The sequence below is a fragment of the Diadema antillarum genome, unplaced genomic scaffold (assembly GCF_040938485.1).
Source record: "Diadema antillarum isolate AM-2024a unplaced genomic scaffold, OU_Dant_1.0 seq00002175_RagTag, whole genome shotgun sequence".
NCBI classification, from domain to species: domain Eukaryota; kingdom Metazoa; phylum Echinodermata; class Echinoidea; order Diadematoida; family Diadematidae; genus Diadema; species Diadema antillarum.
This window is the reverse complement of record NW_027272813.1, coordinates 1-63,877: the sequence shown is the minus strand read 5'-3', so window position 1 is coordinate 63,877 and position 63,877 is coordinate 1. Positions and strand designations below refer to the sequence as shown.

General features: G+C 37.4%; 3 protein-coding genes across 3 annotated transcripts; 1 reads left to right on the top strand and 2 right to left on the bottom strand.

Moving 5' to 3' along the window:
- Positions 1–17,266: 17,266 nt before the first annotated feature.
- LOC139714140 (gamma-aminobutyric acid receptor-associated protein-like 2) lies at positions 17,267–26,800 on the bottom strand. The gene is made up of 3 exons (XM_071625862.1): positions 26,720–26,800; positions 25,605–25,833; positions 17,267–18,209 (listed from the first exon to the last, which is right to left on the bottom strand). The coding sequence occupies exons 1-3, from the start codon at positions 26,757–26,759 to the stop codon at positions 18,116–18,118; spliced, it is 363 nt and encodes a 120-aa protein (XP_071481963.1). The 5' UTR covers positions 26,760–26,800; the 3' UTR covers positions 17,267–18,115.
- Positions 26,801–27,339: 539 nt separating this feature from the next.
- Positions 27,340–39,026, top strand: LOC139714141 (transmembrane protein 231-like). Its single transcript, XM_071625863.1, has 7 exons — positions 27,340–27,478; positions 30,106–30,272; positions 31,188–31,316; positions 32,610–32,753; positions 34,473–34,554; positions 35,260–35,365; positions 38,852–39,026. The coding sequence occupies exons 1-7, from the start codon at positions 27,340–27,342 to the stop codon at positions 39,024–39,026; spliced, it is 942 nt and encodes a 313-aa protein (XP_071481964.1).
- A 4,763-nt stretch (positions 39,027–43,789) lies between these two features.
- LOC139714139 (uncharacterized) lies at positions 43,790–46,476 on the bottom strand. Its single transcript, XM_071625860.1, has 3 exons — positions 45,247–46,476; positions 44,682–45,192; positions 43,790–43,980 (listed from the first exon to the last, which is right to left on the bottom strand). The coding sequence occupies exons 1-3, from the start codon at positions 46,474–46,476 to the stop codon at positions 43,790–43,792; spliced, it is 1,932 nt and encodes a 643-aa protein (XP_071481961.1).
- Between the last annotated feature and the right edge of the window lie 17,401 nt (positions 46,477–63,877).

The window sequence follows — 63,877 nt, the reverse complement described above, 5'->3', positions numbered from 1 at the left end:
ACTCTTGAAGGAGTGAATAACAAAAAAGAGTGAGTTTAAAGTGGAATTCGAGTGAACTTTGAGAGAAAATGTTCATTTTCACTCATTACTCCAAAACTAGTGAATATAAACATTTTCACTCTAAACTCACTCTTTTCTGTTATTTACTCCTTCAAGAGCGACAAATTTCACTCTTTTTTTTTCTTAGAGAGTATGCATAACATATACAGGCCAAATTCAAAGCCTTGGACTGTTGGAAATGTTTCTTATTTTTTACATAACATACTGTGGGAGCGATGTGGCATAGTGCATTATTATGACTCCCGACTTCCAATCGGAGGACCCGAGTTCGATTCCCGCCCAGTGCTTACGTCCTTGGACAAGATGTTTTTGCCAACAATGTCCCTCTCGACCCAGGTGTATACATCGGTACCTGTCAACGCTAGGGTAAGTTTATAAATATGGTAGGGCCCTCTGGTGAAACAGTGTCAACACTGAAGAGACTATACAGTGGGTAAAGATGCTATGTGATGATTATTATATTATATTATGTTGTATTATGTAATGAAATTACAATGCAAGGGACATCTGAAAACAAAAATAAATGATATTTGCAGAATCATCATAAATCATAATTGTGATATCCATAATATATCTTGCCTGTAACTTCACTTGATAATTGAAATACATTCCATAATCATAATAATTTATCATGAAAGATTCAACACTCAGAAAATAAGAAAACAATCCTCTTATCAACATCTTCTTCAAATTCTGCATTAACTCCTCTTTCATCTTCAACGTCTTTATACAAGGTTAGATTGAAAGCCTTGGAAACGTTACGTAATTTTTACAACAGTGTAAATCAGATTCAAAATGATGAAATATACTGTTGTTCAGTTTATGTCATTCACATCAGCTGAGGTTTTTAATTTGTTGCATTCCATTTATCAGTATTTCATTTCCAACAAGAATGCATCAGAATATAACATTTTGAATATACGCAGTTATAAGAAATCAATGCAGATCGTTTCATACAATTAAGGAAAATATTGTGCAAAGAGCATAGTTTATTATCTCTCTATTATATATTGTTAGTAAAATAAATCTGAAGAGAAAAGAACAACTTTTTTTAAGGGGCACATGGTTAAGAATGTGTGTAGAGAAAATTAATTTAAAAGATATTGGTAAAGAGACAATGCATGGATTGTCTTCCAAATTAAATCCGTACAATGCACAGTGCACGTATTCATTTTTAATCTGTTTTATTCTCTTTAATTCCTTTGTTAATAACTATTGTACACTCATAGGGGTCGGCAAAAATGATTCGTAGTTAAAAAAAAAAAGAGGAAAATCATGCTCTGTAAAGATGGCTTACCTTGTAGCTGGAAGTACTCTGTTAACAAACAGAAAGAGCTCTTTTTCAGGAGGAAGTTCTATCCTTTTTCTGATGATATACATGAATTGTGCAACGGTGAGATCAGCTGGAACCAAGAATTGCGTCTTGTCGATATCTGGAATAGTAGTCCTGGGTGCTTTCTTGACCATCACAGGTATTCTATCCGGATACTTCGATCGTAGCTCCGGAGACTCCATGGCTCGAGCGATCCACTGAATCTGAATAATTATGTGACCCTGCATCACAAAACCAACAAAAAGTCGCCAAAAATAAATTTTTTAGTTAGGAGCATATTCTGAAATCTAAGCTTTAGTATGATGTATAACTCAATTCAAATTGACTCCCCTATTACTAACCTATCTAAATACTGGAAAGACACTCTAGAAAAGCGTGAACTGAGAAAAGGGGCTCTGAAGTATACGGGGTCTATCCAAACGCTTAATCTTTACCAAGCCGTGCTAGCTGTACGATGATGTAAACCATTTGAGCAACAACAATGAAGAGATTATTAGATTAAACTGAAATTAAACATACTTCATTTAGACATTCTGTCCATGATTAATGCCAACTTTCAAAGCAGTAGCATTATCCTTTCAAAAGTTATTAGACTTGAAAGTAAAGAGATGCAAAGAATTTCAAGAAATGAAAAAGGGGCCTCTGAGACAAACCTGATCATTTTACTCTCCCCCACAAAGGTTGTACAAAAACTGCTGAAAACACACCTTCCCATTCATGTTATGATCCCAAACTATAGAATAATGTAGAGAAAGGATAGCTTTTTCTGAAAATATGAAAAACTCAAGATTGACTTGGTTCACCCATTTCACCTCTTTTAGAGTCCTCATATAAAATCATAGGGGGCGACTTTTTGTTTGTTTTGTGATGCACGGTCACATACAGTATAATACGCAGAACACACCAAATTAAATTTGTTGCATAAAATTTATACAAATCCATGCAGACATATTGCCATCGTGCATTCACCGCTCAGGATCAGCTTCAGAGGCAATTACTTTTCTATTTCTAACTTTTTTTTTCACATTTTAGACTATGACTTTGTAGTAGGCCCTATACCCGAAACCTACTACCACGGAGCATATTTTATGCGTGTTGGACATAGGCTATACTGAAGGCCTATATGAACCAACCATATGTCTGAATAAAACGGAATGCTATAGTATTTAGAAGGAAAAGAGAAAGCGTAGTATAGACACAAACGTGTGCGACACTACGAGGTCACAATAACCTGAACTGCCGACCTGTTTCGACAGCCCTTTATGACTTACGTATTTTTCAGTTGGGCCTATTCATCGAAGCAAGAATTAACCCGATTCCATGTTTTGCTTTTCTGCCATACCCCCCCCCCCTCTCTCTCTCTCTCTCTCTCTCTCTCTCTATCTGTCTCTTTCTGTACTTCATAATCCAAACCAACCCGTGACGAGAAGCTATTATTTTATGTAAGCCAGTGTGATCGATCTGACCAGCAGTCTGACCAGCTGTATAAAGTGTGGGACCCACACTTTATTACGATCGCTTTGTTTTACTTTGTTTTAGGATGTTTCTGTCATTCCAAACCCAATTTTCATCAAATAAACTTTGAATTCCTCTTAAAATGGTATGCTCTGTACTATATCATAAGTGTTTTCTTGGTATCTCGCAAAAAGTTAAAAGCCCAATTCTCATCTCAACCAATACTGTACCATCCCTTTAATGTAAACTCTTGAACGAGCAACATTGGATCATGGACTTCAAATTCAGACGCTGAGGTCTAGGATATTTATTGGTTAAAGGTATTCATGTTGGAAAGGTTGGCTTATAGAACATTTGAACTTCCAACGACGTACCTCTTTCCAACACACTTATGCTTACAGAATGACATAGGCATATACAGGAATCATTTACATCATTATAATTGTCTGCTATCTCTCTCTATCTTTGTCACAACATTTCTGTCTCGCTTCTTATAGGTCCTTCCTGCAAAGTCTTACCTTCGGGATTTTCTTTCTTGAAGTTCCACCTTATTGCTATAGTTGTCGACCTGGGTTGTCGAATGCCGTTTCTCGCGCAATTTAGTCGTGAGTAGTTGGTGATTAGTCGACTTGTCGAACCATCATCGAAGCTGCATTCAGGTAATAATCGTAATTTGCAATGCACTTTGACAGTAACTGGACCAAATGGCCTCCCTTTCTGAACCCCAAATATTCTAGCCTTCGTCAGACTGTTTCGTCAATGTTTCCTTCTAATATTATGACACGTTTCTTTCCCCACCGAGGTTATTGAGAACATACCCGGGTATGAATCCCAACATTCTTGTGCTTGTGCTGGAACAGACGCAAGTCCCAAGGAGGCTCCCCTGCTCCACACTCACCGTTGAAAACAAGGTGTATTGACAATGATTGCTGGCAATAGAGGGCGGACTTTCTTAAACTTGTCTGCGGAATATTAAATCATGGGACATACGGCGGGGCCTGCGTGATCTCGATCTCTCTCTCTCTATCTTTAATAGACCCATTTCTTCATCAAAATCAACGACAAAAAGCAATGTTTACTGATCGGATTCACTGCTCTTTGAGACGTCTTTGAAATACACAGACAAAAAGTGCGAAAATGTTCTGTTTGACAAAAATCATGAAGGGCAATGTTGCATATGAAGGGTGGTGTTCCTTGTATTTCTAGCCAAAATATCTTGCAGCATTATAAAGATATTATCTAAAACTTTATAAATGTAATGGTATTCCTGATATTATGCCCTATGAATTTCTGCATTCTTGCAAACAACTTTGGATACAGGTATTATGACATTTTTTTTTTAACAATGATTTACCTACACACAGACATAATTAAATAACGATCTAACGTTGATTCATGACTGGCATGACTGGAGAATGAGGTAGTATATAGTAAAGTTATTGACGGAAATAAAGTTGAGGGGAAAATAAAACTAACGGGATAGTATTGTGCGACAATGTCAACCATCACTGAGCTTTTTAGCGTATCATAATTATAAAAATTATGTGTTTGTACGTGTACATGCGAACAGAAATCACTTTCGTAAAAACATAACTTCTAATTTCCACCAGCTTCGTTTTTAGTTTGGATTGGTCTGTATTTGTAACCCTGACTTTGAAGAACAAAACAGCATAACACTACAGTGTGAATGCTCTAAATCGAAAACGTGACCCTTGCCTTCCTGTAATCAAAGGAATGGGACGATTCTTACATGAAATAATATGGAATGAAGTTTCCCTTATGTCCTTTTACCTTTGGGAATAGTAATTTAAAAATCAATGCCCAAGATATTACTTTTGATGGATATGTGTAGGTCAGTTGTATCACAAAACATCCTTCCATAATTATAAAGTTTGGCAATACAGCCTAAAATATAAGGAGATATCACTATTTTTCTCATTAAACCATAACTGTAGCTGTTTTAGTGTGGAAACATTTTATCATAACTATTGTTCACATTTTGTAACAATACTTAACATCGATTATATTCTTTCAAACTTTTACATTGGTTTTTTTCCATCTCTAACTCTCATTTTAGAACTACATCAATTTTGAAGCACTAATGCTGTTTTTTTTTTGTTTCATCTGCAAATAGTCAATTATGCCTTTAACTGGTCGATACAGAATAGCTTTGTGTCGGCATCGATCTAACACGAATGGTCTCGATGTTTTATATTGCTCGACAGAGAAAGAAAATACAAAACAGCAATATTATTACTTCTACATTTCAAGGATATTGCAAGTGTATCACGCTACTTCAGGTACTTCGTAATACAAAATATTATACTGTCCAAGCTCTTCAGTCTCTATTATTATCATAAATAATAAATTTTATGTTTGCTGTTGTTGTTGTTGTTGTTGTTTTTTTTTTTTTTTGCTGCTGCTTTATTTGCCTATTCATGCTTTGCTAAAAGTAATCAAAGACGAATAAGTCAACAACAACAACACACACATATATATTAACTGCAGGAATTATGGCTGCACTTACCATCCATACTTTTTATCACCATCTGAATCTTCACAAAAAAAAAACCCCAACTAATTGACAAATAATCGTCAATACAGAAGACTGACTTAAAAGAACGATTCAAACACTCTTTTAGAATGCATAGCTTGTTACATAAATAAATCAGCACAAAGTAACCACGACCACATTGTGTTACTGAATTCTTATCAACAAATTTCGCTCTAACAGCAGTTTTATCAAATGAAATGTACGCTATATCTACACAAAATAAATATCATTTTGTTACAATATATATTATGTATATATATACTCTAAAATTTGTGTGCAGAAATAAAATGTTGGATAAAGCATGAACTTTATTCCAGTTTTGTTTTGTATTTTTTATATGTATATATATATATATAATATATATATATATATATATATATATATATATATATATATATATATATAATTAGTTTCATGCCACCTCCATGAGGGGCAATCATATATATATATATATATATATATATATATATATATATATATATAATTAGTTTCATGCCACCTCCATGAGGGGCAATCATCAGGCAATGATCATTGCCTGATGATTGCCCCTCATGGAGGTGGCATGAAACTCCGAGTAGCAATAAAATACGGATGAACCTGCTGTCAACCGAGTGAACTTGTTCCAATACTTCTGTCTAAAGCTCTTCCTTTGAGGATATCGAGCACTCTTCATAGAAGGATAGAATCGCCAAGTGTATACATTTAATATATATATATATATGTATGTATATATATATATATATATATATATATATATATATATATATATATATAGTACGCTCGTGTTCCTATATAGGGAGCACTCGCCCTTCTGTCGCCTCGCATCTCTAAGATACTGTGATATTCTTCAGTGTTTGTAACATCATGAGCCGTTACTGTGTGTAAAGCTATGGTCGTATGGATTGTTGTTAGGTGCTACAATATGATGTGCTTTATCCACTGTGTTAAATAAAGTTCGATTTCATATTTCTTCCTGATATTGAATAGTGCATTCTTTGTTGGGCATGAATGCATGTATTTTGTATAGTCTAATTGACGGAGCATAATATGATTGCTATACTAAATGTGGGCACAGTGGAAGGGGGAATGGTACCTGCAATCTAATATTAGTGAATAGGTGCAGTAGGCCATAGTCTGCCAGGTATACATCTAATCGGCCTTGCAATTCATCTATGCGTTACGGAAATCTAGTCATAATTAAGGTACTTCAACCATATGAATCCACAGACAAATTGGGCAGAGAGTTCTATCAGTTTGAAGCCGTTTGCACTGTGTCTGACTCTTTCTGTGTGTGTGTGTGTGTGTGTGTGTGTGTGTGTGTGTGTGTGTGTGTGTTTAATGGTTAGAATAAGTAGGCCCTACACCAATATTATACTGGGGCACTTCTTCAGTAGTTGAATGGACGCAATGAACCGAAGGTCTTATCAGAGTGCGTTTAAAATGGCAATTTTCAGTGATTCATTCCACATTAATTGAGTTCACAAAAATGTCAGGTATACAGTTCAATGCCATACAACTGTATTGAAAGGCCATTGCAAGTGTGTGTGTATGCGTGTGTGCTTGTGTGAATTATCGCAGAAGCCGTCAAACAGAAAAAAAAAACACACACAAAAAAAAAACACTGTGACTACTCATTATGGCTCTATTTTAGTCGTGCGTTTATACTCTCAGGCTTGACTGACGAAGCCCAGTGCAGACAGAGAAAGAATAATACACATGTTTCTTAAATCTGGAATCTAAATTACCTGAACTACCTGAATTACCTATAATGACGCCCAGTAGATCAGAGACTTGTAGAACGGCATTCAACATATCCAATCGTGAGCCTGAAGAATTCATTGTGATATATCCACGGGATGGTCAATATATGAAATCTGGATTAGATTTATTACGCTTTCTGTTTTCAGCGATCATTGAGCTTAGATATGAAGGAGTTCAGCACAAAAGCTATTCCATGTATTTACTACTCTCTGGCTGAAAGAGTTGAACATCTTAGTAGTTCGACACCTTCCTTTATACAAATTGCACTTATGACAGTGTGTAACTTGATCATTGATAAGAAAGAGAACAGGTGGATCAAAATCTTCGATTTAATGCAAAATCTTGAAATCATGAATCATATTATCTGCACGTTCACATCCATATTTCACAAAAGGTTTAAATCCCCAAAGACTTGAGTCTCTCGGGATTGAATCCCCAAGGACTTGAGTCTCCCAGAATATGACATTGATTTTAACTTCAGAATCTGACGCATCCATTTGGCAGGTCCCAAGTATAAGAGGGCATGATGCGATGTAACATGAACATACCATTCAACACTCTCCCAATAGGACTATTCCCACTGTCGAGATGATAACAAACATTCATGAACACTACTAGGACCTACACTGTAATCTGTTCTCGAAAAATGTTAATTGCATCGATAATAAGGCATTGGATAGCAATGACTCTGTCAACAAGACTCGGTCGTCGTTACAAATACCTAGCCTATAAAGACGCATCCAAAAGTGACCGGAGAAAGTGCTATAAAATTAAATGTCTCGACTTCGTCTCGGGGCAAAACACTGCTGAGAAATCACTACGCACGGCGCGGTACTGGGCAAATAATTCATACCGTGCCCCTCGTAGGGGGTAGCACTCTATAATTATTTTGTACCATACGTGTATCATAAACACATTGTGTTTTATTGAAGTACAGTGTATATCAAACAACAAAGAAAAGTGTTGTGTACCATACGTGTATCATAAACACACTGTGTTTTACTAAAGTACAGTGAATATCAAACAACAAGGAAAAGCATTGAATGACGACACAATTATGAATAGCAATATTCAGACAGCACTACGTTGCCACGGACAAGACGTACAAGTCCCTTGGTAATGGACGTGCAGTACAAATATTATGTTTGTAACAAATATTTGATATAACTAACATAAGATGTGAAAATAAGAATAGCATAATTGACGTGAGATTCCTTGTAATTCTTTCTGTTCAGTGTGAAGATATATTTGCACCTATAAATGGCAACACAACTCAGAATTCTGTTTCAGCGTGTACAGAATACCACAATTTCAATAAGCATACGAATTGTGGCAATAAAAACCATCTGCACAGCTGATCGAAGAACGAAGGGACTAATCTCACACAGCCTGATTAATTCCCCGCTAAGCGATCCGCAGAAAGTTATCAGAAAAAAAAAAAAAACTACGACAGAACATGCAGGATATGGGTATCCCATGCCACCACAGGGTAATCTTTTTCTTGAATACATAATATGAATACATAAAAATGTCACATTTTTACATTATACATTATTATTCATCTAAATTCCTATCAAGATTTTTATCTAAAACAAGAAGATGTTCCCAGAAGACTATTCCTTGCAGTACATGGGATTTTCTCCCAGACCTTATCTTCGAACAATAATAACACAGAAGGGGATTTTTACATAACACAAAATGCTCAACCTTCTCCCCTATTCTGCTGTCTGCAGATGTCATCCTATTATTATACCCACAAGTCTTTTTTCTTACTCATTTCAATATTGTTGTGTTTTACGTTGTTCCCTTTCCTAAGACTGCTATACCAACTACACAACAAAATACCATCACACCAATAAATACTTTCCACCACTGAATAAAGAACAAAATACATAGAAATGATATTTAAAATATGCAATTTTAGGATCAACTTTCATTAAATCATAAATTGTTTCCATGACACCATTTCAGAGACATTTCAAGTAAATTCCTATACTCTCTGCAAAATAATCTGATGATGCTTCCGATGATATGATTTAGGGAAATAGTTATAAGCATTTCCATGCACGCACTTTATTTAATAAACTTTACTTTACAGCTCACACCGTCTTTCCATTCCATCATACAATACGTCGTGTTTATTCCTAGAACTTATGTCGATCCAAACGTGTTCTCTCCGCCGTATGTCACGTACAGAAAACCGTCCTCATGTTTGTGTTCCTCGTATATATTACCCACGGTAGAACTGTCAAGGAATAACACATACAAACACAAATATTTCTAAATTGAATGAAACTGAGTCTATACTTTTCCACATTATACGAATGTTGAAATGTGCCTTCCATCAGCGTTAAATACAAATAGAGATATATATTAAGGGAATTCAATGTACAATTGTTCAAAGAACAACCTATATACTCTCTCTATAAAAAAAACCAGAAGAATGGCAATCTTCACTCTTGAAGGAGTGAATAACAAAAAAAAAAGAATGAGTTTAGAGTGAAATTCGAGTGAACTTTGCGAGAAAATGTTCATTTTCACTCGTTACTCCAAAATTAGTAAGTATAAACATTTTCATTCTAAACCTTCTTTCCTGTTATTCACTCCTTTAAGAGTGGAAAATTTCACTCTTCTTTTCTTTTTCTTCTTCTTAGACAGTATGCATAACATATCACAGGCCAAATTCAAAGCCTCGGAAATGTTTCGTAATTTTTACATATCTGGGAGTGATGTGGCATAGTGCATTATTATGACTCCCGACTTCCAATCTGAGGACCTGAGTTTGATTCCTGCCCAGTGCTTATTACATTTTATCTATTTCATTCCCAACAAGAATGTCTCAGAATATAATATTTTGAATATACGCAGTTATATAAATCAATGCAGATCGTTTCATACAATAAAGGAAAATATTGTGCGAAGAAGATATTCTATTATCTCTTTATATAGTCATGTGATGTTTAGTAAAATAATTCTAAAGAGAGAACAACTTCTTTTCAGGTGCACATGGTCAAGAATACGTGTAGAGAAAAAATTGATTTGAAAGATAATGGTGAAAGATATTGCATGGATTAATCCGTACCATGCACAGTGCACGTATTCATTTTTAATCTGTTTTATTCTCTTTAATTCCTTTGTTAATATTGTACACTCATGGGTGTCTTCAAAAATGAGCTCTAGTGAAAAAAAAAAAACAAAGAAAGAAAGAAAATCATGCTCTGTAAAATATGGCTATACCTTGTAGTTGGGAGTTCTCCGTTAACAAACAGAAAGAGCTCTTTTTCTGGAGGAAGTTGTAACCTTTTTCTGATGATATACATGAATTGTGCAACACTGAGATCAGCTGGAACCAAGAATTGCGTCTTGTCGATATCTGGAATAGTAGTCTTGGGTGATTTCTGGACCATCACAGTTATTCTATCAGGATACTTCGATCGTATCTTCGAAGACTCCATAGCTCGATCGATGCACTGAATCTGAATATTAAAATGATACGCAGGACATACAAAATTGAGTTTGTTGCATAAATATAAATCCATGCAGACATATCATACCACTGTGCATTCACCGCTCAGGATCAGCTTCAGCGGAAATTGCTTTTCTATCTTTTTTTTTTCACATTTTAGACTATGACTTTGTAGTACCCGAAACCTACTAACTTAGAACATTATTTTATGCGTTGTGGACCTACTGTAGGCTATACTCTAAGAAGAATTTCTCAAAATTTATATTTAGCTTGCATTCAAAACCTGCTTATTGTAGGCCTATGAACTAACTATAAGTCTGAAAAACGGAATTCTAGTATGTGAAAGGAAAATAGAAAGCATATAGTGTACCTATACACAAACTTAATGCGACACTACACAGTCACATTAATCTGAACTGCCTACCTGTTTCGACAGCCCTTTATTACTTACGTACTTTTCAGTTGGGCCTATTCATCGAAGAAAGAACTCGTTTCACGCTTTGCTATTTTATCCCCCCCCCCTCTCTCTCTCTCTCTCTCTCTCTTTCTGTAGTAAGTACTACACAATCAAAGCCAGCCCGTGACGAGAATTTTTGTTCAACTTATAACAAGAAGTACTAGTAACTTCAATGTAAGCTCTTGGACAAAATTTGGATCATGGATTTCAAATTCAGACCTTGGCGTCTAGGATGTTATTCTAGATAGAACATTTTTCTTTTTACCTTCCGACGTACCTCTTTCCAACACACTTATGCTAACATTATTTATAAAGGACTCATTTGCACGACACGAATGTAATTGTTATCTCTCTTTATCTCTGTCACAATGTTTCTGTATTCGATTTTCTTTCTGTCTCGCTTCTTATATAGGTCCTCCCTGCATAAAGTCTTACCTTCTGGATTTTCCTTCTTGAAGTTCCACGTTATTGCCAGTTGTCGAATGCCGTTTCGCTCAATCCGGTCGCGATCCGTAGTTGGTGATATATTGGTCGACTTGTTGACGCACAATTTTATTATCGAAGCCGCAGTCAAAATATATCGTAATTTGCAATACTGACCCTAACTGGCCCAAGTTTCCTCACTTTCTTAAACCCAAAGTGTCCCTCTTTCCTCAGACTGTTATGTCGATGCTTCCTTCCAATAACGATACGTTTCTTTCTCCACCAAATATCAACATTCTTGTGATCATTGCTGAAACAGACGCAAGTTCGAGGTCCCCTGCTGCCCACTCCACACTCACCGTTGAAAACAAGGTGTATATCATTGTTGTATGGGAATAGAGGGCGGACTTTTTGTAGACTTGTCTGCGGAATATTGAATTTTGGGACATAAGGCGGGGGCTGCATGACCTCTCTCAATCTTCGACAGACCCCATTTCTTCGTCAAAATCAACGACAAAAGGGCAAGGTTTACTTATCTCATTCACTGTTCTTGGATGCATCTTACTAAGACGGAATGTGTGCAAAATGTTCTGTCGGACATAGAACAAAAAGTCGGACAGTCTGGCATGTGTGGATGTGTGTGTGTGTGGGGGGGGGGTTCAATGCGTGTTCCTTCTATCTCTAGCCAAAATATTATGAAGTTTCTAAAGATACAAGTATTGCATGTATCTAAAACTTTATAAATGTAATGGTATTCCTGATATTATGCCCTATGGATTTCTGCTTTCTAGCAAACTTTGTAGAGGTGTCGACCGTGGCATTTTTTTCACAATTTACACACAGAGACATATTGATAACGATTGAACGTTGATTCATGACTGGAGTATGAAGACATATAAAGCAAAATTACTGACGAAAATAAAGTTGGGGAAAAAACGATAACACTCTAATGGGATATAGCATTGTGCGGCAATGTCAACCATATCACTTCAGATTTTTAGCATAATCATTATGTGCATGACATTGTATACATGTACATGCGAACAGAGATCACTTTCGTGAAAACATAACTTCAATTTCACAAGTTTCGTTTTTAGTTTGGTTTTCTCTATCTGTAACCCAGACTTTGAAGAACAAAACAGCATAACACTACAGCTTGAATGCTCTATACTGATAACGTTACCCGTCTCTTCCTGTTGTAAAAACAAAGGGACGATTCTTACATGAAACAAAATAGACTGAAGTTTCCCTTTAACTGGTCGGATATTACTTTTTGTCGGCATTAATCTCACACGAATGGTCTCGATGTTTCAAACTGTTCGACAGAGAAATGAAAAAAAAAAAGAAGGAAGAAAATATCAAAGTGTACAAGTGTACAAGCTCTACAGTCTCTTTTGTTATATTATCATTATCATTATTATTATTATTATTATTATTATTATCATTCATTCATTTACTTTTTTTTTTGGGGGGGGGGCTGTGAAAAGCGATCAAAGACGAATAAGTCAACAACAACAACACACACACTATCACTCTCTCTCTCACACATTGATGACATCACAGACAAATTAGGCACTATCTCGTTCACAAATAACATGTACACATTGAACCACATTCATTCATGGTCAATATATTCTTTTATTGTAAAGGATATCCTTTTTACACAAGTTATTTTATACATTTTACAGTTACCTGCAATTTTATCTATACATGTCTATACAGTAAACACTTTTGCAGGAATAGAGTATGTAAAGCCATAATTCATGAGAATTATACAGATTTATTACGCATACCGTATTATTGATCCTTATACATGCACACCGTTGAATATACATGTATATCGGGAATTGCAGAAGTTCATGCATTCAATACATTCTATTTGTCCTACCCCTGCAACAGAGTTCAATGAGAAAGGATATTCCAAGGTATGCCAACTAAAACAACATAGCCCTACTCATGTGGTACATGATATAAGAAATGCTATATACAATTTTATCCATAAAAGCAAAGCAAAACAAGACAAAAAAATGTGAATAACTTGCACATTTTTCAAATAAACATTCGTACACAAATAACATTTACAACAACAAAATAATACTTTTTTTTTTCTTTTGGTTAAACTTTCAACTAAGGAATGTGAGAAGGCTACTTATTGTCTTTATCGTGAAATGAGGATGGCAAAGCATAATGTGTTATTTCCATTGTCATATGCTTATACACAAAAGCAGAAGAATCTGTGTAGAGAGGCACCGGCCACTGTCAAAATAAGTTATGATTTTATATGATATATTATAATAGTACCAAATAAGACGTACTTTGGCAGTAATTCCACACGGTTACAAAAACAAAAACAAAAAACAACCGATATTTAACAACAAAAACAAACCTTAGACTTGTCACGTTTGGGCCAGCATTCATTAAATTTGTCAAATCAGATATAAACTGGCACATTTTTTATCGAAGGATCAAACGGATCTCATAGTATTATCAAAATAGAATTCGAAGTATTGTTATATGAATGTCAAAAGTTGTTACTTTGTTTTCTCCCCCATGTTTTTTCTTTTCAAAGGGGTTATGCATTTCATACTCTTTATAATGTGAGCAGTCATATCGTACCAAAGCCATTGCACCCTAAACATATCTTCCATGCTATTTACTCTTGAAGCAACTAAGATTCAAAAATTGATACCAATCAACAAGAGGGAACACAATATGAGCATGTAATATCTAGCATTTGTTGACAAGATTACAATATGAGGATGTAGTACTTAGTATTTGTTGACAAGATTACATCCCTTATTTGTACATCAGTATACCATGTCATATTCACGTTGAATTGTATATTGTTTGCTTGTGCATAGTAATGGAATACAGTATCATCATCAAATGCATTTAATCGTGGGGGGGGGGGATATCAAATTGGATATTATTACAGTTAAATTACGCAGACTGAATCTTCCTTGAACATTACAATATTGTTCAATGTTTTCAGTCTACCCTCTCTCCAATTTCTATGGATCAACATTCACTTTGCATACATATGCATTTTGTACTTACGATGTTCTTCCACAAGTTCAATCACACTTTCCCTCTTGCACTGTGGCCCATTTGTTGAATTACCTCAAAATTAATCAGTGTGCGTCAAAATGAACCCTTTATTAAGTTCGTTCCTCCCATTGCAAGCAAAATTTGATACCCTAGGAAATAAACTTACACTGAAGAACATATCTGAAAATGTTGATTTTTCTTTGACTCAGTCCCGCACAGAAGTAAGGCACATACATTGTTCTGCAGCTGACAGCACTTTCAACAAAGTTGTAAGCTACATATTGATTGTTCAGGTATTTGTAATGAACATTAACAAATAAGACAAAATATATAACAGATGGCACTTGCTCAAACAAAAACAAATAAGTAATATATTCCTCATGATACAATGTACACCTGCTAAAATGCAGTATGTACTGTTTAAAAAAAAAGTATACATGCATAATTTTGCATGTCATGTCAGCATCATAAACAAACATGCCCACATACTCTATCAGCATTCTATAACAATGAGAAACCAAACAAATACGCAGTTGTACAAAAGTGAATGTCTTGCAGTCAACAACCAAAAAAGAAGAAAAAAAATGATGATGTACCCAAGTGAACATCAGCCTTAATTGAATGTAGCATGAGCACCTCTGTGGAGCAGAAATATTCAATGGCAAAATAAACATAAACATAATTTCATTACTAGTATCATATTGTGAATGTGGATGATAGAAAAATTATTTTGGGAGTTATTTGAAATTGTTGGAACTGTTTATGACCTTTTGCTTTGCAGCCAATGACTTCCATTCTGACATGAAGTTGGTTGCCCCTACACTATGAATTGTGCATGTATGCATGCAGGGAATTATATCATACACTGGACAGCAACATCCTACTGACTACATAGCATTATAATTATTGAAACAACATTTAGTGATTCTTTTTTAAACAGATTTGTGGTATGATTATCCATGCACTCCAGTTTTCAAACATCAAATGCCTATTAAGTACTGCATTTAAATTGAGACATGCATCATAAGTTCAATCCAATCAGACTTTATTGTATCTAGCTTCAATATAATGAATTCGATTTTCCCATATAGTGTACATGTAGTTCCTCACTGGAAGCCAAGTACTGCACACAAGAACCATAAAGAAACCTTGCTTAGCAAGAGTCGATGGAAATCATTTGCCATGACTAATAGATAAATTGCTTTACCATCACAATTCAAGAGGAGTGGTTGTTTGAATAGACGGTCATGTCAATCAAACATGTACATTTTAGGTGGCTCATATATGGATAGCTATTACACATGCATCACTGTCATTCACATGCCTCTGTTTGCACGTCTATGATCAAGATACAATGCATTTTATGAAGATAACTACACAAAGTCTTGTGACTTTTTATGGAAAAGAGTTCATAATAAAGAACAATGATGTATTGTCAGCACAGTTTGGAACTTTAAATGTTTACTTGTTGGTGCCATTTACCAAAACATTATTTTCAGTCTCTTGAAACGAAAAGTGATGACTACACTGTACACATTGTGTAGCTTGATCACTTTAAGCATTACCATGTATGTCTGGTTGCCTGTGTGTAAAGTGTTTGCAACAGAAGCCTTTTTAAATGACACTGGCACCGTTCCAAAATGTGATGTTTCGGTCTGCGAGTACATACAATGTGTGTATCATATTTGCACTTCCCGATTTTTTCAGTCCCTACAAACAAATCCTAGATATATTATGTGCATGCACATGAGATACTTACTACATTGTATGTATATGTGTATGTACCTATGTGTACACAAGACATCATTTCCATACACCAGTGATGTACATTTGTACAATGTATGCATGTTTATGTACGATCAAAAGTATACACATACAATATTATGTACGTATAATTTTATGAACTATAGTACAAGTACGTATGTTGAAATGTCATTTATAATTTGCTTGTTACAAACTTTATCCTCCCGGCTGCCTAAAAGAGCTACAAAAGTTTGATTATATCCTTCCAGAAAGAAATATTGATAAATATGTTGTATAAAGGCATCACACTCATGGGCTCTCATTGTTATCAGTCAATTACAATTTGCCATTAAATTTAGCCATGTATCACACAAATACACTAAATTAATAACCCTAATATTGTACAATACACAAATACAGTGACACACAACACAATGCCAGCAGGAGTGATACAATAAGATTTAAAAATTGTGTTTTTTTTTCTTCCTCCTTATCTATGGTATGTATGAGTTTATTTCATTCTGTGACTACTAAGGTCTACAATGCCAGATAGTTGTAAGATAGACTGATACATGTTGACAATATTCCTCAAGAAGTCACACACAAAAATGTAACATTCACGCACCTGGAATGGTATTTCAGTTGTTCCAAAAAAAATGAAAAATAAAATAGCAAGAAAAAGTGACCTTCATAATCTTCGAATAAAAACGAAACAAAAACATACTGAATTTTCTTTGAGTCTTCTTTTTGTTGTTGTTGTTGTTACTAAAAGTTGGACCTTCTACTTGTATTGTTAATCTACAGTGCACATCACTAGATATGTTCTAAACAGGGCAATGTGCCACTGAAAGGCCAGATTCTTGATATAGAAAAGCAGAGAAACAAATTCCGAGAATGCTTTTGTCGAGCAATCAAGGTGATGCGCTGCACACCTGATAGTTGGAAAATGGTTCATGTATTTCTTTTTCTCTTTAGTTTGTTATTCTTGATCACTCACATATGGTTGAAAAAAAAAAGTGTTGCATCAGAAACAAACCAAAGTTGTGACAGGTTTCTGCATGAGCTTTCATGTCCAGCGACAATGAGCTGAACACCTGCCCTCTCTGTACCTCTCGCCCATGACATTGTGTGATTTCAGATGACATAATATTCTTTTCTTTTTCATCAGGTTCTTGATATCACTTATAAATAAACATATCTGTGAAGGAAGGTTTACTTGGCTATAGGATTGACATTGCAGAATTCATTATTTATTATGATCAAGCACAGCTGCTATGGATAGATCCATTAATAGTGTATTTTAAATTACTTTGCTAAATTGCACAGATCAAAGTTGGATTTGTTGTGGGCATGCTAAACATACCTCACAATGTCAGAAAACATGACTTAGATAGTAGTATTCATTAAATTACCCGGTTCCCATTCCATATGGCAAAATGAACACCTTCATACCTTACGTCCTGGAGAATTTTTTTGGCAATGTGGCTTCAACCAGGGAACTATTCTCTCACATTGCACCCACACCAGACACCTTCAACTCTGAAAACTGTACACTAATATACAAAAGCAACAAAAGAAAATATCTTTACCATTTTATACATGAAAAGGCAAAAATAAAGAAGAAAACTGTCATCAGTGGTACATACTGACTTTCATCAGAACAACACAAACCCAATTACTGATATGTCCAGTGCCTCAAACATTTCATCCTGATTCAGTTTGTTGCATTTTATGCACCACCAATGACAAACAACAAAAATTTGGCTAGCCGTGTATACTTTGCAGTGTCTACACGATTGTGTTGTTCAGCTGTACTCAGTGGGCGCCAAAAGTGTTTTCTCCACTGTAGGCGACGTAGAGGAATCCATCGGCATCTCTGTGATCTTGATAGACAGAACCCATTGTGGAGCTGCAGGGCAGAAATAAATGCACACACAAACAACAAAAGCTGTTAGACTTGCATCAATCAAGATGTATTATGTCTTGTGCAGAGCTAGTGTACACACAGTACATGTTTAAACCACACTTTTTCCTATATAAAACCTGTTTAGGACAAGTCCTCAGTATACTCGGGCAAGGATTTATGGGAAACGCATGTTGTAGTGAAATCAGCCCGTCCTCAATAGGTTAAAAAACAACAACCACATAAATACTGCAAGAAAGCATTGTTAATGAAATTGAAAAATTTTCACAATATTTATAATAATTACACATGTGAACATACTTAAAATGTATCATGTACATGATATGCATAATAGTCAATTTTTCACATGTTACATTACTTGTAAGTGATGTCTGCATGCAATTAACATAATTTCTCTCACCCTTCATGGTCAAGAAAAACTACTATCATTTCTACCACTTCAGGGAAACAGTCAAATTACATGTATGTCACGATTAAATTTCACACAGAAACAGAAAGAGCGATAATGATTGTCATAGGGCAAGTCCAAGATAACACGCGCGTTACGTATGGAACATTCAGAGACTTTTATGACCTGAAAAATAGTGTTAATGGCTTTTGATCATATTAAACTTTATCATGGTGATTGATATCTATGAGAAGTATAAACATGCAAAAAATGGAGAAAAATGACCTTCACAATTATATTCTAGAAGAGAAAATATGTGCCATTACGTATGGGACCAGAAAAATTTTGTTTTTTTGAACATTTTTTTCAACCTCAAAACTCTCTGAAAGTATTTCATTCTACAACTTGTAACTCACTGTGATGAGAGTCACAACACTCAAGATTATCACAGGTAAGTTTCGTTTCATTAGGCAAAAAGCTCTAATTACAGGTTCTAATTAAAGACAGACATGACATGTTACGTATGGGACAGTTACGTATGGGACAGTTTGTCCCCCATTCATTTAGTGTGTGAAGAACCATGTTTATGAGTATTTTGCATAATTATTGAAGTAAAATCAGTTAAAACTACTCAAATACTGATCCAGATTGTCAAGGAAACAATATTCCCCAAATATTCACCATCCTAATCATATTCAATCATATTTTTATATTTTTATGACCAACCTGAGTATGCATGCCCTTTGTCCCCCATTCGTTTAGTGTGTGGAGAGACATGTTTATGGGTATTTTGCAAAATAATTTTGCAAAATACCCATAAACAAATTCTTGCATAATTATTGAAATGGAATCAGTTGAAACTACTAAAATATTGATCCAGATTGACAAGGGAACAATATTCCCCAAATATTTACCATCATAATCATATTTAATCATATTCTATATTTCTATGACCAACCTGAGTATGTACAAGTGTATGCCCTATTTTTATCAAGATAGTTACTACTGAAAAATTGAATAGTTTAAAGTGTTTACTTCCATTGATGAAGGGCAGTTTGCCATTTCCTTTCAATAAAAAACAACTTGACACAAGAAATATTAATTTTTATAGATAAGCAATACCTGCTGCGTGGAACCCCAGTGATCGAGTAGATATATGATGTCTGTCTAGCAGTCAGGTCATTGATTCGAGTCACACCTCAGTATGTATACCCATGAATTTTTTCGTGGCTATTATTGAAACCTGAAGAAGGACAATTTGTGTATCACTTGCAATAATAAAAAAATCATTTTACTTTATCTTTTTTAAATATTTATATCACAACCATTTCAAATTGGATCTCCATCACTAAACTTTGAATTCCTCTAGTCTTAGGATTGTATGCTCTTTAGTAATTCATATAATTGGTTTCCAATCATCTCATTAAATGTTGAAAACTGAATCCCCATTTCTACAAAAAACTATACCATCCCTTTAATGCTGATTTTTCATTGTGTATTTTGCCATTTTCCCCTCCCCCTTTCTGAAAATTGTTCAGTCAAGTACATGTATTGTTTAAAGTGTCTATAACTCAAAAAGTAGCTACAATGTTGGGATGCTTTCTTCAGGATGATTGACCATTTGTGTACTGAGAGACCTTCCCAGCTAGCTACATGCATTCACATGCATTATGTATGAGGATGTCCCATACGTAACGCATTTGTCCCATACGTAACATTATTTCAATGCCTAATAAAAAATATTCCTTTTACTGTTTTTTCTTTTTTCTATGGTATTTAATTTCTCTAAACAATAAATTAGAACTTTCCAAAATGGCATTAATATAGCCTCAGCAATTTCAGAAAAAACCTAAAAAAATGACCTCAATTTGTTACGTATGGGACATCTCATGATAGGACACAAGCTAATTTGCATAATCATTTGCATAATCCCTAAATTTTCATACCAAGTTAAACTATTTGATGAACTTCTTATGTCCACATATTAATCAAATATCATTTGCTTTCCTTTGAATTAATATGAATTTTTATAAATGTCCCATACGTAACGCTGTGTTTCACATTTATGCAAATGAAGCCCTTGAAATTTGCATAAATTTACGTTATATATTTTCCTCCATGGAAATCAAAACTTCAACTCATAAGCTTCAAAATGATACCAAACATGTCAATATTGAGCAAAGATGAAATTTTGCCTTCTGAGGGGACCTTATCTTGGACTTGCCCCATATCAAAGTGAAAGTCTAGTAGATAATCGACTATTTTACAGTCCTGAAAGGCAATAACCTCATCCATATCCAATTTGCATCCCACTGATTGTTTTTATGTTACTCACAGTGTCTGTTGTTAACAAAAAGAAAAGAAGAAAATCATTGATGAGACACATGATACTTTTTTGTGCATATCTGATATTGATGAAACTATCTCTGCCGTTACTGCTATAGGTACATGTAACTAAAGTATTGCCTCTGTACTATCATCATAACCAACTATCATTATTGTAGCATGATATGAATCTTGTGAGTCCCTGAAGTACAGTAATTCTGTAAAGATAATCTTTTTCTCTGTCTTTCTCATTTTTTTGTTCTCTCTCTCTCTCTCCCTCTCCTACAACAGGAACCTATTCCCAACAAGCATTTTACTTTTCACAAGGCTCATGACTATTCCATTTTGTATCTCATTGTCTTTATTATCAATCATCTATGTACACAAAATGTTAATCCACACAAGTTTGTTATTTGATTTTCTAATTGCTTATGGTATTGCATTACTTGCAGCATTTCACTATTTTTTCAGAGTTTGACGTTCGTACATTCAATATTGTGTACATTGTTTGTCTTGAAATACTGACAATTAAGCATGAATAAATCAACAATAAATTTTTAGAAAAGGTGAACACAAGAAGATAATTCAGACAATTCACAGTGACATTGTAAAGCCAACTTCAACTTTAACTCTGTATATGCCAGGGTGCAAATGCCCTGTGCCACATTATTCTGAGACAGCAACACAGTCATGCATTGGGAAGACCTTCCATTTTTCATATCTATTTGTAACTTTTGAAGATTTTTGTTACCCTGGACATGTAATGAGCAAACCTGTATGGTAAATGCAACTCTTTGCTCAAATGGCATAAATTGTATGACAAATCTATGATTGTTTTTCTTTCAAATGACCAGTACAGCTACAATACTGTAGACGTGACTTTTGCACACAAAACAGTGACAGAAACTTACTTGCAAATCCAGGGAACTGTTCTTGATATTCAATCACCACATAAAATGCAAGCTACATACATGTATACGTGGCAGGAATGAAATTGCTAGAAATTCTGAAATTGTGCAGAGGACATTTGGCGATTTATCTATAGATCAGTTTGGGTGGGTCTGTGCATTGAGCAGAATATGCGAACTTGGCACGCCATCGACTGAGTCAGGCTTGTGAATGTGGCACATGCAAAGAGTTAAGTGTTCTTCTGAATTACTCGAAACGACTCAAATGGGTTTAAAATTTGGAGGCTAATATATCTTGAGGAAAATGTGTGATTATAATCATACAATGTAGCTCTTTTTTCTATATAAAGCTACATTGAAAGATAAAACTGGCACAGCTTTTAGAGTGTTACAGAACTATTTCACACCAGTTTCTCTCACACTACACCGGACAGGATGTCATGGAAATGAAGCAGATGTGTACACAACAAACCAGTTGAGTTCAGTCAGAACACCCACCAGCCCATCTCAAATTTCCCACCCACGATCATGACTTCCTTTTTCAATCCACCATTCATAGTCTCATGGTCATACATGTATGTATGTCCCTTGTGGTTGTTTCCCCTTTAAGCAAAGATATTTGTGATTACACAGCTTGTCATTTCCTCCATTCTCAAAATCTCACTGGATTACTCATCATGTTCTGTTATGACTACATTTGCACACTAGACTCACAATTCTAAACTAAAAGGTCAATATCAGCTTGTGACCATCAAGACACTGTAAAAGTGAATATTTCCAAACTTAGAGCAATTTTTCGCACTTGTCTGGGTGAAAAGAGTTTCGTATGTTTCTAATTCCACAGAATCAAGACATCAACTATTGAAACACATTGCAAGCCAAAATATTTGCATGTTTTTATTTTCATACCAGTTTCTGATTGCATGAAATGAGCAAAAATTTCAAATTTAACTGTACACTGTGTGTACTACAATGTATGTCCTCTCTAGAGAGACTTTATCTCCTATAACCTCTTGGAATTTTTACGCAATGGTAACATCCCTACACTTGAGAGCAGTTTGCGATGGCAGTGCCAGATGAAAGTTCTCTATTGATCACCATTAACGAAAGTTGCACACCGAGTTCATTCTTGTACATTATCCACAACAAAAAAAAAATTATACATTGGTTTCAGAAGTCAATGAATTATGAATCTATTCATGATGACAGACCAAGAACTTCCTTACTGACCCCTTTCCCATCTATAGTATTTTAGAATCCTGCAATTATACAATGTACACACTTTAAATACAACCTGTACTGGGTAGTCAAACCTGTCTACATGTAAAGAGATTGGCCTATAGACTGGGTATCCACCATTTTGTGTGGAAAGCCTACAAGTGCATGCATTACCCCATAAAGTATTTGCATAATAATAGTGAGTTGGGCCTACACATTCATACCAGGGCTGCACAATACACCCTTTTTTCTACTGAAGCCAGTCAGACCTGGTCAGACCAGTAGGCACCCAGTTTTTCCAGTTTTTACTTGTCCATTACTGAGAAAGCTGCTGGTCCAACAGTGATTTTTATTTACCGGTCTAGACTGCCGGACCAGTGCCAGTGTGCAGCATTTTACATAATTGATATGTATGCACACCTGTGTTTCATGCATTGAACACTGCAGACCCATTCTGATCAAGTTTGTTTGTTTGTTTGTTTGTTTGTTTTTTCAACAAGCTTTCCAATAGTGCATTATTATCAAATGTCAGGTGAATGTCCTGACTGTTCTTTCTTTATTAATCTAAGAACATTATGTGCTTTCTTCACCAACTGGCACAGATGATTGGAAACTGATTGCTATTCCAATGAGTGGAGATTACCTAATCACCCTAATCTTGCTTGAATCACCGACTGTTGCTTTCCAGAACAACTGAACTCAGGCAAATTGGTTATATGCGGGAGTTGGCTGGCTAGCTTACAATTTGGTCAAGTTTGAGGAATTATTTGGATGCTAATAAAAAAGAAAGGCAAGTTACATCGACAGCTTTATATGTGCCTGGACACATACACTGTAGCTCCAATCATACATATGTACACTGTGGATAGCTCCAATCATATAAGAATTTTGCTTTTTGTTCAACCATGCATACATTTCCTAATCATCTTTTGTTTCTTTTAACACACGCAAAATGATGGTGGTGGCTGGTGATTTCTCCAACATTGTCCCCCCTCCCCCTCCCTCCTCCTCATCCCCCTTCCCCCCCCCTCCCCCCCCCCCCCCCACAAACACACAAACACACACACACTACTGTATAACAACACATTGAATTTAACCTGGGCTGGTCTCAGAGACTCCAACTCTCCCATTTTTGACGGGAGATCTCCCGCCGAAAAATCATTTTAGCAAAATCTCCCATTCTCCCGCTTGTAAATGATTTAATTTCTTCCGCCCTGGCTCTGTGTCTCCTGTTGGAAAGGATTTCTTACTTATTGCTATCGCATGTTGAAAAAACAAGGAAAAGTAGAAATTACGCGGTGCGTAATATGTCCCCGCCGGAAGTAGCATTTTGTAACAAAATGTGCAATATAGGTAAAAAATCAAGGTCAAAGGTCAAAATTCTGTGTAGAAGTGTTGAAGCCCTCACCTAGTGCCATCACATAAAGCAAACGGAATCGAAATCGGGTTAGAAATGGCGAAGGAGTAGAATTTTGTAGCAAAATGTACAATACAGGTCAAAAAATCAAGGTCAAAGGTCAAAGAAGTCAAAGGTCAAAATTCTGTGTAGAAGTTTTGAAGCCCTCACCTAATGCCATCACATAAAGCAAACGGAATCGAAATCGGGTTAGAAATGGCAAAGGAGTAGCATTTTGTAGCAAAATGTACAATATAGGTCAAAAAATCAAGGTCAAAGGTCAAAGAAGTCAAAGGTCAAAATTCTGTGTAGAAGTTTTGAAGCCCTCACCTAGTGCCATCACATAAAGCAAACGGAATCGAAATCGGGTTAGAAATGGCGGAGGAGTAGCATTTTGTAGCAAAATGTACAATACAGGTCAAAAATCAAGGTCAAAGGTCAAAGAAGTCAAAAGTCAAAATTCTGTGTAGAAGTTTTGAAGCCCTCACCGAGCGCCATCACATAAAGCAAACGGAATCGAAATCGGGTTAGAAATGGCGAAGGAGTAGCATTTTGTAGCAAAATGTACAATATAGGTCAAAGGTCAAGGTCAAAGGTCACGACTGAAATTCTGTGTAGAAGTTTCAAAGCTCCCATGTAGTGCTATCATATAAAGCAAACAGAATCAAAATTGGCTCATAAATGACAGAGAAGTAGCAAATTGAAGATTTTGATCACACACGGACGGACACACGGATGCACACACGGACACACGGACGGACGGACACACGGACACACACACGTACGGAGCCCGTTTCATAGTCCCCTGCTCGAACTCGTTCGGCGGGGACAATAAGCCTTAGATAGCACCAGAGAGCATCTAGAACCCTGGGAATTTCGCGCTTTGCACACATCAACTTGGAATCTCCCGTTTGCTAGGGGTTTCAGGCGGGAGAATCTCCAGATCAAAAGGTGCTTTGGGTTGGAGTCTCTGTGGTCTACAGTGTAAAAGAAATTTATAGCTTAGTGCTCCAAACAGAAACTACAGTGTAAACCTCACAGAAACAGGAAAATATGCACAGTGTGTGATCCATGTGAATGGTAGCTTAATAGCTTTAACTTGAATTGAGGTGAATTGAACTGAAATGAATGGAATGATGAATTACCTTGAAACTGGGAGTACTCTGTCAACAAACAAAAATATGGCCTTCTCAGCTGGTAGTTGTATCCTTTTGCGGATGATCCACATAAACTGTGCAACAGTAATGTCAGCTGGAACCAAGAATTTCCTCTTATCAATGTCTGGAATTTGAGACTTGGGTGCTTTTTGAACAATGACTGGTATTCTATCAGGATACTTGGATCGAATCTTTGATGACTCCGATGTTCGATGATCTGAAGACAAGTGACCAAGACAAAACAAACAAGTTGCAGTTTACTTTTTTTTCCCGTATTTTGCATCAAATTACTCAAACAAATGAGTATTGCAGTACATTCCTCGCACAAGACATGCTTTAGAGCCTCAAACTGTATTGATCTCTAGCTATCATTTCACAGAGTTATTAAAACTACAAGAAACTGGGAAGTAAACTAGATGTAAAAAAAAAAAAAGAGAGAATCATAATCTAATATACCACGATTATATGTATGTTGTACAAGGTTGTCATGGTGACCATTTTCTCATCATAAGCGTTGCCATATAAAACTCAGCGTGGCAATATTTAACAATCACCTGATCACGATGTCGATTTTCCTTCCATGTCAACTTTTAAACAGTGAAGAGTACAACAGAGCATGTAAATGAGAAAAAAAAAGTTATTATTTGCATTCATTTAATTGTACATGTAGCATATAGATAATCTAATCAGAAACCAAAAAAAAAAAAAAAAAATTGTGGAATAACAAATAAGTTTATTAAGAATTGTTTATAAATGTACACATGCATTTTGGTAACCCAGGTCAGGTGGCAGGTGACAGGGTACAGCGCTGAAAAAAAAAAAAAATCAACAAAATTATGAATTTTCATTTGGTACCCTAGGGTACTAAATAGATTACATTATACAGTGTTAGACTACTGAGGAGTAGTAGTGTCCCTACTTCCACTGCTCATTTCTGCATCCTGATATGAGCTCCCTCTCTCTAGCTCTCTCGAGCTCTCTCTCCACCCCTCTTCCCTTTCAGTTGCTCTGGCTCATATTTTTACACAGGTTTACGCTGTTATGCGTACAAATAAACTTTTACACTGTCACTACTAGTCAATGCTGTAGCCTATAAAATTTACCTTCAGTATGTTCTTCCTTGAAATCCCACTTCATTTTCATTAGGAATGGCTGACAATTCGATACTCGTTCCGTTGGTTCCCGGCGCGGCGCGGTGCGCTATTAGGACTGACTATTTTACACTAATCACAGTCTACACCAACACACCGACGATTTGATGATCTTAATCTCGAAAATAATCTCAGCTCTTGGATATTTATGCACAAACTACTGTCCTCGTTTCTACCAACGATTACCTGACGCCCTTCTTCACTTTATTAGTACCTTGCACCTGAAAACTACGTGATCCTTCCCTTGCTGTTCCATCAATTACGATTCCCTCTATGTTTATAACACACTCATTACTTCCGTGTCATGATATGTCGTCATTGTTTATTTCAGTCAGCTGACTGATTAGTTGCCAATTTGACTATTGAGTTCGTTTATCCAAATTGACGATAAAGTAGAACTGATTTCTAAAGCTCATCAACTTGATCCTCAGTTATAACTATAAATAAAGCCATATTCAGAGTCAATCAATATTTCTGATGTTGAGATATATTACACTGAGCGTTTTTCAGGTTTCAGGATTTCATTACTTTTTCTTAAGGCTAAATTCCATAGCAGCCGACAGCGTTGGAAAATGGCGGTCTTTGAGTTGTATTCGAGCCCTTTGCAATCGAGGTACAAAGCCAGTATTTGCACCAAAGCAACCTTTTTCGCCATAGCTGCCTTTCTTTTTACAGTCATCCCTCCACTTTTACTGGCTTATCGAAGTGAAGGTGAGTAATGGAACCCCACTGGCACTGGTGTAGATCTATGAATTGTTGATGTCAATGAATGTAAACTACCTTTAAATTGTGTAGCCCCACATACCGGAAATTGTGCTGTCTTCGTAAAACGACGCGTCGCGCGCTGTTCACATAACGGGGGTTAGATCTAGTATCTAGTGTCTCTAGATCTAGTCTAGATCTACTACACTGTACGAGATCTATTTTTCGTAATTAGGCTTCTACGTTCTAGATCTATTCTAGGTCATTTTTGTAAAACTCTAGCCAGACAGGCTAGAAGGCCCTACATTACACTAGCATTTCCTACGAAATCCTACACCAGTTGCGCGGCAGCTGCTGCACCCGGTCCCTGGTCCCTGCCCTGGCTGGCTCTCCTACTGTACTGGCCCTGCACCCACTCGTCGTAAAGGTTAATTTACTAGTACTCTCCTCGTTCGATTGACTCCCTAGGGCTAGGCGAGTAGGCGTTCGACGTCAGAGAGTAGTTATCGGGTTCTAAGTAGGTAGCAGATTCTCAGGCTGATTCTTGTACACACTGACTAATCACGAATGAGATTTGAAAACTCCGGCGTGGGGCGCTGTAAGTAGATGTCAGTGATGTGTTGGGGTCGCTGGTGCGTGCGGTTGGAGTAGGACTAGACTCTAGACCTAAGACTAAAGAGGTCTAGCCAGGGACTAGGTCTTAGTATATAGATCTAGATAGGGTCTGAACTTGACCGAAAAATCGGTCTGTATCTGGTCGTTGGGGATATGTTCCGCAGAGACTGCGTTTGGCTTCACGGATCCCAACGTCAAAAAAATGAAAGACTCCTCCGGACAGATAGATCTTTCTGTCTAACGTTAGGTCTGAACCTATAATTATAGAATCTAAATTTAATCATATATCACTCCATCAGTTTACAGAACAGTGGTCAGAGCAGAGGATGCAACTCAGAAAAAAGGAGGAGGAACATTCACTGTCACTGACATGACGCAGGTCTAACCTGTACCTGTACCTGTACCTGTACCTAATGAAAAGTGAATTCAGTTGAAAAAATTATTAAAACAGTCAAACGCTACAGAAACCAGCACATAAGTATAATAACATTATATTGAAAGGATGTTGTATTGCTTAAGAAATAGATGTCTTAGATGTGTGTGAGGGTCCACACACTCACACACATTTCACAGTGGGATAATCTTCAAAACTTGAAGCTGCACTCTACCTGGAAGAAGAAGAAGAAGAAGAGAGATAGATCTATAGGGGGGTTAACCCCGGGACGCTCCGTATACACAGTTACACACTGTGGGAGCGTCCTGAGTCAATAGAGTGCTATATCGGTAAGCTTGAAAAACATACACAGTCTGTCACAGATTTTCGCACCTCCGTAGGTTTCGAATATCACGAGGAAAAAACGTACTTTTATAGTATACATAAGATTCTTATCTAATTAATACCCTTCGTTCACCTTGTTCTTGTTCACATTGGTCCAATGATCTTGAAAAAACGTTTTTTTCACGGCCATATACGGGTCCGTAGTCCTAGCTCCCCATCCCATTCACCATTTTCGAAATCAGTATGCAGTACACTGCGCACGTAAATATTCATGTGCTGGCGGAGTCGCAATGCGTTTAGCCTTCTGACAATGCGTGCGCGCGCGCACCCACCCAGAAAGCAACGCAATATACAGCGAGAGGGTTTGCCAACAGTATGATAAGGCCTTGCCACAAAGCTACACGACTTGATTGCCAGCGCATGCGCACAAATCTCAAATCCATTTACTGTATAAGATGTAGTTCTCCCGAGTTCCTCTCGACCGAGTCGCATTTAACTCATCAAACCGAGCAGAAAGGGACTATTACCAGAACCAAAAGTTGAACGCAGTCAGTCTTCAACATTACATCTTCACCTGTAAGTCTTCATATTGCGGAATTTTTGCGATTTCATATTGATTTTTAGGCGCTATACTTCGCCTGTCATGATCATGTCTGCTACAATGCGCAGCCCCAACACTGCGTGTTGGGGCTGGTCGCAGTTATAGGGGGGTGTGACCCTGGGGCATATTGCATTCGGGCTGGTTGCTGATAAGGGGGATTGGTTCATTGCGCTGCTGATCTTGCTAATATGTGGGGTTTTTTTTGTGAACACACATTAGAAAAACTTGACTTTGCTAGCGGGTAAAAAATCTTGATCTTTTAACCTGCTAATTTGTGTATGTGTGAACCCCCTTCTAATGATTGACAGGTAGTAATATCATTGACAGAATCTTGGTTTAGACTTTTTTCTTTCTTGGTTTTATGGGTGGGCATATATCCAAGATATCTGAAGAAAAATAATGGAAAAAATTTTAACAAAATTAATAGTCCATTGACATATTCATTTGGTCACACAAGTGCTGTTGAGAGTTACCATGAAATAACAATCAGTCAACATGCATTTATATTGCATATGTACATTTTGTAGTTTCTTTAATGTAATAGGTTCCCTCCATCCATCTGCCTTTGTTATATCCAAATGTGATATTCAATCTTTTAAACATAACCTGCATTTTGCAGTTTTCAATCCATAGTATTCTTATTTTTGTTGTTCATTTTTATTTTGGCTTGCTGCTTGTTTCCTTGTTTGTGCAATAATACAGGATTTTGGATCAAACAGGCATTCTATCGTGAACAGCCTGATGTGAAGTTTAAGCACCAAATCCTATTGGTCGTGCATACAGGATCAGAGAACAGCTATGTCACTTGGAGCACATATAAAAACTTCAATCTGCTGGAGCAAGCAAATCTGAGAATACCACTGATTAAGGTATGATAATATATTATAGAAAAATTAAATACTAACTAGATGAATCTACCAAGTACCAGTCATTGTCTCATATTCTCTGTGTCCACATGCTTAGAAAACAACCTTACCTATTTGATATGTAAGAAGTAAAATATTTGTTCTCACTGAATGATCGTTGGAAGAATTGTACACAATGCAGCTGTGTTCACCTTGAATGAAATATATGTCTTATTTAATGGCTTATTTGGTTATGTTTACGTGGAGTACAATAACAGGCATTTGTTAGTATCATGGATGTTGCATGCCAGCAAAAAAAATAAATAAATAAAATACAGTAAAAAATTCAAGAAGACCATCATATTTTACATGCATAATTTGCATGTACCTCATGTGTGTGATGGTACAGTCATCCTTGTCTGCCTTATCACTGAGGAAAGTTAAGTGCTCTAGGTTTTAATGTTCTTTCCTCTAGCATTTATGCGCGTGTCCACCCTTCCAACTTTATTTTACATATATACTCATATTCATTAATTATCCTTTGGAGATGTTTGAAAAAAGAAAATTTTATATTGTTCTCTCCTATGCATGTCTTGCTACATGGTATCATGTTGTGAAAGCTGGTATTTTCACAAGGGTTGATTTTTGCCAACTTTGCGAATCACCGTTGGACCGCAAATTTATTAACATGATGAAATATCTCCAACTTACTGACATTAGTGCCCTTATGATAGCATTGGTGTCAAAATCACACAAAAAAAGCAACAACAATAAAAAAAATCTTGCAAAAATGTCTGTGACCTCCTCATTCGCAAAAATAACTGTATGCAAAAATAACAGCTTACACAGTATTTTGCTAGTGACTCAAATGTCTATTGATTGACAAATTTTATGATCAGCAGATGCAATGTAGTGTGATGGCTCTTATCACCATTTCAGTCCAGGGAGGAAGACACCAACAGAGATGGAAGGAATGATAACTTCCAGTTTTCCATTGAGATGCCAATCCTGGGTTCAGAGAATGTCCATGGAGTTCAAGTCATCTTCATCTTTGACTACAGATTATATGTAAGTGAAAGATTAGGCAACACTTCCAGAGCAGGCTCAAGTAAAATTTCCATAACTAACTTCTCTCTGTGAGAGACAATTCTAATGTGATGGAACTTAAGAAATGACAATACCCTAAAAGATTGGTTAAGACTAATAAGAGTTGAAATATCAAGTAACAAATTTTCTCACATGTGGAAACAAAATATTAAGTAACGACATAACACAAATATTTTGTCTGTGGGGTGTATTATCATCAGTACACTATTTTTGTTGGGAGGGGGACCATCTCGGTTTTGATTTGATAATGAATATTAATGTTTTGTTAATATTTCATGTTGGGAATATACATGAAGTGCCAAGTCACACAATTGATAACAGATGGTAATGTTTTATGTTTTTGTTTTTCACTGTCTTTTATGTTCAAAGAAAATTCCTTCAGAGCTTTTCAAATCTCCCTAATCTGTCCGAAATGTTCTGGCTATTATGATATTAACAAAGCTTGAGCAATTTGATATAGTGGCATTGAAAGTACTATATTTTAGATTTGATGCTCTTTCTTTTTTACTGAAACATCAAGTTGCTCCTGATGAGAGGAAGATTCAGTAATTCATATAATTGTATGTTACCATGACCAATATGTGAAAGAATACATCCTTGGTAGCAGAGTGAATATTGTATCTACCTCTTACACTGTAGGTCATGTTAATCAATTTGAATGAGCCACTTTGTACATTGAAAAATTGAAAAGCATTAAATTTTGTATGGTGTGGTAAACTGTTGACCATTAGCTTGCCATATTAATGTCCAGCAGCACATTGTAGATTGATCTTATTTTCTTACAGTCATGCAATCATTGTTCATCATATATATAGATTGATCTTGACAGATTTCTTTTCTTTTTCTTATATTGTGTTTCCACTTTCTAGAGTCAAATGCAAAGTCTTTTGAACTCTCCAAGTACTTTGTAAATATCACACTAGATTATTACAGACATTGAAACTGACAGACACCTCATGGGTGCATGAAGGGTCAACAATTATTTTTATCTACAGACTTTTCACTAAACGCTTAAATGAAACCATTAATTTCCTCAACTCTGAGGGAATTATGGTATATACTGATTACATGAGAATGTCAGTGTTTTTTTTCCAAAGAGTTCTATTTATGTAACCTCCCTAAAAGCACAGTGTGACTCAGATTCTGTAATTTTTCCTTGATACTGTCACCCAAGTATAAGACTGATTTCAAAATTAGCCATTGCCATTTTAAATAGAAATGTAATGCATGTTGTATTCTTTCACATATGTGCAGAGATTCAGCGAACTCCGCATGGAAGCCATGGCGTACGTAAGCCATTCGTCCGCGATGTCAGGAGCCCAGCTTAACGCAGATGGGGATCTCAAGCTGAGATTACGACAGCCTCTTGCCCACAAAGGCCTTGACACCAGATACGATGTAAGCTTACATAGATCTGTAAAGACCACGCCTAAAGAAGTTTGGTCTTAAACTACTACATTGTACCTCCATTGAAACAAAGGAATGCAATAGTTTTATATGTCATCAGTTTGATTTCAGTTACTTTGATGCCATTGATTATCAGAACACAAGGAAACTTGGTTTGGGAACATTGTGTTCACATGCGAGAGTTGTGTCAGTGCCAGACCAATGGGCAACCTTTTAACCCATTGGCCCGAATTCACGAAGGTGGTACAAATGAAACCATGGTTTAAACCATGGACAAAAACCATGAAGCGCCAATTGTCACACGGAATATTTGTGACCCGCTACAACAAAAAGGTCCTACAGTCGCGCACGGTCGAAGCCGTGAAAATCGAGTTTGAAGTCGGAGCATTAAAATTGGTCAAAACTTACGTACGATTTTCTGATTTTGATATATTATTGGAGTCTAACATGTCTTCTATCATCTGTCAAAATTTTGAAGCAAAATGATCAAAGGGAAGACCAAAAAAATCAGCGTTTTTCTGGGCCATGTTTTTTGGCGTTTCAACGAAGCAGGAACTGGTTCAAAAATTTGGATTGAGCGCCACAGATAGGTTCCGCCCCTAACAACGACCAGAGTGATCTCATTGGTCAGTTTGCTGCTTGCTGCTAACCGAAGCGTGAAGCTCGCACACTGCCCAGTCGACTGGTGCGTGCTGGCGGGGTGCGCTATGCTCAGCCGCTTCTCACATCCTGGTCACTGATTGGTTGGTGAGGAGACCGCCGACGCTGATGTGCTTGAATGAACTCTTCGGGGGTTGCTAGGGCTTACCTTCTATTGTCCAGAGGTGAAAACTGACTTGCGTGTCCCTTGATCGCGATTGCGTAGAAAGGAAGACTTTTTGGGCGCTTTTCTCGAAACAGTGATTTTCCAGACGTCTCGACATGCTCTGTTTTAAACATCGATATCTCCGCAGCCGATTATTTTTTATAAAATGTGTTATATATCAATTCAAAGCAGAAAGATTAGGGGATTATATCATGCAATTTTCAAATAATCGACCTCGCCCGACTTTAGGATCATTTTGTTGTAGCGGGTCACATTTCGTTACGAAATTGGTCATTTCGTCGACAAAATGACTGTTTCGTTAACGAAATTATCATTTCGTTGACGAAATGTTCATTTAGTTACAAAATGTTGTCATTTCGTTACAAAATAATCATTTCATCGACGAAATGACTGATTTCGTAACAAAATATTTCATGCGACACTTGGCGCTCCATGGTTTTTGTGAATGGTTTAAACCTTGGTTTCATTTGTACCATCTTCGTGAATTCGGGCCATTGAGGATGAGTCTCGAGTAAGCTCGGGCAGGTGTCTATGGGAAATGCGTGTTGTAGCAAAATCAGCCCGTCCTCAACGGGTTAACACACCGTGACAAAGGAGAGGCATAACAGATAACTGCTGTGATTGTTTCACAGTGCACTGTAAAAGGAAACCAAATGACATCCCATGACTTGTTTGATTTATCAATTTCAAATCATTCAAATCCCAATGTATTGTATAGATATCATGTAGCTTTTATGATAGTGCATTCTTTGTGTATTTTCATTAGTTTTTCATGGATGACCTAGGTGAACATCAAGAGCAATTTGATTATGGCATTTACTTCTTGATGAGTTTCTGTGCACTTGATACCAGTGTTTATGTGTATGTACCTATTTACATGGCAGGTTCCTATCATCAATTCTGACAGTGTGTTTGCAGAAGATTACTCTTTCTCAAACATATTCTCATCATATCAAGAAAGAAATGGTAAGTCCCCATTGATAAAATGGGCACAAACACACTGATTCTATTGATGTTTCCCTTTGCACAATATTCCTTGATATAGGCAGGAATGAATGCCTTCAATTATGTTTGCTTGACGTAGGACTAATTATGAATAATACAGCACTGTAATTCAAATGACATCTTCCATGAATTTGTGTGTGTCTGAAATTATAACTGTTCTCTTCCCTGTCTTTTTGTGAAATATGTCCAAGACTCAGAACTCAGAACAGGTACAGTGCACCGGTGAATATTACAACAATCTGTATTGGCAAATGCTGCTTAAACAGATTCAGATGGGATATAAAAGTTTATCAGGTGCTGAAGATGTGAAGACAGGACACATCAGGGGGGCTTTTTAGGAAGCATTTTGTCAGATTTTGTTTTTCTGACAAACTGTTATAAGCTACTGAAATCCTTGCATCTGATTGGCTGAGAGCAAATTTGATGAGCAAAATGCTTCATGAAACCCCCCCCCCCCCCCCCCCCCCCCGTTGTATATGTCTTGATTTGCAGTTTGAAATATACCGCTGTGTCTCTTGTCATCTGGTACCAATCTTTCCTCCATACTGTGTACCACTGAACCCAATGTCCTTCACATTACCTCCCATCTGCAATTCCTCTCTCTCTCTCTCTCTCTCTCTCTCTCTCATGTTACAACCACATTTTCACCTTGTTTTTGTACTTCAGTGACAACCCGCTTTGAGAGTGATTATCCAGTGTGGATAACAGGGAGAGGATCGGAACAACCTTTTGTGATCTCAGGAAAAATTACCTATCCAGAAGAAACCATTGTATATCCTTTTTAAATGTCTATTCAGTATGTACAGTATTTTATTGTGTATTGTGTATTGTTTATGAAATGCTGACATCATACAATTCAAGTTTATCAGTTCCATTTAGGTCTAGATCTAAGTACTGACTGATTTATGGAACAAATAGTGTGGAATATTGAGAAAGTGATATTTCCTTAAAGGGGAATTCCCCCCCCCCCCCCCCCCCCCCATATGGGGATTCAGTGGATGCAGCAATCTTGGTAAAACACATCAATGAAATTTGAGGGGAAAAAATCAAACAATCTGTTCGATATTAAATTCATTTTTAAAGCTTTGTTGGAAAAGAAGGCTACTATGTCACCATAGAGAAACATTGTAAAGAAAATAGCAAGTGAAATCCACATATTTATTTTTCACTTATCTTGCATAATACAAAAAAACAACACTTGGACTCCCCTCCTTCACAAGGTAGGGGCAATAAAATTACCCAATCAAAAGTCAGTAAAAAGTGGATGTGTACTCTTTGTTAACTCTTTATGTGCCATGGTGGAAACCCCCTGTGTGCCACGTTATTCTGAGACACGAAGGTAGTCATGCTTTGAGAAAGAATTCTGTTTTTCCAATTTGTATAACTTCTACAAATTTCTGTTAAGATGGGCATAATAGTAAACAAAGTTAAAGAGGAATGCCAAGCTTTGTTTCGATATGAATTGTATGACTACTCTATTTTCAATTTTTCTTTTAATGACCAGTTGCTACATTACTATAAAGGCATGACTTTTGCACATTAAACCGTGACAGAAACTTAGAATGTACGAGCAAATCTAGTTGGGAACATCACTTGATAGTCGATCACCACATAGAATGCAAGTCGTATATGAGAGGAACAAAAGCACGAGAAACGCTTTCATTGTGCCGCGGGATTAGCAGTAATTAGCGGTTTATCGATCGGTCTTGGCGGCTTTGTTTGTTGAGCAGAATATGCGAAGTTGGCACGCCGTCGACTGAGTCGGAGGTGCGAACGTGGCACATAAAGGGTTAAATAAGATTGAATTCCATGGAATTTCTATTTTCTCTACATCATTCCACTAATGTGACATCATGAATTGCTGTAGCCTTTGTACCCAGTGATGATAGCACAGGCATTTAATCAAAGCTTGTATATTCACAACTTCTTAACAGATTGTCTGATTTCCCTCACACTTTGCTGTCCACTATTTTGCATTCGCTGAATCCACATAACTATGTGTTTGGGATACACTTGTAAGTGCCCTTTGACATTCAAAGTTCTATTTGTTTTTTATACCCCCGCCACACGTAGTGTGAAGGGGGTACATGTATAGGAATCACCGTGATGTTGGTCGGGCGGGTGGCTGGTCGGTCGGTCGGTCTGTTGCAAAATCTTGCGTCGCGAACTCCTCCTACAATTTTGAAGCAATTTAAATGAAACTTAGGATAAATGATGATATTGAGGTGTAGATGTGCAAGACATGGTTTATGTGTTTGTCGGACAATGCGTTGCCATGGTAACCATAATTTTACCAAAACCTTGTGGATTGAATAACTTCCATAGTATTTAAGCAATCAATTTCAAATTGGTATCTATGATGATCTATAGGTGTAGTTATGCCAGACACTCTTTGTGTTTGTACTTGACAAAGTGTTGCCATGGTAACCGCATGTTTTGTTTTTTTTTTAATCTGGTGGAGTGAACAGCTTCCACAGTTTTAAAGCAATTGAAATCAAATGTGGTAGGCATTATGGCCTTGAGGCATAGATGTGGAACACATAATTTTTGTGTTTGTCGGACAAAGTGTTGCCATGGTAACCATAATTTTACCAAAACCTTGTGGATTGAATAACTTCCACATCATTCAAGCAATTAAGGTCAAATTTAGTATGTATGATGATCGGGAGGTGTAGTTATGCAAGACACCAATGTGTAATGATATAAGAAAAATGTGTTGCCACGGTAACCACTTTTTTTTTTTTTAATCAAATTGAACCATTTAATCTATGAAGGTGAAATTTGGTGTGTATGATGCTCTTTAACCCGTTGAGGACGAGTCCCGAGTATACTCGGGCAAACATCTATGGGAAATGCGTGTTGTAGCAAAATCAAACCGTCCTCAGTGGGTTAAGTGTAGTTTTGCAAAATGTCCTTTGTAGGCCTATTTGTATCGGACAATGTGTTGCCATGGTGACCGCATTTTTTTTTTTTTTAATCCTGTCGAGTGAACTTCTTCCACAGTTTTGAAGCAATTTAAACCAAATTTGGTTGGCATTATTGCCCTGAGGTATAGATGTGGAACACATAATTTTTGTGTTTGTCACACAAACCGTTGCCATGGTAACCACAATTTTACCAAAACCCTGCAGATTGAAATACTTTTCCATCATTCAAGCAATTAAAGTCAAATTTAGTATGTATCATGATCTAGAAGTGTAGGCTTGCAAGACACCAATGTATTAGTTTAAAGGACAAGTTCACCTTCATAAACATAAGGATTGAGAGAATGCAACAATAATAGTAGAACACATCAGTGAAAGTTTGAGGAAAATTGGACAATCGATGCAAAAGTTATGAATTTTTCAAATTTTTGTGTTGGAACCACTGGATGAGGAGACAATTACAGCTTGTGAGTCATATGCGTACAACAGTATAAAGAAAATGTAAAAGAAAATTCAACATATTTTCACTTTTTTCGCTTAATAAAAGAGCACTTGACTTGCCTCTTTCTAAAGGCGGGGGGAATAATATTACCCATAACATTTGTCGGTAACGAGTCAAGGGAATGTGTACTTTTTTCAAAAGATGGAATTTTGTGAAATTCTCTTTATATTTTCCTTTTATTGTTGTACGCGTGTGACATCTAAGTTATACATACACTGCAGTAGTCTTCTCATCCAGCGGTTACTGCACAAAAACTTCAAAAATTCATAACTTTTGAACGGATTGTCTGATTTTCCTCAAACTTTCACTGATGTGTTCTACTAATATTGCTACATTCCCTCAATCCTTATGTTTATGAAGGTGAACTTGTCCTTTAAGGAAAATGTGTTGCAATGGTAACCACTCATTTTTGTATGAAAATAAACCATTCAAGCTATGAAGGTCAAATTTTGTGTGTATGATGGTCTTTAAGTGTAGTTAGGCAAAATGTCCCATGTGTTTGTATCAGACAATGCATTGCCATGGTAACCACACTTTTTACCCAAACCTTGTGGAACTCAGCATCAACTCTGTAATTGTACAGTAAACTAGAATTATTCTGTTGACAATTTGACAAGTGCACAAACTTGGTACTACATCATTGCCCTCATGACATCACATACTATAAAACGACACTAGTGATAATTCTAGTTTTTTTCTGTTCTTGTGAATGACTTGATGTGTGTCAACAATCAAAGCTTTTTATGCAATGGAAATCTGAAGTCATCGCTATTTTATTGGGCTTGTACATAATCTCTTTGAGGTGGACTGTTTTCCCTTAACTCCAGTGCACCTACATCCCAGGCTTCTGGCAGGTCATCAAGTTTGGCTGGATCCAATACCTCTCTGTCCTCCTCCTCTTCATCTTCCTGATGGAGCGCGTTAAGAGCTTCGTCTTTGAGAACCAAATCGTCAGCACGGTCGTTAACAAGCCCCTGCTTGAGACTTACAAGAATCACTTCAACTGATTGGGACTCCCCGAGTTTTAAGCAGAGTGTTTAAACACTGCCTACGAGGACCAGATTCTGTTGTGTATTAACTATATGGAGAATTAAGATTTTCATCCCTAAGGTAAAGAGAGCATGGTAGATGACTGAAGCGGCTATAACTGTGATGACATCCAGTGCCTAATTGAATTATTGCTTGTGGTCTTGAAGTCATATTTTGCTTGAGGACGAGTCCCGAGTATACTCTGGCAAGCGTCTATGGGAAATGCATGTTGTAGCAAAATCAAAGAAGTCAAACACATACAGTGTATAGTTGTACATGTACTTCTAAATCGTGTATCATGAGGTTGTCACTGCAGTTTTGTTCACTGATTCCAGGCTTCTCCAAAATGAGATTATGATTCATCTCAGTGAGTTTTATGGGATGTACATGTAGTGAGCAAAAACAAGTACATGTAGTTATTTCCTGAGTTTTCACAGCAATCTTGGTACCGTGGTGTAAAGTTAATTTCTTGGAAGATTGGTGTTTCGTGTTTCAATTCCCAGCAGGCATTCACTGTGCATCTTTCTTAGGTCGGATGTAGGATATTCGCTAGAATATCTGATTACTTCTATTCTGTGCACCTGTAGTGGGAAATCAAGTTCTTACAGCAAAAGGAAACGATATTCTGTGTACTAGTTAAACGGAACTACATGTATGTACATATGTAATACACCTGTATTGGACAGTACTTTTGAGTCTTGAAAAGGAGATCCTTGGTTGTGCACCTGTTGCATACACACTTAACAGAATTTTTCATCAGTGTGGTCTGTCTTGACCCAAGCATGAAAATAGATACTAATATTAATGCTGAAAGTCTGCAGAAGAACAAAGCACATACAGACGAGACTGCCAAAGAGAAGAAGGCAAGGTTCCTAGTAAATATCATGTGTACCTCTGATAACCAAAGTAGGTAAAATGTTGTCGGGCAACAAACTGTTTTACCCAATAAAGAAGAGTTAATTTGAAGGGGGGGTGGGGGGGGGGTGGATATAATGGTTGGGAAAGACTTAGCGCAATCACCTTGCTATAATTTCAGCTAGTACTACTGATTGCTTCATACTGGTTGTTATGGGCTCTCTTTTTTATGCCTCCGCCATGAAGTGTCGCCGGAGGCATTATGTTTTCGGGTTGTCCATCCGTCCTTCCGTCCGTCCGTCCGTCTGTCTTGGCATGTATGTATGAGTGGGTGAAGTTGTGCCTATCAACTTTAGGGCGCACATGCGCAAGGTCAAAGGTCAAAAGGTCAAATGCTCAAAATTTCACTATTTCCCCTATATCTATGCAGTGCCTTGGGGTATTTTCTTGATACTTGGTGTATACATGAACTACCAAATAAAGATTTCCCAGAGAGAGTTTTGGGTCATGAGGTCAAAGTCAAAGGTCAAGTGAAAATTTCAAAATTTCACTTTTTTTCTCCATATCTCACAAATATTTCAAGGTATCTTTATGGAATGTAGTACAGGTATATATGCATGTACTGACTGGCAGTGATCATGCTGGGAATTTAGGGGTCATGGGTCAAAGGTCAGGGGGGTCATAGGTCAAGATCAACTCTTCAAAATGTCTTTATTTCCGTCTTATCTATGCAATACCTGCAGGATTTTTTCTTGAAACTTGGTGTATGCATGTACAATGTATTACCCAATACAGGTTCTCTTGGAAGTTTCTTGCCAAAAGGTCAAAGGTGAAAGATCAAGTGGAAGTGCTAAATTTCACTTCTTCTTCAAACTTATAAAAGGGCCAAAAGTTGGGTACAACTCCTCAAATCCCCAAATACGTGCACTCTTAGACAATACAGCCATTCATCCAATTAAACCTATTTCAAGGGAAGTGAACATTTAACACATTTTTGACAAACCTGTCATTTTAATATTTTGTTAATAATGTGAAACTGTCATCACACATTGTCAAGACATTGTACTATAGGTCTATTAGGAGAACCATGCATTATGGCGGAGGCATAGCAGTCGCCATAGCGACATTTCTAGTTTTTTTCTTCCTCTTTTTTCTTGACCTATTTGTGTGTGTCAAATTTCTCCTTCACCTTGATCACTATATTTTTATTATTCACAGAATTGAGGAGTTGGGAGAGCTATGATATTTTGTTGTATGTGATATTGACTAATTTTAGCACCTTGTTTTAGGAGTAAAAATACTGTACATTGTACTTTATAGAACCCTGTTTAATGGAGTGAAAATACTGTACTGTACATTGTATGATTGTAACTTGCAGTTTTGTTTATTACGTAGAGATCATGCAGGTCAATTCATGGTGTGTTTGTGACAGACACGTTGTGTATGAAGGGAAAGGATTATTTGTTTGCTCTGCCTTGCCATTTTAATGCAACCTTCCCCTACATTGTAGTCTGTGTGTATATGTTTATGTGTGTCATCTTATGTGTGTGTGGGTGTCTTTTTGTGTGTAAGGGCAATTTATGTCCAAAACGTCCTTGACAAGTTGAACATTGTGGTAGTCAATTTGGAAGTCACTGCAAAATTCTACATAAAGACCTATTCTGTACTAAAATTGTATTCACAGAATGTGTTCTACAGTAAATCATTTCTCTTCACTTTATGTGCTTAATTGCCTTAAGTTGTTCTTTTGTAGTTGAAGAGGTTGCTGTCCTGTCCTAATAGACTCCTATGTTAATTTCCTTATAAAGTCTAATGGAGGAGTGTGAAGGTACAGAGTCAAATAAAAGGACACAGCATGGCCTATGTTAAAATTCAGGTAGCACTATAATTATTGTACAGTGCTCTCCCATTATAATGAACATGCTTATAACAAATTAGTTTTAAAAAAAGTACCCAAAAAAAATGTAGGCCCCAGAATTTTTATCTATATACAACAGTTTTTGTCTTTACGTACCTTATTTGTTCATCAATAACACAATTTTAGTATGACAAGAAGAAAAGAAAAGAAAAATGCCGGTCCCAAGGTCTTCATTATAACAGGAGTCACCTGATGAACAATACATTTTCATTTTTGATACTGCATCTAAACTCTAGGATGTTGCTATTCAAGATGGGATGAATTCTTTGCAGCTGCCAAGATGACTCTCTGTCCAGGACTTTGTTGTTGCAAGTGCAGCTGTAGTACATGATTTCCATTCCATGTTGGAAAGTGTCTGTGGGAAATTATATATGTACTGATAATGGTTTTGACAGTGATGATGATGGTAACAATAACGATAGTTACATATATGCAGGGCTATGCTTTTGATAACTACTACGTGTACGTTCTGAGCGTTGGGTGGTGATTCGGTCATTGCAAATTCACTGCCAATACTATAGCAGATAGTGGCTAATATAATGACAAGGTACAATGCGAAACACACGGCTGTAATGAAAAATTCAGAGTTCTCGTATGTATCAGTAAAGATTACGTAGCACCTACAGCAGTGTCCTAATTCAAGATGATAATGATTATAAAATTCTGAAGTCGATTTTGACAGTATCATAATCAAAGCTCTCAAGAGATGGCGCTGCTTTCACTGCAATTTCAAGTACACTGTACATAACAGTACAACTTTATTTGACCATTCAGGTCTCGCACCTGTATTAACAGACTGGACCATTTGAGTATCCCCAGATATCAAAATAAATCGGGTAAAATTCTTCAGATATTAACCAGTGTCAACAACTTTAGCTTGATAAGAACTAGTAGGCTGCCGATGGTGGTGAAGATATAATTTGAAAACTTGGCACGTTTTCCCTTTTAAACGAGAGAAGCTATGTTGCGTTTTGGTGTAGAAATAGAAAACATGCATTTTTTTAGCGCTGTTTTAGTGCTGTCTTTTTCTAAAAAAAAAAAAAAAAAAAAAAAAAGAAACTTACTCTATAATAGAGAACACGGATGTCCTATAATGATCGCAGGTGCAGGCCAATTTCCAAAAGGATCTCGCCCCTTGTGTTACACGTTTTACATGTAGGTTCAATCTTTAACCCATTGCTGGCAGGGAACCTCCAACATGTCATGTAATAACTCAACAGAAACTGTAGTCATTACAATAATGGGAGGCAGTGTGTTAATGGAGTACCGAAGTGATGATGTCACAGTATTTTGTTATACAACATAGCTTTGGGTAGAACCGGGTGCGAGCATGCAATGCATGGTTACCAACAATAGTTGATGTTCATATTTTGGGCCAGGTGATATTGTTTAGAACCAGTTTCTATGGGGATGAATCACACGTTGGCTCTCTATTGTAGTAGACAATATCGCTAATCATAGGTTTGGGTGTTATGCATCTGAAATGTGATTGTACATTTAATGGAAATACATGTACATGTACAAATATCTATAATTTTGTACAGTTGTAAATATGTACAGTGGCTTGATTTTTGTGATTTGTAAAATAATGATAAACTGAAAGCAAAGTGTACATTAAACTGATTGAAATCAACCATGCTTGTATGAGGATACATGATTGTACTTATGTCATGTCAGTAGCGAGCACATAGTGCCTTCATGAATTTCGTTGAATCGACAGAAAATTTTGATGGTACAAGTACAATCCTTTTTTATTTAAAAGCTCATTCTATATATGCAAAACAATACAATACAATATTAGTATTACTATAGCGCTCTTACAAATAGTACATATGTATCACAGCGCTTCACAAATCCATCTTTCACTCGGGAGGTAGGAGAAAAGAAAGAGAAAAAAAATACAACAAACAAGGAGAGAAAGAAAAAAAAGTACACAATGAATCAATCAGTTATTGAAAAGGAAAGTCTTCAACGACTTCTGGAAAACTGACAGAGATGGTGATTCCCTGATACTTTGAGGGAGCTGATTCCATAGGCGTGGGGCAGCTGCTGAGAAGGATCTGTCTCCTGTCCGAGTGAGAGTCCCAGGAACAGACAGCCGGGTTGGGTCTTGGCCTGACCGCATTCCTTGTCTTTTAGATTGGTGACGTGAAAGTAGACTCAGGAGGTAAGATGGAGCACAAAGATTGCTGAAGAAGAGGAGAGGCATGGTCACGCTTCTTGGCTAGAAAAACCAGCTTTGCAGCACGGTTTTGAGCACGTTGAAGGCGCTGGACATTACTTTAAGAAGTACCTGACAGCATGGAGTTTGCATAGTCTATTCTTGAGGTAACGAGAGCTCTCACAGCATGCTCACAAGCTTTCTGATCGAGGAAAGGCCTGATACGTGCAATATTTGAGAGATGAAAATGAAGCGAACTGCTTAGAGAAGAAACGTGGTGATTCAGCTTCATGGTAGGAGTCAATTTCGACACCCAGGCTTCTAACTGAACTTGATGGATGAATGACGACATTACCAACAGTCAGGGTGACATCAGATATCAAGGGATGGAACCGCGGATTAGCAACAGCAAGGAATTCAGTTTTGTCACAGTTCAGTTTCAACAGATTACCCTCCATCCACAGCTGTAGGTCCCTGACACATGCAGGTAATGTGGTGAGAGCAAGTTCAATTGCCTGACTGTCCTTCGGGTCTGCAGAGGTGTAGAGTGCACGTCGTCAGCATAGCTGTGATGCTGTATGCCCTCATGGTGATTGATGATGTCAGCCATGGGTTGAGTATATAGACTGAAAAGTTGCGGGCCTAGTACGGAACCTTGAGGAACTCCGAAATCAAGAGACATTGGTTCCGAAAGCTCACCTGTAACCTTCAACCTGAAGCTGCGGTCAGAGAGGTAAGAGGTGAACCAAGCTTTCACACTCCCGGAGATGCCAAAGTTGCTCGTTAAGCGAGCCAGCATAATATCATGGTCAACACAGTCAAATGCGGCAGACAGGTCTAAGAAGACGAAGGTAACGAGCTTGTTGTCCAGTGCTCTGAGGATGTCGTCTTGTACCTTCAAGAGAGCAGTCTCAGTACTATGCCAACGTCGGTAAGCTGAATGGTTCTCAACATAGAGATCATTCGTATCCAGGTAGTTGGAGACTTGAGACAAAGCAGCTTTCTCAATTATCTTTGAAAGAAATGAGAGATTGGAGACTGGTCTGTAGTTTTTCAAGTTATCACGATTTAGGTTTGGTTTCTTGATCAGAGGAGTCACCACAGCTTCCTTCAACGACGATGGGAAGACACCACTACTGAGTGATGTGTCAACAATTGATGCAATGTAGGGGAGAAAAGTGTTGATGGTCTCCTTCAGCAGCCACGTGGGCTGTGGGTCTAGCAAACATGACTTATTAGGCGCAGAGTGAATTAATTTTTACACCTCCTGGGCCGTGATGGCATCAAAATCTGCCAGCTCGGCTCCAGATGTATCCACAATCGATCCACTTGAACAGACGTCAGTATGCGATTCCTCGTTCCTAAGTTGGAGATTTTCTCTAATCTTTTCCACTTTCTTTACAAAGAATGTGGCAAATCTGTCAGGCAAAGATGTACATGTAGATGGCATGTCTGCAGGTAGGATTGCTGGTGACCTATTCAAGAGTGTGTTCAGGACACGAAACACGTTCTTCACATCTGCACTTTTCAACTTTTCTCTGTAATACTTTGATTTCTCCTTGTGAATGAGACGACAGACGGCATGAATCTGAGTTAGGTACTGATGGCGGCTCTCTGGTGTTTGTAACTTTCTCCAGCGCCTTTCGAGTTTTCGCCGTGAGCGTCTCGCTTGGTGAATTTCATTCGTATACCAAGGTGGATGACGGCAAAAACGATGAACACGCTTGGTGGACGGACAATGTTTGTTGAGCACATCCAGAATGGTACTGTGGTAGAATGCAACCTGATCATCAACATCACCGTCGAAAGGAAAGTCATGAAACGCTTCACTGATGTCCGTGATGAAGGAACCCTTGTCTAAGTTTCGAAAGTTTCTGCAATGCGATGTTGCATCATGTTGCTTAGGTTTAGCTGCATCAATAGTACAGCTAATGATGAAATGATCCGAGTACAGTTTATCACAAGCTCGACAGTCGACCACAGGTGACTCATCCAGCCTGGAGATCACGAGATCAAGAGTAAGGCCTAATTTGTGTGTTGCAGTAGTGACATGCTGCTGCAGACCTGCTTCCTCAATGATTTCCAAGAAACATGCTACATCCGGCTTACGAGGGGTATCTACGTGCATGTTGAAATCACCCAAGATAAGAAGCTTCCAGGAATACGTAGTCAGCTCACAAACAAGTTCCTCAAACTCCTGAAGAAACTCCTGTGTCTTAAAACCATTCCTCATGGAGGGTGGGGGTCTGTAGATGACAACATAACATATTGACCGTGAGGGGTTGGTAACAGCAGCTAGTTCAAAGGTGTCGTGGGAAGACAGGATGTTGATGTTTGCAGCGGACAAGTTCAATGCAGTTTTGTAGATGACTGCTATCCCACCATGAGGGTCATTCCTACCACGGGCCACATTTAAGAATGTATAACCCGCTGGTGTGCACTCATCAATGACAACCGGATCAACACTATGCAACCAGGTTTCCGTAAGGAACATGATATCCACATTGCTATCAATAACATGTTCAAGCAGGAGGTTAGTCTTGTTCCTCACCGAATTGCAGTTCCATAATTGAACATTCAGTTTACAATCATGTTCCTGAGGTACATTCACAATGTTACTCAGATTTCTGCCGTTGTCATTACGTACCTCATAGCGCCAAATCCTGTCGGTGAGATTCGATGCCGTGTATACACGAATCTGTCTCTGTTTTCGCCTTCCACCACGCTTGCCACGATGCTTCCTGCATCTTCTCTGATGACCTGCACTGTGTCATCAGAGAAGATGCAGGAAGCATCGTGGCAAGCGTGGTGGAAGAATATATGGAGAATTTATTTTTTCAGTTCATATTGTTACTAACGAGATGTTCTTTGTATAATAATGTTATTGTTAGATCTTCGTTTGTTTGTGTTTTTTTTTAAGAGAAAGAGAGAGAGAGAGGGCGAGAGAGGTGTCTCAAGTTTAGCTTCCTGTAGGCCTATACAGATTCAACACCTAAATGACGCCATGACGAACTAAGACTCCTTGATATGAGACACAAAGTATAAATGATATGTAACTCTATCATCATTACCGTTGATGTAAATGATATTACACAGTTATTGATGATGATGATGATGATGATGATGAGTATTATTATTATCATTGTCATTGTTCAAACTATTGCAGTACACACTCATATCTAAAGATACCCTTCTATGAATCCGAACATAGGAAACAAAACTCATATTGTGGACCGAACATTTCCCTGTGAGGCTCCAAAACTGTAGATTACTAGTAACTTACAACTAGGAATCACGAAATCGCCAACTGTAGCACAACTTCAGACATTTGCAGTCTATTACTTTACGTAGCGTTGCAATATTGCATGTGTGTGTAAGTGTGTATACACTCGGCAAAAAAAAAAAAAAAGAGAGTAAATACTTTTTCAAGTTTATCTTTCTCATAGACTATCTGGCTAAAAATGGTGTTTTATATACATTGTACCATGTTAAAGGTAATGTAATTAGCTATCAACCTAGTAGGTCAATGAAAATGTTAACTTTACGCATGAGTGAACACATTCGTTTTTCTCTTCCAAGGCACAAAAGTAAAAATTGCAAAATGGACAAGTTGTTATTCAAGCCTATTTGCTCTTCCAGATAATAATGAGAACAAAAGACAAATTCAACAATAGAAAGGCAAATCAATTTGCAAAAATCAACCTATGATCTCAATAATGTCTCTGTAACCATCCAAAGATAAAGAAAGGCAAAGAATAATGGAGGAAAATGAAGAATCTTCTGTCAAATCCGCAGTCAAAAGACAAGAGAAAATTACGGTAACAAAGAAAGTTAAATTTGAAACGTTATTCCAAATTAAGAAAATTTGAAATAATATTTGGATCTTGAATTTGTGTCGTGCATTCTTAAATTCCTTAATTAAAAGGCAAAGTGAAGAAAGTCTGTCGATTTTATCACCTTTACGGCTTACTCCCTATGTCATTTAAAGTTTGAATTGATGGAAAATGCTTATGTTCCACCTTCAGTTTCCCCATCATGTTTTTGTTTTGAATATAGAGGGAAACAAGGGAACGAAAACTTATTTCTGATGTTTCATTCATGTCTCTCATTGCGTTAAATTAGTCCTATGTTATCATTGCTATCTTAGAGGGCATTTGCAAATGAATTTCAATATATCCAATTCTGCAATTTTTACTTTTCTACCTTTGAGTACAAAAACCACTGTTTTCACTCAGGCGTAGAATTTCCCTTTGTATGAACCTACCAGGTTGATTTTTATCTAAATCTTCTATGAAAAATATTAACTGGAAAAAATGTTTGCTTTCTTCTTTGTTTTTTTGTTTTTGTTTTTTTTTTGCTGAGTGTATGTGCTTGTCGTTTTTCTTTCCATGATAGTAATGGGTCTACCGTAGATAGCTTTCATTCATTAAAAGGACACTGTCCGTGTTTTTAAAGTGTGTGTGTTTGTGTGTGGGGGGAATCTCCTTGATTACATTTAGTGCACAACAGCGAGCTAATAGTTGTCCTAAAGCGTTGAACTACACATGGCAATGTCATGAGTATTATCTATTTCTGAAATAAGTCTGCTCTGAGCTCGGCCACTGGCCCCGTGAACCTCAGTTCCTTCCCACTATCCGTTGTCTATGAAGTGCACAGTCAGAGTACCCTCATCTCACTTAATACTGCATTGTAAAGGCTGCATAAGAGGACTGTATACGTGATTTGATACTCAATTGCCAGTAGGCATTGTCACGTGAATCATTCCAGGTTATTGTCTGAGAAAAAGAATACGATATTTCAATAGGTAGATCGATTGGTTCAGCTGAACTGAATTCGGTTTCAAGTACTCGTTCAGGGCGAAACTCAATACGCTCTTCGCTACACCATATTCACAATATGCAAGTGAAAAAAAGCAAACTCACACACGCGCACACACACACACACTCACACAAGTGTATACATTTTCATTTAGTACATATTATAGACATTTTATGCAATTTTTTTATAAAGCTTGTAGAGTTCATGGATATCTGGTTGAATTCAGCATCATTTTTATAATTTACTGATGGTATCAATTATGATTATCATGAATGTGTCTACAGATAATTATATAAGTTTCACTTTTTGTTGTTGATAGAGTCATTTATAACTTTCTTTAGATGTTTCATTTTCTGTCCTCAATTTACTTTCTTCACATGGAAAATTTTCCTTCAATTGAGTAAACTTTCCAGTGGCGTTATTTCATTACCAGAATATAGTTTTCTGCAGACAACGTTAAAATTTACATTACAATCATTTCTGAATAGTAATGCTATAAATAATCCATTAATTATCCTTTTATAATGTAGGTAATCCTAATCTTGCTTTTATTTTTGTGTCTTATCTTATCTTATATCTTTATCTTTTCTTTATTGTTGTTTATTCATATACATGTACTTGTCTTTTGTTATACGTGCATTCTCAAGGCTCCCTGTTTGGGCGAGTCACCGTGTTGCCGAGCAACAGCATTTCATGTTGGTTTTGTCAGCAAAGACCAGCGTGTATTATTTTCCTTACCATGTTCATTTCCCATGTAATTCTCATAATAATGATGTTGGTTCTTTTTTTCATTGCTCTGTTATTGTATTGTCTGTTTCTTCGTCAAAAAATAAAATAAATGAATAATACGATTTATAATCTTAAACATAACAATCAACATACACAGGGACCCACACGCACGTACATCTCTCTTTATATATATATATATATATGTGTGTGTGTGTGTGTGTGTGTGTGTAGTTGTGTGGGTGAGTCTGAGTGTGTGTGCGGTTATGATAATATCAACCAAGTTTTGATGGATTTTTATTTGATAGTTGTCATCCGTCCGTCTGCAAAGAATCACAAGAACTCATCTGAGCGAAAAGGCCAATGAGAGAGGAAGATTGACAGTTAGATAATGTCAGCTCTTGGCACTGTGTTACCTGGATAACGAGAAAATTGGGTTGTGATGATTATAGAGATATGGTTTCTGGTATACCAATAAAGTCGCCTCCACATGAATAAAGACATCTGAATAAGCTTTTAATTACAATAGTGCTTTCCAGCTGCTGTATAAATCAAATTCAAAATCAGTCGATAGATATGGATCAGTATAGTTACATTATCCATACCATCAAGCAATCAAAATAGTGAGAATGACTTCATAGGGTCAATTCATACCACGTCCCTAAGTGCCGAAAAAGTGCTTAATTTTGATGGATTAAGGGGCAGACAAACACTGGGGCAGGATTAGTGTAAATCGGTGGTTATGTAGCACCTGAAACATCCTTTAATTCAGGCAGAGAGCTACTTGCTTGTGAATCTCGAATGGAACTGTCGCTCTCAAAGCCACGGCTGTCTCTGACTGTCTCTGATGACCACGCCCATGATGCCCACATGCATAATAACAAGTGCAGGTGCCACCGTTCGACGAGCATGGGTTCACCGTAAGAACGAACTGCGCACGACGGCGCAAGACTGGAGCAATTACGAGGATTACGAGCCAAGAGTGGTGGTATATTTCGTCATGACAGTGCGCTATTCTGAAGTTTCGAAATAAGGTTGTATATAATAGTGGAGCAGGGGGGGGGGGGATCTACGATCCCCTTGGCTTCTTATTTTCTTTTTTGTTTGTGTGCGTCTTTTTTGGGTGGTAGTATGGGGGTTAACCACTCATTGATATCCTTTTTTTTGGGGGGGGGGGTATAATGGGAGAAAAGTGGCACCTACAATTGGAGTGGTTTCATACCGACGTGACTGGAATAGACTGGTGACACTTCCATGCACTTTCTTGTAGCTCTTCATTACTCCCTATCCAATCTCAAACGTGAGTTTAGATTACTAGTACATTGAAGTGGTGGAGAAAGAGGATAGAGAGAGAGAGAGAGAGGGGGGGGGGGGGAGGGAGAGAGAAGAAGACGGGGGAAAGGGAGGAGGCGTGAAACTGCATTGTGACAGATGGATTAGATGGGGGAGCAAGGGGGGTTGCCCGCTCTTTATTTCTTTCGCATTGTTGACATTTTTGCTAAATGGATTGTCCAGCTTCCTGAAAACCTGTGATATGTAAAACAAAAAACAAAAGTTGAAACCCTAGAATCAGGATACACTGTAATGTGATGCTCATCACGCCCTCTTTCCCTAATTACATGAGTTATTAATCGAGAAATACCCTCATTCTTTTAACACTTAATGCAGTCGATGTGACTGGTATAAGAAGAGGCTCTCAAAACAGCCACCGAATCCTTAAATTCTTCAGTTCAAGTCAGCTTTCATTGTACTTTTCAAGACAGGAACTAATGACACACAACTTTACATGATCATGGTCATGATAATGTTCAGAACATTATGTGTAAAGCAGCTGCAACAATCGTTATATTCTTGTCTTTTTGTGTTGTTTTCACTAATGGAACATTGAGAACGACGGAATAACAAATGAAATGAAAAGGAGGAAGAAAAATCGTGTATAGTAGATGGCTTGACGATGATACGCAGTACATGGTTCTCTTATGGGAAGACGGCTTGTGAACAATGAGCCTGCAATGAAGCTTGCATCAGAGTCGACATATTCGTAATGCAATACAATGTGTACATTATGCTCTATACAGTTAAAATGTGTAAATGTGGCTCTTTTACTCTGTCTTATAAGGATAATCCTTCCCGCGGAAGATTTTTTTTTTCTCTTCCAAATTTGCAATTTTAAATAACTGACTGCTTTCAAGACACCAGAGGTTATAGTACAGGCCAGGTCTTTAACGCCTGTAAAAATACACTGAAATATCTTTTATTGCACTAGTGTGCTTGAACCCCCTCCCCCCTCCCCCTCCTCCCCCCCCCCAAAAAAAAGGTGTTCGAATAAAAAATTTAACGTTCCATTTCATTGCAAACTGAATGCCTATACTTCAACGCACCATCGCGAATAAGATAATCGTATCTGACCAGTATAGTTTGGGGAAGAATTCAGAGTTATCGAAATGTATTAGTATTTTTTCTCTTCGTAATCCGCAAATCTAAATTAAGATGAAACTGAGGTTCTCTCTAAACGTATTTTTCCCTGGTTCGCATATTATACTTTTCTCATGTCAGTGTCTTATCTTTTAATCCGTCAGATGAAGCGTGTTTCAACGTGTGTGTGTGTGTGTGTGTGTGTGTGTGTGTATGTATGTGTTTGTCTTATAATACTTTTTACAGTTAAAAGTACAACTTTTGACAGTCGTTTCTGCTGCAAGGGCGCTAGTCCTGAATATTTGATCTCTCTTTCAAAGTACTAAAGGTGCCACTTGTGAGTGAGGTATAAATCGACGCAAGTCAATATGTGTATAATCATATGCATTGCATGGGTTCCTTGAACAGATCATGAAATTACTCTTTCAACAAATCAACTGTTTGTTTCAAAACGTGCTTGCCAAATCTGTGTGTTGATCAGCAAAGTTGTTTTCTGGATGCATTGGTTTCGTGGCAAAACTACCTTTTATGGGAGGCGTTCTGTAATGGCGCCACTAAAATGCGACTCATCGGCAAAAGATGCGTCGAATTTGGGGCTTAATCTATACGAGTGGCAATTACTTTAATTATCAGACCTTTTCGTCCTGTTGATCACTCTTACGAAATGCATTGTAGAGCACAGATAATGAAAATGTCAAGCTCGTGACCGTCCGCTCTACTGATCTTACTAGTCGAGTGCGGCGAAGGAAAAACGTATCCATCAGAGCGGATTAATTTCCAGCTAATGATGGAAATGAAAACGCAGGCTGGACGGACTCTCTGCTGACACCGATGACTGAGCAGACTGAGGAGGAGTTGGACTCGTCCCCAGAGGGGAGGAATCATGCAAAATCAGGGAAACAGATCCGGAAGTTGTACTCGGGGGAAAGCGTGTGGAGGGGATAAGGTAAAGATAATTAGATGCGATAGACGATTATGGCAGGTAATGCAACTCGTATCACCTGCATTAACAAAGTGGGAAGCCGGTATGCTTTGATAGCAGACACGTTTCACTGTATGCCTACAAATGGGCGTCATAGAAAACTATGGCTTATTTTCAATAGAGTATCGTTTCCACGTTTTCCCTCTGATTAAGAGCTAAAAATGAGCAGTCAAATGCAAAATGGCTCGGATCAGTTGCCCTCCTCTTTAAATTCGTGCTTTATGCTTCTGTGTAAGCACCACACAGTTTATGTTTAAAACAAAAACAAGGACATGTATTTCTTCTTCTTCTTCTTTGCAATCAACGCGTGTCAAGGACCCATCTTCCTTATTATCATTACTGAGATAGCGATATTATTTCTTAGCTTATTGAGATACTGACACCAGAGAAATTGCATCTTGATGAATTCACAGCTACGTCCATAAATGGGTCGCTTGTCAAGAATTACCCATGGGTGTTGAAATCTTTCTTGAAACCGTAATCCAATACTGACGGATGACCTTTCCCTACTTACTCAATCATACGTACCAGATGTAACGTTCTATCACTTGTTAGTAGCCCGTCCCACCATCACTGAATTCTCGAAACGTCAACGTGGGTATTTATTGTCGAAGGTGTTTGTCAAAATGTTACGATATTATAAAAAAAATATATATGTATACATATATTCAGCTGTCAGCTTTCGTTATTTGACAAGAGAATCACTTTCCATCTCCACTCACACTTTGATTCTGGGCCTAATTTCTCTGTCCCGTTCCCGAAGACTCATGACGTTGAAGTGACATTAAAAAAATCATTCAATTCAATTCAGTTCGTTTTATTTTCATATTTTCGTATTTCTCAATGAACGAATGTACATCAAAATATAGTACATGAAAGTGAATCATGATATCCCGCTAGGATGCACAATAAATTAGTGTAAACATAAGAACAGGGCGTTCAATCTTTTTAAGTTTGGCTCTTTGAATAAATGCTAAAGAAATAGAGTGGATTCTACAAAGCAAGCTCGTTAAGCGTGTTTCGATTCAGATAGTTTTTCTTTTGTTTTGTATGTGAATACAAGGGGAAATCAAGTTTTGTTTCGCCTTTTAGGGGTCGACTCTAAATTTCAAGGGATGGTATAGTATTGGTGGAGATGAGAATTGGGCTTTTAACTTTTTGCGAGATATCAAGAAAACACTTATGATATAGTACAGAGCGTACCATTTTAAGAGGAATTCAAAGTTTATTTGATGAAAATCGGGTTTGGAATGGCTGAACATCCAAAAACACAGTAAAACAAAGCAATCGTGATAAAGTGTGGGTCCCACACTTAATAGAATCGCTCTTTTTTTTTGGATATCTCAGCCATTTCAAAACCAATTTTCATCAAATAAACGTGGAATTCCTCATAGAATTACATGCTCTTTCATATTTCATAAGAGGTTTCTCATTATTTCACCATAAAATGCTAGAAACCCGAAATTAGGTCTCAACCAAAACTGTACGATCCCTTTCATGTAATAGAGAGTATGAAAGGGCCGATTCTTTTCCAAAGATTTTTATCAGTTTATTTTTATTTTCATTGGGAAAAAAATGAGAAGAAAAGGGGTATATAAATAACGCCATCGAACAACATCGAATAACTAAGGGTATTTGTACATGTTATCATACATACATAAAATCATCAAGACACACACGCGCACACACACACACACACACACACACACACACACACATTTGTGAGCGTGATCCCTCCCTTCTCTCTCTCTCTCTCCGCACACACACTCACCACACACGTACGCAACAACACAGCGTTTTCAGTTTACACCCCCATCTCATTAGACGGCGATTCCGCTACGATCATCAAAAATCGACAAAGCGCGGCGTATCTCGAGCGGTTCAGAAGCGCGGAGGATCGCCACCATGGCCATGGTCGGCTACCTCGCTACGGAAGTTTTGAACATGTCCAAAACTTCCGAAGCGAGGTCGCGACCGATCGCCGTGGTTTTACAACGTATCACCATCGCCTCATGAGCGCATTAAAAGCGCCACATTCGTAGCTTTGACGGGGTAGCATCGCGCAAAGCGTAACTCAAGCGCATCAAAAGCGGCTCCCATCGCCCATGAAAATTACCACTTTTTACAGTATCACGTAACAGTGACCAACCATGAACGATAGAAAGTGATGCACAGACCAGGAAGATGGACATGGAGAAAAACGTATAAAATTAATTTTTCAACATACACTCAGTACGTATCTACTTTGTTTATTGAATTGTTTGTTTGTCATACCAGTGCAAGTCAATGAAAGTAAAAAAGTTGTAATATTTTCAAATATATCTTCATAGAATTGTCTCTTTGTAGGAAACAATTTGTACTTTGCTCGTGCCGGTTCTTTAATGTTATATACTCATTTTGCCCTTTTAATTGAATGGATGACTTAACTAATAGTGCAATTTCACATCAGGTTCTAACTGGTGTGTTCTAGAATGCTAAAATATAAGGGTAAAACCATATTCTGCTTATCCATGTTGGTTTGACACTGACATCTGCCTGAAGAAGTTCAATCATGAAACCCATTTTATACCCCGATCGCTTGAGGTCGTAGCATGAGCCCGGCGTAAACGTATCATTGTCGCTCCGATTGAATCACTGTTGTAACGAGGTCTTGATAAGCGTACGAATATCGTAACACAGTCGGTTCGATCGCAGAAGTAGCGCGTCTCGTCGGCCTGGAAATGCGGCAACAACGTGTCACAGTCGTATTATCATCGTGGCGCTATCGCCTACAGCGCAGGTTGAGCGTAGAGAAACCGTAGTGTAATCGCCTCGGAGGCCAGAAAATGGAGACAGACGGCGATCGCGCCACGATTTGTAAAATCGTCACAGATCGCCATGGTCGCCATGGTCGCCTTCCTGGTGAGATGGGGGCCTTCAACGAGTGACGCTCCAAGGACAATTTATTGGTCACTAGACTTGCTGAAATATTAATATTACTAATCAAGAAACCTTAATGCTTTTCGTCCAGTCTGAGCAGATTGCCGGTGAATTATTCAACGACACTAAAATTTTACCAGTATGCGTAATGCATGAATGCATAATTCATTCAGTTGTTGGCCGTCTGTTTTTCTCTGTCAGTCTATATCCATCTTAATTACATTTTCTTACGAGGAGATTCTTATCATTATGGGGTTTACAGTCTGGTCCTTTCGTTTGAAAGTCAGTGGAAGCATATAATGTATACTTCCCTGCTTACAGCAGTGTCACAACTCATATGGACGCCAATCTCCTGCTGCAATATTGCTTTGGATATTATCAATAAAATATGTTTTCAAATGGTGTATGAAGTGCGTGCGTGTGTGTGTATGTGTGTGTGTGTGTCTATGTGTGAATAATTCAATTTAGAAAAAAAAAGTGTCCATCACTTGTTTTGTGGTTGAAAAAAAATGGGAAAAAGTATCTGAAAATTGATGTTTACAGACTTCAGGACTTTGTGATGGCAGTTTATTTACGTCTATGACCCCGTTTACAGTGCGGGGCCGGGCTCGGCCGCGAGCCGCGAGCCTCAATTGCGCGGCCGAGCCCTGCAATTTTGTCCGTTTACACTGCAGGGCTCGGCCGCGCTTTTGATTCAAACCTTTCAATATTTTGTCGTAGTGGCGCTCTGCTTGTAAACAAACGCAATTTGGCATTGTCTGGTTTTCAGACCCTTTGCCAAATGAATACCGTGGCGACGAAGTTGCCGTTCGGGCAAAGGCCTTTGTCGAAGGAAAAAAATCCTTTGCAGGACAAAACCACCTTAAACTATGCCAGTTTTCGACGTTGAGGGGGTTAATATCCTGATTAGCGAAATAGTACAGGCAGAGGGTTTGGAACCCAGACTAAAATTGGCCGCGCATTTGGCCCAGTTTGCGTTTACACAGAGAAAAGGCCGGGCTCGGCCGCGGCTCGGCCGCGGCCGAGACCGCCTCCAGAGCGAGGCCCAATGCGAGGCCAATTTTGGCCTCGCATTTGGCTTTTTGCGCGTTTACACTGAAGCGAGGCTGGGCCGGGCCGCGGCTCGACCGCGGCTCGGCCAATTTTAGTCTGGCTTCTAAACCCTCTGCCTGTACTATTTCGCTGTTCAGGATATTAATCCCCTCAACGTCGAAAATTAGTATAGTTTAACCCGTTGAGGACGAGTCCCGAGTATACTCGGGCAGGTGTCTATGGGAAATGCGTGTTGTAGCAAAATCAAACCGTCCTCAACGGGTTAAGGTGGTTTTGTCCTGCAAAGGATTTTTTCCTTCGGTAAAGGCCTCTGCCCGAACGGCGACTTCGTCGCCACGGAATTCATTTGGCAAAGGGTCTGAAAACCAGACAATACCAAATTGCATTTGTTTACGAGCAGAGCGCCACTACGACAACATATATTTGAAAGGTTTGAATCAAAAGCGCGGCCGAGCCTAGTCCAGATTATGGACGTTTTTTATCATTACGCATCCACGCGCCGCTCCACGTATCGCGCTATCTCCTGTAACCGCTCGATGCCAACAAACCTGTCGTGCGTGCGCGGCAAATTAATACACGAGCGTACGGTGGGGCATACGCGTGCTGTAGCGGTGTGTGCGCGCGGTAAATGATCACACGAAACCGTCCAGGCAGTGGACTAGGCCGAGTCCGGCAGTGTAAACGGACAAAATTGCGGGGCCCGACCTCGCAATTGAGGCTGGGCTCGGCCGCGGCTCGGCCCAGCCCCGCACTGTAAACGGGGTCCTAGTCTATTTATCCATCTATCAACCTGTCTCCCTACACTAAAATTGTGTCTACATGTACGATTATACACCCTTGACCAGTTACACAGTGAAGTGAATTATCATGCGTATTATAACGGTGAATGCTTGGCTTAAACTTAGAAGGCCGTCATGGGTAATCATATAAATTATTAATCATCATGATTTATATGCAGATGTGTGTGTGTGTGTATGTTTGTTGAGTGTGTGTAAGTAATTCAATTTTGTTTGTGTGAATAATTCAAGTTAGAAAACAAAACTGCTCATCACTTGTTTGTGATTGATGAAACGCGAAAAAATTATCTGAAAATTAATGTTCTGAAATTCTATCAGGATTTTGTGACGATTGATTATTTACACAGGTCTATGTCAATCTATCCATCTATCAACCTGTCTACCTTACGTAATTGTATATTGCACTGTGTATACGTATATCACTGAATATAACCATACATGTTAAAATGAATTATGATATAACGGTAAAAGTATCGATCGGCTTACTGTCACTAAGATGACCGTCAAACACAATCAATATATACATACATAAACAATATATATATATATATATATATATATATATATATATGACCGTGCATCACAAAACGAACAAAAAGTCGCACCCCTTGGTTTTATCTGAGGACTCAAAAAAGGTGAAATGGGTCAAGCAAGTCAATCTTGAGTTTTTCATATTTTCTGAAAGAGCTATCCTTCTACGTTATTCTTCAGGTTGGGATCGTAACATCAATAGGAAAGTGTGTTTTCAGCAGTTTTTCTACAACCCATTTGGGGGGAAAATAGAATAAGCGGGTTTGTCTTTAGAGTCCCCCTTTCATTTCTTGAAATCCTTAACACACTCTTCAATTTCAAGTCTAATAACTTTTAAAAGGATACTCTACTGCTTTGAAAGTTGGTATCAATCATGAACAGAATGTGTTGATTGAACATGATCAATTTCAGCTTAATTCAATAATCCCTTCATTGTTGTTGCTCCGGTGGTGTACTTCCTGTGTTTTGTCCCTTTCATTTCACGGCCAGCACGGCTTGGTAAAGATTAAGCGTTTGAATAGACCCTGTACTTCAGAGCCTCTTTTCTCAATTCACACTTTTCCAGTGTTTGTGCTTTCTTTCTAGTATTTAGATAGGTTAGGGGAGTCCATTTGAATTGAGTTATACATCATTTTAAAGCTTAGAGTCTGCTCTTTAAGAATCTGCCCTAAGCTAAAATCCATATCTGGTGACTTTTTGTTGGTTTTGTGATGCAGGGTCACATATAAATATGTATATATATATATATACAGTATATAATATGACCCTGCACCACAAAACCAACAAAAACGCGCCAGACATGGATTTTTAGTTAAGGGCAGATTGTGAACGAGCATACTCTAAGCTTTAAATGATGTATAACTCAATTCAAATGGACTTCCCTCACCTACCTATAATACTGGAAAGAAAGCACACACTCTGGAAAAGTGTGAGCTGAGAAAAGAGGCTCTAAAGTACACGGTCTATTCAAGCGCTTAATCTTTACCAAACCGTGATAGTTGTGCCATAAAAGGGACAAAACACTGGATGTAAACCACTGGAGCAACAACAATGAAGGGATTATCAGATTAAACTGATATTGAGCATGTTCTATCAACACATTCTGTCCATGATTAACGCTAACTTTCAAAGCAGTAGCGTCATCCTTTCAAAAGTTATTAGACTTGAAAATGAAGAGTGTGCTATGGATTTCAAGACATGAAAAGTGACCTCTAGGACATACCTGATCATCCTACTCTTCCCAAAAAAAGAGTTGTAGAAAAACTGCTAAAAACACGCTTTCCCATTTATGTTAAGATCCCAAAATGAAGAATAATGTAGAAGGATAACTCTTTCAGAAAATATAAAAAACTCAAGATGGACTTGGTTGACCAATTTCACCTGTTTTGAGTCCTCACGTAAAATCAAGTTGTGCGACTTTTTGCTTGTTTTGTGATGCACGGTCACATATACATTACACTCAGCAAAAAAAGAAAGTGAACACTTTTTCGAGATCATATTTTTTATAGAAGATTTTGATGAAAATCAATGTATTATATACCATGTAAAGGTAATTTAATTGGCTATCAAGTAAGTAGGTTGATACAAAAGGAAATTTTACGTATGAGTGAACACATTCAGTTTTGCCCGCCAAGACACAACAGCAAAAATTGCAAAATTTGACAAGTTGTCTTTCATTTGGTAATGCCCATCAATATAACAATGACAACAAAAAAACATTTTGAAACAATAAGAGACATAAATGAAAAAGCTTAAACAAGTTTTGTTCTCTTTATCTCTTTATAACCTCAAACAGAAACAAAATGGGAAACTAAAGGAGGAAAATGAGAATTTCTTGTCAGCTTAAATTTCAAACGACATAGGTAGTAATGGCATAAAGGTGATAAGATAAAAAGAATTTCTTTATTTTACTCTTTTTAGTCAAAGATTCATGAGATAAATTTAAGAACCAAATATCATTTACAATTCTCCTAATTTGAAAAAAATGGAATTTCTGCCATTTTTATTAATCAGTATTTCTTCGTCTCTTATTTCATTTGAATTTTGGCTTGACCCAAGATTCTTCATTTTCTCCCTTATTTTTTTGCCTTTATCGACATTTGGTCTTCAAAAATATCATAGAGATTAAAGGTTCATTTTTGCAACTCAATTCATGTGTCGAATTGTGTTAAATTTGTCTTGTTCTTATTGTTATATGGAGGAGCACTTGCGCATGAATGACAACTCGTTCAATTTTGCAATTTTTACTTTTGTGCCTTGGAAGAGAAAAACAAAGGTGTTCACTCATGCGTAAAGTTTTCCATTTTATTGACCTACTATAGGCTGATAGGCAAATTAAATAACCTTGAATACGGTATATAATACATTAACTTTTAGCCAAATATTCTATGAGAAATATAAACTTGAAAAAGTGTTTACTTTCTTTTTTTTGCTGAGTGTATGTCGCAGGTTTTGAACTAACCTGGCCCACTTCGGGTTTTATTTACTGAACAGGAGATTTTATAGTGGGGTGGCTTAGTGAAATTATCGTGACACGGCGGACAAAAGCATGATTTTTTCACCAAAGGTACTTCATGATGTACCTTCTCAAAAAATAGGGTGCTCCAAGAAAATTGATGCTGGGAAGGAGGTCAGAGGTCAAAGGTCAATGACCTTTATTTGTGAAATAGGTTTTTTGGCTATTTCTCAGGTCAGGAATATCCAATCTGGATAAAACTTGGCAGGAAGAATATTGAGAACAAGTAAAATATTTTGATTGAATTTGGGGTGAATTTTCCAAAGGTCAAAGGTCAAAGGTCAATGAACTTTTTCTAAAAATCATGTTTTTGTTTATTTCTCCAGGTAGGAAGATTCAATTTTCACAAAATTTGATATGAACGTTATATAGAAGGTACCAAGAGTATAAACCAGGGGTCAAATATAATTGTTGATTTGTGCGTTGCCATGGCAACCCAAAACGAGGGTTTTTGATTGAAGTTAGTTACAGGAGGCTATTTTCCAGTTTGGAAGAGATTCCATTTGAATAGGTACAACTGATCAACGGGATGTATAGAGGTTTGAAATACTTTTCATTAGTGTTAAGTGGTATGTTGCCATGGCAACTACATATATAGATTTTGGTTAAACTTAAAGGAGACTTCAGAACTTATGAATTTGAAGAGATTTCCATCAGGGTTGGTATAATTGATCAACAAAAAAGTCGCCAGACAAAGATTTGTCACCTTTATAGCATGTGGGTTGAGTGAATGCAGCAACAATAGTAGAACACATCAGTGAGAGTTTGAGGAAAATTGGACAATCCGTTCTAAAGTTATGAATTTTTGAAGTTTCTGCTCATGCAGTCGAGGCTGGATGAGAAGACTACTATACCTTGTAATGTCACATGTGTACAACGATATAAAGAATGAATAAAGAAAATTCAACATAAATTATTTTCGCTTACAAAAGGATACTCGACTTCTCTTTCAGAAGGCAGGGGGAATAATTTTACCCTTGACATACGTAAGTAGCAAGTCAAAGAAACTATGTGAACTTTATTCAAAAAGTATGGTTTTGTGAAATTCTCATTTCATTTTCCTTAGAATGTGTGCATGTGACATCATACACTGTGGTAGTCTTTTCATCCAGCCGCGACTGTGCAGATACCTTAAAAAATCATAACTTTTGAACGGATTGTACGATTTTTTCCAAGCTTTCTGTGATGTGTCCTACTAATATTGTTGTATTCACTGAATCCACGTGCGCATGAAAGTGGACTTGTCCTTTAAGGACAGATTCTGAAAGAGCAGACTGTAAGCTTTAAAATGATGTATCACACAATTCAAAGGGATTCCCCTAACCTATCTAAATAATAATACCGGTACTGGAAAGAAAGCACACACTCTGGATAAGTATGAACTGAGAAAAGAGGCTGCATTGTCTATTTTAGCGTTTAATCTTTACCAAGCTGTCTCATGTCATTATGTTCATCTTTTCTTCCCCCCTCCAATTTTCATTTGAGTTTGCCATTATTAATTTTTGATGATAAGAACGATGCCACAAGGCATTGTTTCTTAAAAATGCTTCAACTGCTCCTTCAGGTCCAAAATCTACATCAATATATATTATTTTCCTGATCTCCTCAACATTTTCCAAAAATAAAGCATACACCTTTTATGCACTGAGTCCTCCTTTTTGTGGATAATTAAAGGCAAAAACCCAAAATTAGTGCTTGAAAATTATTCTTAAGTGTAAGTTACGGATACAAAGAACCTCTGTAAAAAATGAATCTGTATAATCAATGTTAAGTATTGTTAATAACACAAAATGTGAACAATATTTCTATGATAACATGTTTCCAGACTAAACCGTCCGCATTTATGCTTTAATGAGAAAAATACTGATATCTCTTTATATGTTTGCTTTGATTGCAAAAACTGTATATGGTAGGATGTCTTGTGATACAACTGGGGGGCATTTCATGAAGCGTTTTGTCAGATATTTCGTCTGACAAAATGTTAAAAGCTACTGAAATCCTTGCATCTGATTGGCTGAGAGCATTTTTGTCCGACAAGTTGTCGGACAAAAATGCTTCATGAAATGCCCCCCAGGGGGGCATTTCATGAAGCAGTTTGGTCAGATATTTTTCTGACAAACTGTTACAAACTACAGAAATCCTTGCATCTGATTGGCAGAGAGCAAATTTGTCCGACAACTTGTCGGACAAAATGCTTCATGAAATGCCCCCAGACCTACACATATTATGCATAAAATGTGATATCCTGAACATTTTTTTTTTCAAGTCACTCTCCCAAAAGTGTATAATATAGGACCTTTAAGTTTTTCTTGTGTTTGTTCCTGGCAGATTACTAGTACACAAATGCTCCAATCCATGATGACCTAACGGAAATTAAGGAAATTAAAATGAATATACTGAAAACCAAAACTACAAATACTAATAACTTACTTCATTCTTCTCTCCCCACCCCACCCCACCCCTTCTTTTTGGTTTCTTGATATACTCGTAGATCTAGCTGACTTTGATAATTGTCATTATGTAACATCATCTTCAATTGACAAGGCGATAAAAACTTAACAATCATTTCATTATGCTGCTCGACTAATGGGGTTAGTTGAACTATATTGTTTTTAATGTACTATACTTTTCCTCCTATCAATCACATGTATTTTGGGTGGAATGTATTTTGACATAAAGCATCATAGAATCAACCGCCTTTGGGGTCGGGAATTTTGTCATATCATATTGTGATTTAGATTCTGCTCTATGCCGATTTTGTTTTATTTCTATCAACTTTTTAAACTTCCCCATAGACTTTGTTCACCAGCCAACTACATCCCACCCTCTTTGGATAATGTGAACCAATCAAACATTGCTTTTACTTTTTAATAACATGTCTATACATAGCTATCAGACCAAAAATATTCAAACCGCTTTAAGTCTTTATGAGTGAAATTACAAATATCAATATATTTTTAAAAATATTCAAATTGTCTAAATTCAACTTCATCTATGAAAATAGACTTTTAACCTTTTTAAACATTTGAATAACCCCCACAAGAAATAAGAAACATATAAAGAGGGGAGGTGCGGACTATAAAAATTGCTTACGGGAACCAGGTAATCCCTGCGCTAAACCTATGGAATTCACACAATC

Bases quoted from the DNA above. Each gene is read 5' to 3' on its own strand.
- LOC139714140 (XM_071625862.1), bottom strand. From the start codon at position 26,759: ATGAAAATGAAGTGGGATTTCAAGGAAGAACATACTGAAG. The intron at 25,834-26,719 runs GTAAATTTTATA...ACTTGTCTTCAG, and splicing joins CAAGGAAGAACATACTGAAG to ATCATCGAACATCGGAGTCA. The intron at 18,210-25,604 runs GTAATTCATCAT...TCTGCCCTGCAG, and splicing joins AGAGTACTCCCAGTTTCAAG to CTCCACAATGGGTTCTGTCT.
- LOC139714141 (XM_071625863.1), top strand. From the start codon at position 27,340: ATGGCGGTCTTTGAGTTGTATTCGAGCCCTTTGCAATCGAGGTACAAA. The intron at 30,273-31,187 runs GTATGATAATAT...TCACCATTTCAG, and splicing joins TGAGAATACCACTGATTAAG to TCCAGGGAGGAAGACACCAA. The intron at 31,317-32,609 runs GTAAGTGAAAGA...ACATATGTGCAG, and splicing joins TCTTTGACTACAGATTATAT to AGATTCAGCGAACTCCGCAT.
- LOC139714139 (XM_071625860.1), bottom strand. From the start codon at position 46,476: ATGTTCCTTACGGAAACCTGGTTGCATAGTGTTGATCCGGTTGTCATT. The intron at 45,193-45,246 runs GTGTAAAAATTA...CTAGACCCACAG, and splicing joins ATGCCATCACGGCCCAGGAG to CCCACGTGGCTGCTGAAGGA. The intron at 43,981-44,681 runs GTGAGCTTTCGG...TTACCTCCTGAG, and splicing joins CTTCAGGTTGAAGGTTACAG to TCTACTTTCACGTCACCAAT.